This window comes from Oncorhynchus kisutch, unplaced genomic scaffold (genome assembly GCF_002021735.2).
Source record: "Oncorhynchus kisutch isolate 150728-3 unplaced genomic scaffold, Okis_V2 scaffold3971, whole genome shotgun sequence".
In the NCBI taxonomy this organism is placed as follows: domain Eukaryota; kingdom Metazoa; phylum Chordata; class Actinopteri; order Salmoniformes; family Salmonidae; genus Oncorhynchus; species Oncorhynchus kisutch.
Window position 1 is genome coordinate 556,187 of NW_022265916.1, and position 72,089 is coordinate 628,275.

The 72,089-nt window shown below is 45.4% G+C and overlaps 3 protein-coding genes across 5 annotated transcripts in view; 2 read left to right on the forward strand and 1 right to left on the reverse strand.

Moving 5' to 3' along the window:
- Positions 1–5,522: 5,522 nt before the first annotated feature.
- Positions 5,523–58,855, forward strand: epn3a (epsin 3a). 2 transcript variants are annotated; one of them, XM_031821399.1, is made up of 14 exons: positions 5,523–5,866; positions 15,454–15,743; positions 18,071–18,229; positions 19,457–19,540; positions 19,724–19,837; positions 20,346–20,523; positions 35,073–35,194; positions 37,406–37,483; positions 38,297–38,386; positions 42,557–42,643; positions 46,762–46,933; positions 50,273–50,446; positions 54,384–54,626; positions 56,386–58,855. In XM_031821399.1, the coding sequence occupies exons 2-14, from the start codon at positions 15,675–15,677 to the stop codon at positions 56,673–56,675; spliced, it is 1,860 nt and encodes a 619-aa protein (XP_031677259.1). In that variant the 5' UTR covers positions 5,523–5,866; positions 15,454–15,674; the 3' UTR covers positions 56,676–58,855. The 2 variants fall into 2 exon arrangements, with proteins under 2 accessions (XP_031677259.1, XP_031677260.1); XM_031821400.1 differs by lacking the exon at positions 37,406–37,483.
- Positions 58,856–63,731: 4,876 nt separating this feature from the next.
- On the reverse strand, positions 63,732–70,663 carry LOC116372933 (ADP-ribosylation factor-like protein 16). The gene is made up of 5 exons (XM_031821407.1): positions 70,369–70,663; positions 69,820–69,878; positions 69,605–69,721; positions 67,193–67,308; positions 63,732–64,135 (listed from the first exon to the last, which is right to left on the reverse strand). The coding sequence occupies exons 1-5, from the start codon at positions 70,427–70,429 to the stop codon at positions 63,970–63,972; spliced, it is 519 nt and encodes a 172-aa protein (XP_031677267.1). The 5' UTR covers positions 70,430–70,663; the 3' UTR covers positions 63,732–63,969.
- Positions 70,664–70,667: 4 nt separating this feature from the next.
- LOC116353001 (ketosamine-3-kinase) overlaps positions 70,668–72,089 on the forward strand; it is a 7,247-nt gene continuing 5,825 nt past the window's right edge. The window contains exon 1 of one of the 2 annotated variants that reach the window (XM_031821405.1): positions 70,668–70,940. In XM_031821405.1, the coding sequence (XP_031677265.1) occupies positions 70,800–70,940 (141 nt within the window). In that variant the 5' untranslated portion in view covers positions 70,668–70,799. The remainder of the gene's footprint in view (positions 70,941–72,089) is intronic. The other variant, XM_031821406.1, reaches the window with a different exon arrangement.

The following is a 72,089-nucleotide window of genomic DNA, read 5'->3' on the forward strand; positions in this document are numbered from 1 at the left end:
CTTTCAACACCTTGTAGAGTCAACATGGGCCAGTATCCCTGTGGAACACTTTCAACACCTTGTAGAGTCAACATGGGCCAGCATCCCTGTGGAACACTTTCAACACCGTGTAGAGTCAACATGGGCCAGCATCCCTGTGGAACGCTTTCAACACCTTGTAGAGTCAACATGGGCCAGCATCCCTGTGGAACGCTTTCAACACCTTGTAGAGTCAACATGGGCCAGCATCCCTGTGGAACACTTTCAACACCTTGTAGACTCCATGTCCCAACGAATTGAGGCTGTTCCGAGGGTACGGGGGGTGGGGGGAGGTTTAGTATACTAATGTTTAGTATACTCAGTATAGTTGTTAGTGGACTAAGGGCTTTGTAGATAGACCATGATAGGTAGTTGTTAGTAGACTAAGGGCTTTGTAGACAGACCATGGTAGGTAGTTGTTAGTAGACTAAGGGCTTTGTAGACAGACCATGATATTTGTTAGTAGACTAAGGGCTTTGTAGACAGACCATGGTAGGTAGTTGTTAGTAGACTAAGGGCTTTGTAGACAGACCATGGTAGTTGTTAGTAGACTAAGGGCTTTAATTCTGACTCTCTCCTACCTTAGTTTCTCTCTCCCTCTCTGTCATGATTGTCCCAAAGAATCTGACTTCACAAGTTCCCATCATTCCCTTGTGATGTCACTAGCCTGCCGTCCTCCTCTTGTCCTCCCCCATCCCCTCTGCTGCTGTCCTCCTCTTGTCCTCCCCCGCCCCACCTCCTCTGCTGCTGTCCTCCTCTTGTCCTCCCCCACCTCCTCTGATGCTGTACTCCTCTTGTCCTCCCCTGCCCCGCCCCACCTCCTCTAGTGCTGTCCTCCTCTTGTCCTCCCCCATCCCCTCTGCTGCTGTCCTCCTCTTGTCCTCCCCCGCCCCACCTCCTCTGCTGCTGTCCTCCTCTTGTCCTCCCCCACCTCCTCTGATGCTGTACTCCTCTTGTCCTCCCCTGCCCCGCCCCACCTCCTCTAGTGCTGTCCTCCTCTTGTCCTCCCCTGCCCCGCCCCACCTCCTCTGCTGCTGTCCTCCTCTTGTGTGCCCCCCCCTCCACTCCATCTCCCGCCCCCATCTGCAGTGACATCAGCATGCCTCTCTTTCTCTGCAGTGACATCAACAGGCCTCTCTTTGTTTGGGCAGAAAGACTGCGCAGGAGTCTGTTTTCAGGAGGAATAAAGACTGGCTAGTGGCGGCGGCCTAACAGAGAGGGATGGAGGCCTAGAGAGAACAAATGAGGCAGGGGATACTGTGTCCTCAAAGAGCACCCTATTCTTATAAGGCTATGGTCTAAAGTAGTGCACTATATAGGGAATAGCGTGCCATTGACTGTTGGGTTCTGGTCTAAAGTAGTGCACTATATAGGGAATAGCGTGCCATTGACTGTTGGGCTCTGGTCTAAAGTAGTGCACTATATAGGGAATAGCGTGCCATTGACTGTTGGGTTCTGGTCTAAAGTAGTGCACTATATAGGCAATAGCGTGCCATTGACTGTTGGGCTCTGGTCTAAAGTAGTGCACTATATAGGGAATAGCATGCCATTGACTGTTGGGCTCTGGTCTAAAGTACTGCACTATATAGGGAATAGGGTGCCATTTGGTACACTGTCTCTTTAAGTGGAATCTTTGTCACTTCAAGGCGGAGGGAGCAGGTATTTCCTGAATATCCTGATTCCTCTCCAACCATGGAGTCAGTCACAGGATCAGCAGATGTCCTCTGTCAACCTGTATAGGAATGCTCTTTCACTTTGATTTGATTGATTACAGTTGATTACAGGGTACAGGTTATTATAATTACGTGTGGGGTGTTGTTGTTGTTGTGTGTGTGTGTGTGGGGGGGGGGGTGTACAACAGTTGTAGACAGCCTTCAACTTAAATTTGTCTTCCGGATTTAACCCAACCCCTCTGACACACACACACACACATACATACACACACACACACACACACACACACACACACACACACACACACACACACACACACACACACACACACACACACACACACACACACACACACATACACACACACACACACACACACACACAGAAGAGAATGTGTCCTTATTTCCTCTGAGAGAGAAACTGATTCAGAGGAGAGGCTTGTACTGTATTATACATAAGGACATGACATCACACAACATCCCATTAGTGGAGACGAGTCAAGAGCAAGAGAGCGTAATGTGTGTGTGTGTGTGTGTGTGGGGGGGAAATAGAGTGCTTAGTGGAATCCCTTAGGATCTCCACTTTGTCTTAATATGACCCTGAGAGAATGTCATTACGGTAAGTGCTGTGAGTCATCATCATCATTACCACCTTCATCGTCATTCCTATAATCATCATCATCATCATCATCACCACCTTCATCATCATTCCTATAATCATCATCATCATCATCACCACCTTCATCGTCATTCCTATAGTCATCATCATCATCATCATCTCCACCTTCATCGTCATTCCTAGAATCATCATCATCATCATCGTCATTCCTATAATCATCATCATCATCATCATCACCTTCATCGTCATTCCTATAATCATCATCATCATCATCTCCACCTTCATCTTCATTCATATAGTCATCATCATCATCATTACCGTCTTCATCTTCATTCCTATAGTCATCATCATCATCACCACCTTCATCTTCATTCCTATAGTCAGCATCATCACCACCTTCATCTTCATTCCTATAGTCCTACCTTCATTAGGAAAGGCACACACCTGTCATCGTCATTCCTATAATCATCATCATCATCATCACCACCTTCATCGTCATTCCTATAATCATCATCATCATCATCACCAACTTCATCGTCATTCCTATAGTCATCATCATCATCATCATCGCCACCTTCATCGTCATTCCTATAATCATCATCATCATCATCACCACCTTCATCTTCATTCCTATAGTCATCATCATCATCACCACCTTCATCTTCATTCCTATAGTCATCCTTGTCATCATCATCATCATCACCAGCTGCAGCATCTGCGGCAAATGCAATTAATTGGGCATGATTTGGAAAGGCACACACCTGTCTATATGTCCCACAGTTGACTGGGCATGATTTGGAAAGGCACACACCTGTCTATATGTCCCACAGTTGACTGGGCATGATTTGGAAAGGCACACACCTGTCTATATGTCCCACAGTTGACTGGGCATGATTTGGAAAGGCACACACCTGTCTATATGTCCCACAGTTGACTGGGCATGATTTGGAAAGGCACACACCTGTCTATATGTCCCACAGTTGACTGGGCACGTCAGAACAAAAACCAAACCATGAGGTGGAAGGAATTGTGCGTAGAGCTCCGAGACAGGATTGTGTCGAGGCACAGATCTGGGGAAGGACACCAAAAATGTCTGCAGCATTGAAGGTCCCCAAGAACACAGTGGCCTCCATCATTCTTCAATGGAAGAAGTTTGGAACCACCAAGCTGGCCCCTCGGCCAAACTGAGCAATCTGGGGAGAAGGGCCTTGGTCAGGGAGGTGACCAAGAACCCGATGGTCACTCTGACAGACCTCCAGAGTTCCTCTGTGGAGATGGGAGAACCTTCCAGAAGGACAAGCATCTCTGCAGCACTCCATCAATCAGGCCTTTATGTTAGAGTGGCCAGATGGAAGCCACTCCTCAGTGAAAGGCACATGACAGCCCACTTGGAGTTTGCCAAAAGGGACCTAAAGACTCTCAGACCATGAGAAACAAGATTCTCTGGTCTGATGAAACCAAGATTGAACTCTTTGGCCTGAATGCCATCCCTACAGTGAAGCATGGTGATGGCAGCATCATGCTGTGGGGATGTTTTTCAGGGACTGGGAGACTAGTCAGGATCGGGCAAAGATGAAGGGAGCAAAGTACAGAGAGTGTCACGCCCTGGCCATAGAGAGGCTTTTATTCTCTATTTTGGTTAGGCCAGGGTGTGACTAGGGTGGGAATTCTAGTGTCTTAATTTCTATGTTTTCTATTTCTTTGTGACTAGGGTGGGAATTCTAGTGTCTTAATTTCTATAATCTATTTCTTATAATCTGTCATAGATACTGACTCTCCATCTATCTCTCTATAATCTGTCATAGATACTGACTCTCCATCTGTCTCTCTATAATCTGTCATAGATACTGACTCTCCATCTATCTCTCTATAATCTGTCATAGATACAGACTCTCCATCTATCCCTCTATAATCTGTCATAGATGCTGACTCTCCATCTACCCCTCTATAATCTATCATAGATACTGACTCTCCATCTATCTCTCTATAATCTGTCATAGATTCTGACTCTCCATCTATCTCTCTATAATCTGTCATAGATGCTGACTCTCCATCTACCCCTCTATAATCTATCATAGATACTGACTCTCCATCTATCTCTCTATAATCTGTCATAGATGCTGACTCTGCATATAAATCTCACCTGCCAATAAACAGTGCAGTAACACACCAGTATATGTCTGTATATATAAGGACCATATGTTAAAGGACTCCCCAAACAGACCAAGAGCTGTGTCTGACACCCTGTTGGTGAAAGTGTTCCCAAACAGACCAAGAGCTGTGTCTGACACCCTGTTGGTGAAAGTGTCCCCAAACAGACCAAGAGCTGTGTCTGACACCCTGTTGGTGAAAGTGTCCCCAAACAGACCAAGAGCTGTGTCTGACACCCTGTTGGTGAAAGTGTCCCCAAACAGACCAAGAGCTGTGTCTGACACCCTGTTGGTGAAAGTGTCCCCAAACAGACCAAGAGCTGTGTATGACACCCTGTTGGTGAAAGTGTCCCCAAACAGACCAAGAGCTGTGTCTGACACCCTGTTGGTGAAAGTGTCCCCAAACAGACCAAGAGCTGTGTCTGACACCCTGTTGGTGAAAGTGTCCCCAAACAGACCAAGAGCTGTGTCTGACACCCTGTTGGTGAAAGTGTCCCCAAACAGACCAAGAGCTGTGTCTGACACCCTGTTGGTGAAAGTGTCCCCAAACAGACCAAGAGCTGTGTCTGACACCCTGTTGGTGAAAGTGTCCCCAAACAGACCAAGCGCTGTGTCTGACACCCTGTTGGTGAAAGTGTCCCCAAACAGACCAAGAGCTGTGTCTGACACCCTGTTGGTGAAAGTGTCCCCAAACAGACCAAGAGCTGTGTCTGACACCCTGTTGGTGAAAGTGTCCCCACAACACTTGTCTGTGACAGGTCATTCGGCCTCTGACTGGAGAGAATAGAGAGAGCGAGAGAGAAGGAGAGAGCGATGTATTTATTCTTTTGGAACTGAGTGTAATGTACCCTGTAGATGTATTATTGTTTATTTCACTTTTGTTTATCTATTTACTTGCTTTGGAAATGTAAACATATGTTTCCCATGCCAATAAAGCCCCTTAAATTGAAAAATAATTTGGATTGCGAAGTTGAAGTTGCTTACCACCCGGGATACAACGGGTTAAAGCCTGACTCCGCAGGCACAACGCACCCCTCCCTATTCTACCTCTCTCTCCCTCTGTCGTTCCATTTTACTGTGTGTTCTCAGGGGGTTTCTTTGCCATCTGCGAGCACCGCGCTCATGTGTTTGTGTGTTCAGCCTTATGCACACACAATAAACTTTTTTACCGGACACCAGATAGAATTTCAAAGACACCTGCACCGAAAACAATAATATTCAGAACATTTCTTCCGGACATAATCCTGAACTGCTCTGGAGAACCCTTTTTCGTTTGTGGCTTTTAGTACCCTTTTCAACGATTTAGGTTTCATTCGAAACAGGAGCTCGGAAACATGTTGAGGAGAGGAGGTATTTATTTTGAAAGGTTCCCGAAGTTGGGACGCCAATGATGCGCGATGCAAGAGGTAAGGGTAGGAAAGGGTTTTCGGGAAACCGCCAAGTGGTTTGGTAGACGTGATTTTCAGTTCGTTTGAGCGGTTTATTTGTTCGGTTTAGTATGTAACTGTTAGCACCGATAGCTGAGTCACTGTTGTGCTCTGTGCCTGCCTGGTTGGGCTCGCTGCTCTGTTCTGCACTACTGTTTTGGGAAACCGGGCCCTGCTCTGTCCTATCTGACGCAATGTGCTGCATGATGTGGGTTCATTGCCCCAGTTTATACCTAAACTCGGAGGGCGAAACTGATACCTTGGACAGGGCAATTCATCTAGGATATAGCTATAAACGTGTAAAACGGTAGACCCAGGTGCTAGGTTGGGCAGACTCTTGTCAACAGTCAGGATAGCAGAACATGAACAAGAAAACTATCCCCGATTGCTTAAATCTGACACACCTATGATGTTAAGTAATGAAGGCTATTGTAGGTATGTGGCCGATCGCCTACTCATTACAATGTAACAAACTTCAGCAAGGACTCTGAAGATTATTTTACGACGGAGCCAATTCTGAAATCAATCCAGAGATGGACTATTGTCAAAAATGATTTGTGGGTCTTTTTCCAAAGTTTTAAACATTCAAATGAAACCGTGATTCCACCTGCATTACACAGTCTCACGTAGGTCTACCTGTCCAGCATTAGGCTACATAAACTCACGTAGGTCTACCTGTGTCCAACCCAGGGGATTTACAGGTCCCAACCCACCAGGGCTGTCTACACTTGCAGGCCTTTGATCCTACATCATAGAATAGGCCTATAACACGTCTTCATGCTCAGTCATACATCATTTATAACTTGTATTGTACTCGTGCTCATGCAGTGTTGGAATTATGTTGAATCAAGGGCTAGGTCATGGTCTCTCGGTTGTATACAGGAACCATTATGTCCTCTTAGAGACGACAGATACTAAAGGAGAAATCTGCAGTCGCTACATCAGACTTAGAAATGAATAATATGTACCCATTGATTATTGAAGAATATAACTTATACATTCCTCAGGAGCTTAGTTCAACTGTGGTACCCCATCAGAACCCCAAATATAAACAGGTTTTACTCCTTTGTTTGCAAACAAAGTAAATGTGAACAAACACTGTGGAGCCTCAAAACATTGTTAAAACTATCATTTTTATCATTTTTATCATGGATGGTCAGTCCTCCATAGCTCTGTCTATGAATATGAGATTGGTTAAATTAAACTCACGTAGGTCTACCTGTGTCCAACCGAGGGTTGTACAGGTCCCAACCCACCAGTGCTGTCTACCCTTGCATCCATAGCTCTGTCTATGAATATGAGATTGGTTAAATTAAACTCACGTAGGTCTACCTGTGTCCAACCGAGGGTTGTACAGGTCCCAACCCACCAGTGCTGTCTACCCTTGCATCCATAGCTCTGTCTATGAATATGAGATTGGTTAAATTAAACTCACGTAGGTCTACCTGTGTCCAACCGAGGGTTGTACAGGTCCCAACCCACCAGTGCTGTCTACCCTTGCATCCATAGCTCTGTCTATGAATATGAGATTGGTTAAATTAAACTCACGTAGGTCTACCTGTGTCCAACCGAGGGTTGTACAGGTCCCAACCCACCAGTGCTGTCTACCCTTGCATCCATAGCTCTGTCTATGAATATGAGATTGGTTAAATTAAACTCACGTAGGTCTACCTGTGTCCAACCGAGGGTTGTACAGGTCCCAACCCACCAGTGCTGTCTACCCTTGCATCCATAGCTCTGTCTATGAATATGAGATTGGTTAAATTAAACTCACGTAGGTCTACCTGTGTCCAACCGAGGGTTGTACAGGTCCCAACCCACCAGTGCTGTCTACCCTTGCATCCATAGCTCTGTCTATGAATATGAGATTGGTTAAATTAAACTCACGTAGGTCTACCTGTGTCCAACCGAGGGTTGTACAGGTCCCAACCCACCAGTTCTGTCTACCCTTGCATCCATAGCTCTGTCTATGAATATGAGATAGGTTAAATTAAACTCACGTAGGTCTACCTGTGTCCAACCGAGGGTTGTACAGGTCCCAACCTGTGTGGTGCAGCTAGGACCTAGCCTGAGTGGTGCATCTAGGACCTAGCCTGTCTACCCTTGCATCCATAGCTCTGTCTATGAATATGAGATTGGTTCAGTTTCACCAGCCTCGTCCCTCAGGTTTTTACAGAAACAGTGACGAGGACTATGCTCTGTTATTGTTTAAACTACTGATTGCCCCTTTAAGTATCCTCTTATATTGGCTTTGTTTTGATGAGTTTGTGTTTTGGGTCGGAGTGGAGTGGAGTGGAGCGGAGCGGAGTGGAGTGGAGTGTCAGACCAGCCCTGTTTGTCTAAGGGGATATATGAAGTTTGTGTTGGTGTGTGTGTGTGTGTGTTAGTGTTTTGGTGTGTGTGTGTGTGTGTGTGTGTGTTAGTGTTTTGGTGTGTGTGTGTTGGTGTTTTGGTGTGTGTGTGTGTGTGTGTGTGTGTTGGTGTTTTGGTGTGTGTGTGTGTGTGTGTGTGTTAGTGTTTTGGTGTGTGTGTGTGTGTTGGTGTTTTGGTGTGTGTGTGTGTTGGTGTTTTGGTGTGTGTGTGTGTGTGTGTGTGTGTGCGTGCGTGTGAGAGCTGCCCTGTGCCCACGGTTTCTTTTGGACCCACTGACTGAATGAGAGAAGGAGATGGTACCGTGTAGGCATGTCAAGGTGGATATGCTGTAAGGTACACAGTAGTGTAGTTCTATCCTCAAGCCTGCATTATGGATGGAGTGAGGAAAGAGAAAGGAAATAGAACCCATTCCTAATTTAGATAGAAAACAGAGGCCTAGTAAGCCTGAGTGGTGCAGCTAGGACCTAGCCTGAGTGCTGCAGCTAGGACCTAGCCTGAGTGGTGCAGCTAGGACCTAGCCTGAGTGGTGCAACTAGGACCTAGCCTGTGTGGTGCAGCTAGGACCTAGCCTGAGTGGTGCAGCTAGGACCTAGCCTGTGTGGTGCAGCTAGGACCTAGCCTGAGTGGTGCAGCTAGGACCTAGCCTGAGTGCTGCAGCTAGGACCTAGCCTGAGTGCTGCAGCTAGGACCTAGCCTGAGTGCTGCAGCTAGGACCTAGCCTGAGTGCTGCAGCTAGGACCTAGCCTGAGTGGTGCAGCTAGGACCTAGCCTGAGTGGTGCAGCTAGGACCTAGCCTGAGTGGTGCAGCTAGGACCTAGCCTGAGTGGTGCAGCTAGGACCTAGCCTGAGTGGTGCAGCTAGGACCTAGCCTGAGTGGTGCAGCTAGGACCTAGCCTGAGTGGTGCAGCTAGGACCTAGCCTGAGTGCTGCAGCTAGGACCTAGCCTGAGTGCTGCAGCTAGGACCTAGCCTGAGTGCTGCAGCTAGGACCTAGCCTGAGTGCTGCAGCTAGGATCTAGCCTGAGTGGTGCAACTAGGACCTAGCCTGAGTGGTGCAGCTGGGACCTAGCCTGTGTGGTGCAACTAGGACCTAGCCTGAGTGGTGCAGCTGGGACCAGGCAATAGAAGGAGAAAACAGATCTGGGACCAAGCAATAGAAAGAGAAAACAGATCTGGGACCAGGTTATAGAAGGAGACGACAGACCTGGGACCAGGCTATAGAAGGAGACGACAGACCTGGGACCAGGCTATAGAAGGAGACGACAGACCTGGGACCAGGCTATAGAAGGAGACGACAGACCTGGGATCAGGTTATAGAAGGAGAAAACAGATCTGGGACCAGGCTATTGGAGACAACAGATCTGGGACCAGGCTATTGGAGACAACAGATCTGGGACCAGTCTAGGTTCTAGCTGCAGAATCATTTAATAAACTACAGGATAATATTATAGTGTTTTTTTAAATAGGAGATTGATCACTATGGACCAATGGAATGATCACACTCACTCACTCACTCACTCCATCTATTCCCAACTCCACTCTCTCCTGCAGCGCACAGGGCTCTCTAACTTGACCATTTTTATAGCTATTTCCTGTACAGACTCCAACACAGGAATGCCAGGAATACATCAGTGTTGTCCCAGGGCCAGTAGATGGTAGAGGGAGGAAGTGAAGCCAAATACAATGAATACGTATCTAGGAGCTGAGCATGAACCTGTCTGGTGACTGAGGCCTTGTACAGAAAGTCCCCTATCCCCTATAGGCCCTTGTCAAAATGACCCCTATCCCCTATAGGCCCTTGTCAAAACGACCCCTATCCCCCCTATAGGCCCTTGTCAAAACGACCCCTATCCCCTATAGGCCCTTGTCAAAACAACCCCTATCCCATATAGGCCCTTGTCAAAACGACCCCTATCCTATATAGGCCCTTGTCAAAATGACCCCTATCCCCTGTAGGCCCTTGTCAAAATGACCCCTATCCCCTATAGGCCCTTGTCAAAATGACCCCTATCCCCTATAGGCCCTTGTCAAAATGACCCCCATCCAAAATGACCCCTAGTGTGACTCCTACGGGGAAGGTTCCACCTAACTAATATTTATTTATTTATTTATTTAACTAGGCAAATCAGTTAAGAACAAATTCTTATTTACAATGACGGCCTACCAGGGAACAGTGTGTTAACTGCCTTATTCAGGTGCAGAACAGTAGATTTTTACCTTGTCAGCTCGGGGATTTGATCTAGCAACCTTTCGGTTACAAACCACTATACTACCTGCCACCCCTAATATAAGAGGTCAAGAGGTAGATTTTGTTTCTGGCCTGGATGTGTCAGGACCCCTGGAGATAGTGGTAGTGGGGTTGTTTCTGGCCTGGATGTGTCAGGACCCCTGGAGATAGTGGTAGTGGGGGTTGTTTCTGGCCTGGATGTGTCAGGACCACTGGAGATAGTGGTAGTGGGGGTTGTTTCTGGCCTGGATGTGTCAGGACCACTGGAGATAATGGTAGTGGGGGTTGTTTCTGGCCTGGATGTGTAAGGACCCCTGGAGATAGTGGTAGTGGGGGTTGTTTCTGGCCTGGATGTGTCAGGACCACTGGAGATAGTGGTAGTGGGGGTTGTTTCTGGCCTGGATGTGTCAGGACCCCTGGAGATAGTGGTAGTGGGGGTTTTGTCTGGCCTGGATGTGTCAGGACCCCTGGAGATAGTGGTAGTGGGGTTGTTTCTGGCCTGGATGTGTCAGGACCCCTGGAGATAGTGGTAGTGGGGGTTGTTTCTGGCCTGGATGTGTCAGGACCCCTGGAGATAGTGGTAGTGGGGTTGTTTCTGGCCTGGATGTGTCAGGACCCCTGGAGATAGTGGTAGTGGGGGTTGTTTCTGGCCTGGATGTGTAAGGACCCCTGGAGATAGTGGTAGTGGTCATCTGACCGTACAGGAAGCATCCATGGCTATTTTCATCAGCCACCAGTCTATTTCCAACCAGGACTATGACACTGATGTTACATTCAATATGTAACATTCAATGTTACATTCGATACAGTCAAGAGGGCTTCAGCTGGATCGATACATTCAAGAGGGCTTCAGCTGGATCGATACATTCAAGAGGGCTTCAGCTGGATCGATACATTCAAGAGGGCTTCAGCTGGATCGATACATTCAAGAGGGCTTCAGCTGGATCGATACATTCAAGAGGGCTTCAGCTGGATCGATACAGTCAAGAGGGCTTCAGCTGGATCGATACAGTCAAGAGGGCTTCAGCTGGATCGATACAGTCAAGAGGGCTTCAGCTGAATCGATACAAGTCAATAGCACTGCTTCTAAAACACATAATTTACACTACATGATCAACAGTATGTGGACACCTGCTCGTCCAACATCTCATTCTAAAATCATGGGCATTAATATGGAGTTGTTCCCCACTTTGTTGCTATAACAGCCTCAACTTTTCTGGGAAGACTTTCCACTAGATGATGGAACATTTCTGCGAGGACTTGCTTCCATTCAGTCACAAGAGCATTAGTGGGGTCAGGCACTGATGTTGGGCGATTAGGCCTGATTTCTGCATGGACCTCACTTTGTGCATGGGGAAATTGTCATGCTGAAACAGGAAAGGGCCTTCCCCAAACTGTTGCCACAAAGTTTGAAGCACAGAATCGTCTAGAATGTTATTGTATGCTGTAGCTAGAAGATTTCCCTTCACTGGAACTAAAGGGCCCGAACCATGAAAAACAGTCCCAGACCATTATTCCTTCTTACTGTTGGATCTATGCATTAGGGCAGGTAGCGCTCTCCTGGCATCAGCCAAACTCAGATTCGTCTGTCGGACTGCCAGATGGTGAAGAGTGATTCATCACTCCAGGGAACGCCTTTCCACTGCTCCAGAGTCCAGAGGCGGCGAGCTTTACACCACTCCAGCAGACGCTTGGCATTGCGCGTGGTGATCTTAAGCTTGTGTGTGGTTGCCCAGCCATGGAAACTCATTTCATGAAGCTCCTGACAGTTATTTTACTGACGTTGCTTCCAGAGGCAGTTTGGAACTCGGTAGTGAGTGTTGCAACCGAGGACAGACCTTTTTTACGCGCTATGTGCTTCAGCACACAGCTTGTGTGGTCTACCACTTCGCAGCTGAGCTGTTGTTGCTCCTAAACGTTTCCACTTCACAATAACAGCACTTACAGTTGACCGGGGCAGCTCTAGCAAGGTAGAAATTTGACAAACTGACTTGTTGGAAAGGTGGCATCCTATGACGGTGTCATAGGATGGCAACTGAAGAGTCACTGAGCTCTTCAGTATGGGCCGGGCTGTTTGTCTATGGAGATTGCATGGCGGTGTGCTCAATTTTATACACCTGTCAGCAACGGGTGTGGATGTTATAGCCGAATCCACTAATTTAAAGGGGTGTCCACATACTTTTGTATATTTAGTATATACCATTCACTTATTAACCAGCCTTCAATCCTAAAGCCTGTAGAAGTTTCAGACATGGAGACGTACGACCAGGTCAACATCTGACTGAGTTAGAGGATAGATCCTCAGTCTGCTTGCTCTAAACCCTTTGTTTAATAGGTACTGCTGACTTATGAGAGGAAAGTGTACTGGTGTGACGGTGGTGTTTTTGCTGACTCAGGGCCCTGGCAGCATGCTGGTAACATGAAGTAGTTTGTTGTCGTCCAGATCTGGGCTGTTCTGTTGTTGTACTGCTATTCTATACCCGTTGTTTCTTCTTAAAGACTGGACACGGAAGAGAGTGCATCATTTTTTTACCAGAGTGGATGTAGTTAAAGTCACATCACTTTTTACCAGAGTGGATGTAGTTAAACTCACATCACTTTTTACCAGAGTGGATGTAGTTAAACTCACATCACTTTTTACCAGAGTGGATGTAGTTAAAGTCACATCACTTTTTACCAGAGTGGATGTAGTTAGTCACATCACTTTTTACCAGAGTGGATGTAGTTAAAGTCACATCACTTTTTACCAGAGTGGATGTAGTTAGTCACATCACTTTTTACCAGAGTGGATGTAGTTAAAGTCACATCACTTTTTACCAGAGTGGATGTAGTTAAAGCCACATCACTTTTCATGGGGTGCTGTTGGGATGAAACAATCTTGTAATAGGAAAGTAGTCAATGAATTTCTCCAACATGAATGATGACAAGTTGACGAGGTTTGTGTCCTATAAGGATCTTGGTCAGGTCTGGGACAGGTATGTGGTAGAGTGTGTGTCCTATAAGGATCTTGGTCAGGTCTGGGACAGGTATGTGGTAGAGTGTGTGTCCTATAAGGATCTTGGTCAGGTCTGGGACAGGTATGTGGTAGAGTGTGTGTCCTATAAGGATCTTGGTCAGGTCTGGGACAGGTATGTGGTAGAGTGTGTGTCCTATAAGGATCTTGGTCAGGTCTGGGACAGGTATGTGGTAGAGTGTGTATCCTATAAGGATCTTGGTCAGGTCTGGGACAGGTATGTGGTAGAGTGTGTGTCCTATAAGGATCTTGGTCAGGTCTGGGACAGGTATGTGGTAGAGTGTGTGTCCTATAAGGATCTTGGTCAGGTCTGGGACAGGTATGTGGAAGAGTGTGTGTCCTATAAGGATCTTGGTCAGGTCTGGGACAGGTATGTGGTAGAGTGTGTGTCCTATAAGGATCTTGGTCAGGTCTGGGACAGGTATGTGGTAGAGTGTGTGTCCTATAAGGATCTTGGTCAGGTCTGGGACAGGTATGTGGTAGAGTGTGTGTCCTATAAGGATCTTGGTCAGGTCTGGGACAGGTATGTGGTAGAGTGTGTGTCCTATAAGGATCTTGGTCAGGTCTGGGACAGGTATGTGGTAGAGTGTGTGTCCTATAAGGATCTTGGTCAGGTCTGGGACAGGTATGTGGAAGAGTGTGTGTCCTATAAGGATCTTGGTCAGGTCTGGGACAGGTATGTGGAAGAGTGTGTGTCCTATAAGGATCTTGGTCAGGTCTGGGACAGGTATGTGGTAGAGTGTGTGTCCTATAAGGATCTTGGTCAGGTCTGGGACAGGTATGTGGTAGAGTGTGTGTCCTATAAGGATCTTGGTCAGGTCTGGGACAGGTATGTGGTAGAGTGTGTGTCCTATAAGGATCTTGGTCAGGTCTGGGACAGGTATGTGGTAGAGTGTGTGTCCTATAAGGATCTTGGTCAGGTCTGGGACAGGTATGTGGTAGAGTGTGTGTCCTATAAGGATCTTGGTCAGGTTTGGGACAGGTATGTGGTAGAGTGTGTAGACAGGTGGGCCCTGACCTTCTTATTACAGTAGTGGAACAGGTTTGTCTGTAGCTGTTTAGTAACTCTCCCCTTTGGTGCCCAAGCCGCTTTTCTGCTCTGCTGCCATGGTGATGATGGAATCCTGTCAGAAAAACAAGCAGGGGGTGGTGCTCCTCCCTGTCTGTTGTGATAACAAAACTTTCAAAGAAGAAAATGCCTATGACTATAGACTAAAAATAATCAGTTAGGGCCCATCCCAAATGGCTCCCTATTCCCCATACCCTCAAAATGAAAGTTGCGATAACACAACTTTCAAAGAAGAAAATGCCTATGACTATAGACTAAAAATAATCAGTTAGGGCCCATCCCAAATGGCACCCTATTCCCCATACCCTCAAAATGAAAGCAAAAGCTTTGAGGAAGGCTGTGAGCTTGACAAGCAAGTGATACTGACAATGGCAGTGTGTAGGATTTTATTATATAGGGATAAGTCCCAAAATGCACCCTAACACCTATATGTCCCCTTATAGGCTCTGGTCAAAAGCAGTGCGCTACAAAGGGCTGTGTCCTCACGGTTAAGTCCCTCTCCTCAAAACTAATATTTGTATTCCTGTAAAAAAAAAAAAAAAGTCCTTTTGTGGTTCTGAAATGGCTGACTGGACAGAGAGGGATGGTAGATCGTCTATAGTCAGCTCTCTGTGTGTGGTCAGGTCCCACCATGTCTCTTTCTCTCTTGTCCCAAAAGGCACCCTATTCCCTAGTACACTACTTAGTGCACCACTACTACCCCATGAGTCCTGGTCTAAAGTAGTGCACTATATAAGGAATAGGGTGCCATTTGGGCTCTGGTCTAATGGGGTGCACTATATAGGGAATAGGGTGTATTAGGGACACAGCCCTGGTCTACTGGTCACTGATATTACAGTGTGCATCTGTATGTCAGTCTAACTGTGCTGTTCTCTTCCCGACCAGGAACACACACTCTGGGCGTCACTGAACTCATCTAGAGGACCACATCTCATCTCCTCCCCCATCTTAACTCTACTGACCTCCTCCCTCCCTACCTCCCTCCTCCATCCCAGTTTAAGACTCCCCCTCCTTAACTCTACCTGTGAGAAGAAAGCTAGTGGGCGGGCCCACTGTATGATTCCATTGCCCACTTCTTAACACCTGTGAAACACTGACCAATCACCATGCAGACATCATCTCTCCGCCGCCAGGTGAAGAACATGGTCAACCAATACTCAGAGGCAGAGATCAAGGTAGTGTTTTATTTCTTTCATCACATTCCCAGTGGGTCAGAAGTTCACATACACTCAATCAGTATTTGGTAGCATTGCCTTTAAATAGTTTAACTTGGGTCAAACATTTTGGGTAGCCTTCCACAAGCTTCCCACAATAAGTTGGGTGGATTCTGGCCCATTCCTCCTGACAGACCTGGTGTAACTGAGTCAGGTTTGTAGGCCTCCTTGCTTGCACACACTTTTTCAGTTCTGCCCACACGTTCTATAGGATTGAGGTCAGGGCTTTGTGATGGCCACTCCAATACCTTGACTTTGTTGTCCTTAAGCCATTTTGCCACGACTTTGGAAGTATGCTTGGGGTCATTGTCCATTTGGAAGACCCATTTGCGATCATGCTTTAACTTCCTGATTGAGGTCTTGAGATGTGGCTTCAATATATCCACATAGTTTTCCGTCCTCATGATGCCATCTATTTTGTGAAGTGCACCAGTCCCTCCTGCAGCAAAGCACCCCCACAACACGATGCTGCCACCCCCATGCTTCACGGTTGGGATGGTGGTCTTCGGCTTGCAAGCCTCCCCCTTTTCCTCTTTTACCTCCAAACATAAGATGGTCATTCTCCCAAACAGTTCTATTTTTGTTTAATCAGACCAGAGAACATTTCTCCAAAAAGTATGATTTTTGTCCCCATGTGCAGTTGCAAACCGCAGTCTGTTTTTTAAAGCAGTGGCTTCTTCCTTGCTGAGCGGCCTTTCAGGTTATGTCGATATAGGACTCGTTTTACTGTGGATATTGATACTTTTGTACCTGTTTCCTCCAGCATCTTCACAAGGTCCTTAGCTGTTGTTCTTTTCGCACCAAAGTATGTTCATCTCTAGGAGACAGAACGCGTCTCCTTCCTGAGCGGTATGACGGCTGCATGGTCCCATGGTGTTTATATTTGCGTACTATTGTTTGTACAGATGAACATGGTGTCAGGGTAGCCGGGGCGGCAGGGTAGCCTAGTGGTTAGAGCGTTTGGACTAGTAACCGAAAGGTTGCAAGTTCATATCCCCGAGCTGACAAGGTACAAATCTGTTGTTGTGCCCCTGAACAGGCAGTTAACCCACTGTTCCTAGGCCATCATTGAAAATAAGAATTTGTTGTTCTTAACTGACTTGCCTGGTTAAATAAAGGTAAAATAAAAAAATGGTACCTTCAGGCATTTGGAAATGTTTCCCAAGGATGAACCAGACTTGTGGAGGTCTACAATCTTTTTTCTGAGGTCTTGGTGGATTTATTTGGATTTATCCATGATGTCAAGCAAAGAGGCACTGAGTTTGAAGGTTGGCCTTGAAATACATCCACAGGTACACCTCCAATTGACTCAACTGATGTGAATTAGCCTATCAGAAGCTTCTAAAGCCATGACATCATTTTCTGGAATTTTCCAAGCTGTTTAAAGGCACAGTCAACTTAGTGTATGTAAACTTCTGACCCACTGGAATTGTGATACAGTGAATTATAAGTGAAATAATCTGTCTGTAAACAATTGTTGGAAAAAATTACTTGTGTCATGCACAAAGTAGATGTCCTAACCGACTTGCCAAAACTATAGTTTGTTAACAAGAAATATGTGGAGTGGTTGAAAAACGAGTTTTAACGACTCCAACATAAGTGTATGTAAACCTTCGACTTCAACTGTCAATATTGTAAAGCTTCTTTGGTTCTGAGAAAAGAGCCATCATCAATCATTCTTATATATTGTAGTTTATCATTTTTCTTGGGCTGGGATTCAAACCGATCGTGCTTTGATGGTGATTTTAAAGGGAATGTTTCAGAGACCTCATTCACGCTGAATGTGTGTGTGTCGGCTCATTCGGAAATGACTTTTAAAATGGCGCATCGCTGACAAAATGTATTCATCTCATATGTATATACTGTACTCTATATCATCGACTGCATCCTTATGTAATACATGTACCACTAGCCACTTTAACTATGCCACTTTGTTTACATACTCATCTCATATGTATATACTGTACTCGATACCATCTACTGTATCTTGCCTATGCTGCTCTGTACCATCACTCATTCATATATCCTTATGTACATATTCTTTATCCCCTTACACTGTGTATAAGACAGTAGTTTTGGAATTGTTAGGTTAGATTTCTTGTTGGTTATTACTGCATTGTCGGAACTAGAAGCACAAGCATTTCGCTACACTCGCATTAACATCTGCTAACCATGTGTATGTGACCAATAACATTTGATTTGATGATTTGATTTGATTTGAAAATGAGAGCGGCTTGAATCCCGGCCCGAATTATATTTTGTATTAATATTATTATTATTATATTAAGGTCCGCGAGGCGACCTCCAATGACCCGTGGGGCCCCCCCTCCTCTCTGATGTCAGAGATCGCTGACCTGACCTTCAACGTGGTGGCGTTCACTGAGGTCATGGGTATGATCTGGAAACGCCTCAACGACAGCGGGAAGAACTGGAGACACGTCTACAAGGTCAACGTTCACCTGGAAACTAAATGTTTTCTCTGATATTTACTAACATACAACATTCACCTGGAAACGAAATGTTTTCTCTGATATTTACTAACATACAACATTCACCTGGAAACGAAATGTTTTCTCTGATATTTACTAACATACAACATTCACCTGGAAACGAAATGTTTTCTCTGATATTTACTAACATACAACATTCACCTGGAAACGAAATGTTTTCTCTGATATTTACTAACATACAACATTCACCTGGAAACGAAATGTTTTCTCTGATATTTACTAACATAAAACATTCACCTGGAAACTAAATGTTTTCTCTGATATTTACTAACATACAACATTCACCTGGAAATTAAATGTTTTCTCTCTGATATTTACTAACAAACAATTGTTAGTTTTCCTTTCATTTTTTAAATATCCTGTTCCTATGCATTTTTAATCATCATATTCTGTTTTTATTGTTTCACCCTTTGCCTTGTCTTTCTATCTACTGTTAGATGTGTGTGGTGTCTTTCTATCTACTGTTAGATGTGTGTGGTGTCTTTCTATCTACTGTTAGATGTGTGTGGTGTCTTTCTATCTACTGTTAGATGTGTGTGGTGTCTTTCTATCTACTGTTAGATGTGTGTGGTGTCTGTTTTTATTGTTTAACCCTTGTCTTTCTATCTACTGTTAGATGTGTGTGGTGTCTTTCTATCTACTGTTAGATGTGTGTGGTGTCTGTTTTTATTGTTTAACCCTTGTCTTTCTATCTACTGTTAGATGTGTGTGGTGTCTTTCTATCTACTGTTAGATGTGTGTGGTGTCTGTTTTTATTGTTTAACCCTTGTCTTTCTATCTACTGTTAGATGTGTGTGGTGTCTTTCTATCTACTGTTAGATGTGTGTGGTGTCTTTCTATCTACTGTTAGATGTGTGTGGTGTCTTTCTATCTACTGTTAGATGTGTGTGGTGTCTTTCTATCTACTGTTAGATGTGTGTGGTGTCTTTCTATCTACTGTTAGATGTGTGTGGTGTCTTTCTATCTACTGTTAGATGTGTGTGGTGTCTTTCTATCTACTGTTAGATGTGTGTGGTGTCTTTCTATCTACTGTTAGATGTGTGTGGTGTCTTTCTATCTACTGTTAGATGTGTGTGGTGTCTTTCTATCTACTGTTAGATGTGTGTGGTGTCTGTTTTGAAATGTGTTGTGTGTAAGTGAAGTGGATTGTTATTTTATTGCTAGGCCCTGACTCTACTGGACTACCTGATCAAAACGGGCTCGGAACGTGTGGCGCAGCAGTGCAGGGAGAACGTCTACACCATACAGGTTAGGTTGACGGTTCGAATCCCGAGTCTTGCCGGGATAAATGTCTGAGTGAGTGCACTGAGCTGGCTTCTGAATGGTTTCTTTCTCAGGGGGTTGAAACCAAAAAAACTATCTGCAAAGAAAGTATAATAAAGTATACTTCCTTCTCTTCCTCTTCCTCTTCCTCCTCCTCCTCCTCTGTAGACCCTACGGGACTTCCAGTTCACAGACAGGGATGGCAGGGACCAGGGGGTGAATGTTAGGGAGAAGGCCAAGCAGCTGGTGGCCCTGATGAGGGATGAGGAGAGGCTGAAACAGGTATGACATGGTACCTGTATTCTGTTGGTTTGGTTTTGTACAGTATGTGTGTCTGCTTCTGTTTTCCCAGACACATTATGTCTGGTCCTGGACATCAGATACATTATGTCTGGTCCTGGACATCAGATACATTATGTCTGGTCCTGGACATCAGATACATTATGTCTGGTCCTGGACATCAGATACATTATGTCTGGTCCTGGACATCAGATACATTATGTCTGGTCCTGGACATCAGATACATTATGTCTGGTCCTGGACATCAGATACATTATGTCTGGTCCTGGACATCAGATACATTATGTCTGTTCCTGGACACCAGATACATTATGTCTGGTCCTGGACATCAGATACATTATGCCTGGTCCTGGACTTCTCCATTGATCCGGCTTTTTAGTCCCGGTCTAGGCGTAATCTGTGTCCAGGAAACCGTCCTGGTATTGTCCCCTCGATGATGAATAAAATCCCTATCTACATGATGTAAATACCTAGCTATCTATTTGTCTAGGAGAGGACCCTGGCCCTGAAGACCAAGGAGAGGATGGCTGGAGCAGCTGCAGGGTCAGGGATGGGCTCTAGTTCTCTACCTCCACCCTACCCAGGCCGCCGTACCAGCCAGCCCAGCATGACTGCTCTCTACGGGGATGACTTCAGCCGGTCCAGGGAGTCCCATTCCTCTTTCAATTGTGAGTAGTACCATGCAATTGGGAATATGCAAACACACACACACACACACACACGCAATCGCGTTATTGGAAACAAAGGCTGTTCTGAGGTCAGGCCAGGTTGTGGCTCGATAAGTTTGAGTCGGGTCAGGGACAATTTTTTTATTTTTCATTTCAGCTAACCCTAATCCCTTTCCTAACCTTAACCTAGTTCTCCTAAAGCTAACCTTAACCTAGTTCTCCTAAAGCTAACCTTAACCTAGTTCTCCTAAAGCTAAGCTTAACCTAGTTCTCCTAAAGCTAACCTTAACCTAGTTCTCCTAAAGCTAAGCTTAACCTAGTTCTCCTAAAGCTAAGCTTAACCTAGTTCTCCTAAAGCTAACCTTAACCTAGTTCTCCTAAAGCTAACCTTAACCTAGTTCTCCTAAAGCTAACCTTAACCTAGTTCTCCTAAAGCTAACCTTAACCTAGTTCTCCTAAAGCTAACCTTAACCTAGTTCTCCTAAAGCTAACCTTAACCTAGTTCTCCTAAAGCTAACCTTAACCTAGTTCTCCTAAAGCTAACCTTAACCTAGTTCTCCTAAAGCTAACCTTAACCTAGTTCTCCTAAAGCTAACCTTAACCTAGTTCTCCTAAAGCTAACCTTAACCTAGTTCTCCTAAAGCTAACCTTAACCTAGTTCTCCTAAAGCTAACCTTAACCTAGTTCTCCTAAAGCTAACCTTAACCTAGTTCTCCTAAAGCTAACCTTAACCTAGTTCTCCTAAAGCTTACTACTCGGTCTACGGAGTTGCAATGTCGTTTTTCATCACAAAAGGGGCGGCTCCTTGTAAATACTCTCTGGCATTCGACATACTTTTCTAACTTCCTTAAAATTGAGACGTGCCACATCATTCCTTCCACAGCTGTGGAGGCAGTGTTGTAGCTTGGTTCCTAGATCTGACATCTATACAGTATATAATAGGCTATTCCTCAAAGTAGCTTATTTTGCATTGATAACCAAAATATTATCTCAGCAACTGTTCAAACAGTAAACCAAACAACAAGAATACACATTAAAAGGTATTTTGTTTAGAAGTAATAACTAGTGGTTACAGGGTATGGTGAAATGGTACAACCAGCTGTAGCCAACTAACAAGGCAAGAGTTTTTTTCTTTGTGACCAAAACATGATGACGTTCTATTTTTAACTGATACGTGTCCAGACTTTTGACTGGTACTGTATATTTAAGCAATAAGGCCTGAGGAGCTGTGTTATATGGCCAATATCGTGTTCTTAGGCACGACGCAACGTGGAGTGACTGGATACAGCCCTTAGTCGTGGTATATTGGCCATATATCACAAACCCCGAGGTGCCTTATTGCTATTATAAACTGGTTACCAACGTGATTAGAGCAGTCAAAATAAATGTTTTGTCATACCTGTGGTATACGGTCTGATATACCACGCCTTTCAGCCAATCAGCATTCAAGGCTCGAACCACCCAGTTTATATATATATATATATATATACATTCTCTCAACCAGCTTCACCTGGAATGTTTTTCCAACAGTCTTGATATATATATATATATATATAAAAAGCATGTGTGGGAACTCCTTCAAGACTGTTGGAAAAACATTCCAGGTGAAGCTGGTTGAGAGAATGCCAAGAGTGTGCAAAGCTGTCATCAAGGAAAAGGGTGGCTACTTTGAATAATACATATTTAAAATATATTTTGATTTGCTTAACACTGTTTTGGTTACTACAAGATTCCATATGTGTTATTTTCATAGTTTTATTGTCTTCACTGTTATTCTACAATGTAGAAAATAGTAAAAATAAAGAAAAACCCTTGAATGAGTAGGTGTGTCTAAACTTTTGACTGGTACTCTATATAAATGGTGTGTATAGACAGTATATAAATAGAAAAGGTGAGTACAGCAGTAGTTATAAAGGATGAGCCTTGACTAGAACACAGTATATAGATATGAAGTGGGTAAAACAGTATGTAAACATCATTAAAGTGGCCAGTGTTCCATGACTATGTACATAGGACAGCGGTCTCTAAGGTGCAGGGTAGAGTACCGGGTGGTAGCCGGATAGCATAAAGGCTTGAATGCCTGAAACATTGATAAGATTAGCCATTCTGTTCTTCAGTGAGAATCCATGTTGAGAGATTTGGTCTGGCTCTGCTCAGGTCTGCACTGACAGCTAGCCAGTAAGTTGGCTAACAAACACTCCATGTTGGTGTTATCCCACAGGAAATAACCAGTGGTGGAAAAAGTACCCAATTGTCATATTTGAGTCAAAGTAAAGATACCTTAATAGAAAATGACTCAAGTTAAAGTGAAAGTCACCCAGTAAAATACTACTTTAGTAAAAGTCTAAAAGTATTTGGTTTTAAATATACTTAAGTATCAAAAGTAAATGCAATTGCTAAAATATACCTAAGTATCAAAAGTAAAGATATGAATCATTTCAAATTCCTTATATTAAATAAACCAGACAGCACCATTTAAAAAACATGTTTATTTTTTATTTTTTTACAGATAGCAAGAGGATGGTTACACTATGTATTACTAGTAAATAACAACAACAGAGGATGGTTACACTATTACTAGTAAACAACAACATCAAGGATGGTTACACTATGTATTACTAGTAAACAACAACACAGAGGATGGTTACACTATGTATTACTAGTAAACAACAACACAGAGGATGGTTACACTATGTATTACTAGTAAACAACAACATCGAGGATGGTTACACTATGTATTACTAGTAAACAACAACACAGAGGATGGTTACACTATATATTACTAGTAAACAACAACACAGAGGATGGTTACACTATGTATTACTAGTAAACAACAACACAGAGGATGGTTACACTATTACTAGTAAACAACAACAACAGAGGATGGTTACACTATGTATTACTAGTAAACAACAACACGGAGGATGGTTACACTATGTATTACTAGTAAACAACAACACAGAGGATGGTTACACTATGTATTACTAGTAAACAACAACACAGAGGATGGTTACACTATGTATTACTAGTAAACAACAACACGGAGGATGGTTACACTATTACTAGTAAACAACAACATGGAGGGTGGTTACACTATGTATTACTAGTAAACAACAACACAGAGGATGGTTACACTATGTATTACTAGTAAACAACAACATCAAGGATGGTTACACTATGTATTACTAGTAAACAACAACACAGAGGATGGTTACACTATGTATTACTAGTAAACAACAACACAGAGGATGGTTACACTATGTATTACTAGTAAACAACAACACAGAGGATGGTTACACTATGTATTACTAGTAAACAACAACACGGAGGATGGTTACACTATTACTAGTAAACAACAACATGGAGGGTGGTTACACTATGTATTACTAGTAAACAACAACACAGAGGATGGTTACACTATTACTAGTAAACAACAACACAGAGGATGGTTACACTATGTATTACTAGTAAACAACAACATGGAGGGTGGTTACAATATGTATTACTAGTAAACAACAACATGGAGGATGGTTACACTATTACTAGTAAACAACAACACGGAGGATGGTTACACTATTACTAGTAAACAACAACACGGAGGATGGTTACACTATTACTAGTAAACAACAACACGGAGGATGGTTACACTATTACTAGTAAACAACAACATGGAGGGTGGTTACAATATGTATTACTAGTAAACAACAACACGGAGGGTGGTTACACTATTACTAGTAAACAACAACATGGAGGGTGGTTACACTATTACTAGTAAACAACAACACGGAGGGTGGTTACACTATTACTAGTAAACAACAACACGGAGGATGGTTACACTATGTATTACTAGTAAACAACAACATGGAGGATGGTTACACTATTACTAGTAAACAACAACATGGAGGATGGTTACACTATTACTAGTAAACAACAACACGGAGGATGGTTACACTATTACTAGTAAACAACAACATGGAGGATGGTTACACTATTACTAGTAAACAACAACATGGAGGATGGTTACAATATGTATTACTTATATATAATGTAAATACTTCAGGGAATTAATGGTCATGGGATGTCCCTCAGTCTATGGCAGTCATATACATATCAGGCAGTCATATTTGCATTTTTCCCCCATCCAGATTGATTCCCAGCTTTATGTTATAAGTAAATGCACAGAAGTATTTCTCCCAGTAGAGGAAACATCTCTGTCTCTACCTCCCCTGTCGTGCAGTGACCACTAACCTCTTCCTTCTTACTCAAGGGGATTTGGGCTGGAATGTTTTGGCTCTTCGTGTTCTTATCTTGTGACCATGACATACAGTAGATTATTCTAGAACACAGATGGCATATACACTCAGTAAGAACTCACGGTTCTTATCTTATCAACGTGTCAGTCAGTTTGTGTGTGTCTGTGTGTGTGTGTCTGTGTGTCTGTGTGTCTGTGTGTCTGTGTGTGTGTGTCTGTGTGTCTGTGTGTGTGTGTCTGTGTGTCTGTGTGTGTGTGTCTGTGTGTCTGTGTGTGTGTGTGTGTGTCTGTGTGTCTGTGTGTGTGTGTCTGTGTGTCTGTGTGTGTGTGTCTGTGTCTGTGTGTGTCTGTGTGTGTGCGTCTGTGTGTCTGTGTGTGTGTGTCTGTGTGTCTGTGAGTGTGTCTGTGTCTGTGTGTGTCTGTGTGTCTGTGTCTGTGTGTGTCTGTGTGTGTCTGTGTGTGTCTGTGTGTCTGTGTCTGTGTGTCTGTGTGTGTCTGTGTGTCTGTGTCTGTGTGTGTCTGTGTGTCTGTGTGTCTGTGTGTGTCTGTGTGTCTGTGTGTCTGTGTGTCTGTGTGTGTCTGTGTGTGTCTGTGTGTCTGTGTGTCTGTGTGTGTCTGTGTGTCTGTGTGTGTCTGTGTGTCTGTGTCTGTGTGTGTCTGTGTGTCTGTGTGTGTCTGTGTGTCTGTGTGTCTGTGTGTGTCTGTGTGTCTGTGTGTGTCTGTGTGTGTCTGTGTGTCTGTGTCTGTGTGTGTCTGTGTGTCATCAGAAAGGGACTAAAAGTTCAGTTACTTGGGTCTCCAGAGATACAGACACAGTGTTCCGTCAGCAGTATCTGGATTCATTGTAGAGATGGCTGGTTGTGTACACAGAAATAGAGTCTATAGAACTGATGTTCCCATTCATGTCAATGATGGCATAATAGATTGTGTTTCTATCGTTGTATACCCGTGGTCATTGTCCCTCACAGGCCCTATTGAAGTAGGTGCTATTGTCCTGTTGGTCCATGTAACAGGCAGCTGGACCTGGACAAGTCTCAATGAATAACTCTGCCCCAAATGGTACCCTGTTCCATAAGGGCCCTGGTCAATAGTAGTGCACTATATAGGGAATAGGGCCCTGGTCAATAGAAGTGCACTATATAGGGAATAGGGCCCTGGTCAATAGTAGTGCACTATATAGGGAATAGGGCTCTGGTCAATAGTAGTGGACTATATAGGGAATATGGCCCTGGTCTAAAGTAGTGCACTATATAGGGAATAGGGTGCCATTGGCCATAGGGCTCTGGTCAAAAGTAGTGAACTATATAGGGAATAGGGTGCCATAGTACTCTGGTCAATAGTAGTGCACTATATGGTGCCATTTGGGAAGCAGTCCATGTCTCTGTCTATTGAATCATCCTGGTTATTCCCCATTCCTACATAAAGTGTTTGTTAGTTTTCGTTACACTATCCAAGTGTGTGTGTGTGTGTGTGTGTGTGTGTGTGTGTGTGTGTGTGTGTGTGTGTGTGTGTGTGTGTGTGTGTGTGTGTGTGTGTGTGTGTGTGTGTGTGTGTGTGTGTGTGTGTGTGTGTGTGTGTGTGTGTGTGTGAGAGAGAGAGAGAGACGCTCTCTATAGCTGCATTCCTAACATTCTCCTGTTCTCTTTCACTCCAGCTGAACAGCAAACACAAAGAATGGGGGACACACACACTCTCTCTACCTTTTTTCCCTGTCTCATCATGGATCTCTGTATACATGGCTGTGGTAGCCACGTTTAGCTAGCTGGGACTGGGCATCATGTATTATAGATGGCTGTGGTAGTCACGTTTAGCTAGCTGTGGTAGCCACGTTTAGCTAGCTGTGGTAGCTACGTTTAGCTAGCTGTGGTAGTCACGTTTAGCTAGCTGGGACTGGGCATCATGTATTATAGATGGCTGTGGTAGCCACGTTTAGCTAGCTGGGACTGGGCATCATGTATTATACATGGCTGTGGTAGCCACGTTTAGCTAGCTGGGACTGGGCATCATGTATTATAGATGGCTGTGGTAGCCACGTTTAGCTAGCTGTGGTAGCCACGTTTAGCTAGCTGTGGTAGCCACGTTTAGCTAGCTGGGACTGGGCATCATGTATTATAGATGGCTGTGGTAGCCACGTTTAGCTAGCTGTGGTAGTCACGTTTAGCTAGCTGGGACTGGGCATCATGTATTATATATGGCTGTGGTAGCCACGTTTAGCTAGCTGGGACTGGGCATCATGTATTATAGATGGCTGTGGTAGCCACGTTTAGCTAGCTGTGGTAGCCACGTTTAGCTAGCTGGGACTGGGCATCATGTATTATATATGGCTGTGGTAGCTACGTTTAGCTAGCTGTGGTAGCTACGTTTAGCTAGCTGGGACTGGGCATCATGTATTATACATGGCTGTACTGTGGTAGCTACGTTTAGCTAGCTGGGACTGGGCATCATGTATTATACATGGCTGTGGTAGCCACGTTTAGCTAGCTGTGGTAGCTACGTTTAGCTAGCTGTGGTAGCCACGTTTAGCTAGCTGGGACTGGGCATCATGTATTACCTGTTTATTCAATTGATCCAAAATATATTATTTTAATAAACATACACTGAGTGTACAAAACATTAAGAACACCTGCTATTTCCATGACATCGACTGACCAGGTGAACCGAGGTGAAAGCTGTGATCCCTTATTGATGTCACTTGTTAAATCCACTTCAATCAGTGCAGATGAAGGGGAGGAGACCTGGTTGAAGAATAATTTTAAGCCTCGAGACAATTGAGTACTGTGTATGTATGCCATTCCGAGGGTAAATGGGCAAAATACAAAATATTTAAGTACCATTGAATGGTTTATGTCAAGCAAATTCTAGACTTGACAGTTATTATATTATAGCCATTAAAAGTTGACTAAGGCCAACGATTTGAGTTGAACACATTGTCTTTGAGTTGACCACATTGTCTTTGAGTTGACCACATTGTCTTTGAGTTGACCACATTGTCTTTGAGTTGACCACATTGTCTTTGAGTTGACCACATTGTCTTTGAGTTGAACACATTGTCTTTGAGTTGAACACATTGTCTTTGAGTTGACCACATTGTCTTTGAGTTGACCACATTGTCTTTGAGTTGACCACATTGTCTTTGAGTTGACCACATTGTCTTTGAGTTGACCACATTGTCTTTGAGTTGACCACATTGCATATGTTAAGATACAATAGGGTGTGTCTAGTAGTACGATGTGATAGTGTGTGGTATAAATACTACTATTGAAATATGATACAGTAGTAAGATAATAGGAGGCAGTTGTGATACAGTAGGATGTGGTGGAGTTGTTAGTAGTTTTATGATACAGTAGGATGTGGTGGAGTTGTTAGTAGTTTTATGATACAGTAGGATGTGGTGGAGTTGTTAGATAGTACAGTAGTTTTATGATACAGTAGGATGTGGTGGAGTTGTTAGTAGTATTATGATACAGTAGGATGTGGTGGAGTTGTTAGATAGTACAGTAGTTTTATGATACAGTAGGATGTGGTGTAGGTGTTAGTACAGTAGTTTTATGATACAGTAGGATGTGGTGGAGTTGTTAGATAGTACAGTAGTTTTATGATACAGTAGGATGTGGTGTAGGTGTTAGTACAGTAGTTTTATGATACAGTAGGATGTGGTAGAGTTGTTAGATAATACAGTAGTATTATGATACAGTAGGATGTGGTGTAGGTGTTAGTACAGTAGTTTTATGATACAGTAGGATGTGGTGTAGGTGTTAGTACAGTAGTTTTATGATACAGTAGGATGCGGTGGAGTTGTTAGATAGTACAGTAGGATGTGGTGGAGTTGTTAGATGATACAGTAGGATGTGGTGGAGTTGTTAGATAGTACAGTAGTTTTATGATACAGTAGGATGTGGTGGAGTTGTTGGATAGTACACTAGTAGTATGATACAGTAGGATGTGGTGGAGTTGTTAGATAGTACAGTAGTATTATGACTCAGTAGGATGTAGTGGAGTTGTTAGTAGTTTTATGATACAGTAGGATGTGGTAGAGTTGTTAGATAGTACAGTAGTATTATGATACAGTAGGATGTGGTGTAGGTGTTGGATAGTACAGTAGTTTTATGATACAGTAGGATGTGGTGTTAGTACAGTAGTTTTATGATACAGTAGGATGTGGTGGAGTTGTTGGATAGTACAGTAGTATTATGATACAGTAGGATGTGGTGTAGGTGTTGGATAGTACAGTAGTTTTATGATACAGTAGGATGTGGTGGAGTTGTTGGATAGTACAGTAGAATGTGGTGGAGTTGTTAGATGATACAGTAGGATGTGGTGGAGTTGTTGGATAGTACAGTAGTATTATGATACAGTAGGATGTGGTGGAGTTGTTAGATGATACAGTAGGATGTGGTGGAGTTGTTGGATAGTACAGTATTAGTATGATACAGTAGGATGTGGTGGAGTTGTTAGTACAGTAGTTTTATGATACAGTAGGATGTGGTGGAGTTGTTGGATAGTACAGTAGGATGTGGTGGAGTTGTTAGATGATACAGTAGGATGTGGTGGAGTTGATGGATAGTACAGTAGTATTATGATACAGTAGGATGTGGTGGAGTTGTTAGATGATACAGTAGGATGTGGTGGAGTTGTTGGATAGTACAGTATTAGTATGATACAGTAGGATGTGGTGGAGTTGTTAGTACAGTAGTTTTATGATACAGTAGGATGTGGTGGAGTTGTTGGATAGTACAGTAGGATGTGGTGGAGTTGTTAGATGATACAGTAGGATGTGGTGGAGTTGATGGATAGTACAGTAGTATTATGATACAGTAGGATGTGGTGGAGTTGTTAGATGATACAATAGGATGTGGTGGAGTTGTTGGATAGTACAGTAGTAGTATGATACAGTAGGATGTGGTGGAGTTGTTAGTACAGTAGTTTTATGATACAGTTGGATGTGGTGGAGTTGTTGAACAGTACAGAAGGATGGTGCAGAGACCAAAGCCAGTTGCCAGTGTAATATCATGTGTGTGGTCTCATCACCAGCTGTGTGCAGCCTCTGCACCAGCTGAGTGCGGTCTGTGCACCAGCTGTGTAAAGGTTGTGTGTGGGAAGCTAAGTAGCGTGAGCATGGTTTCAGTTAGTCACACTGTGTTAATATTATACTTCTGGTGTCTGTGGCATGTTTGATTTTCCCACACACACACCAGAGTTTTTTCTGGGTTAAAATGTGGCTTAGGCGATGGGCGTGGTGGGGGCGTGGCCACTGGTGCAGTCGCCGACTGGACATTTTGTCCGCAATGACAAAATGTGCAGTTTTAAAGTTAATTTAATTCAAATTTACACATTTTCGCAATGGCTTATGCTATCTGAGTGACTCAAACATTATAACAAAGTCAATGGGGGCCCCATTGCCATGACAAACATACTCCTGAATGCATAATAATAATAATAAAATGAAGTATTCTCCCTGACTTTCTAGTTTTAATATTTTGGTGATTGTTATTTAAAAATGTATAGGTCCATTATCTTTTCTACAAACTTTATATGTGGTTTTAGTTATTTAAGTTTAGACTGAAAACTTTTTTTACATCCTGAGAAAAATGTAAAAAAAATATATATATATATATAATATATATGTACACTACCGTTCAAAAGTTTGGGGTCACTTAGAAATGTCCTTGTTTTTGCAAAACACCAGTCTCAACGTCAACAGTGAAGAGGCGACTCCGGGATGCTGGCCTTTTTTTACCTTTATTTAACTAGGCAAGTCAGTTAAGAACAAATTCTTATTTTCAATGACGGCCTAGGAACAGTGGGTTAACTGCCTGTTCAGGGGCAGAACGACAGATTTTGTACCTTGTCAGCTCGGGGATTTGAACTTGCAACCTTTCAGTTACTAGTCCAATGCTCTAACCACTAGGCTACCCTGCCGCCCCTACTCTCTAACCACTAGGCTACCCTGCCGCCCCTACTCTCTAACCACTAGGCTACCCTGCCGCCCCTACTCTCTAACCACTAGGCTACCCTGCCGCCCCTACTCTCTAACCACTAGGCTACCCTGCCGCCCCTACTCTCTAACCACTAGGCTACCCTGCCGCCCCTACTCTCTAACCACTAGGCTACCCTGCCGCCCCTACTCTCTAACCACTAGGCTACCCTGCCGCCCCTACTCTCTAACCACTAGGCTACCCTGCCGCCCCTACTCTCTAACCACTAGGCTACCCTGCCGCCCCAGGGTAGCCTACTTCTAGGCAGAGTTGCAAAAGAAAAAGCCATATCTCAGACTGGCCAATGAAAAGAAAAGATTAAGATGGGCAAAAGAACACAGACACTGGACAGAGGAACTCTGCCTAGAAGGCCAGCATCCCGAAGTCGCCTCATTCACTGTTGACGTTGAGACTGGTGTTTTGCGGGTATTATTTAATGAAGCTGCCAGTTGAGGACTTGTCCAACCTGTTTCTCAAACTAGAAACTCTAATGTACTTGTCCTCTTGCTCAGTTGTGCACCGGGGCCTCCCACTCCTCTTTCTATTCTGGTTAGAGCCAGTTTGCGCTGTTCTGTGAAGGGAGTAGTACACAGCGTTGTACAAGATCTTCAGTTTCTTGCAAATTCTTGCATGGAATATTCTTCTATTCTCAGAACAAGAATAGACTGACGAGTGTCAGAAGAAAGTCTTTGTTTCTGGCCATTTTGAACCTGTTATTGAACCCACAAATGCTGATGCTCCAGATATTCAACTAGTCTAAAGAAGGCCAGTTTTATTGCTTCTTTAATCAGAACAGTAGTTTTCAGCTGCGCTAACATAATTGCAACAGGGTTTTCTAATGATCAATTAGCTTTTTAAAATGCTAAACTTGGATTAGCTAACACAACGTGCCATTGGAACACAGGAGTGATGGTTGCTGATAATGGGCCTCTGTAGTCTGTACACCTATGTAGATATTCCATAAAAAATCTGCCATTTCCAGCTACAATAGTCATTTACAACATTAAAAATGTTTACACTATTTCTGATCAAATTAATGTTATTTTAATTGACAAAATTTGCTTTTCTTTAAAAAACAAGGACATTTCTAAGTGACCCCAAACTTTTGAACGGTAGTGTATATATACAGTACCAGTCAAAAGTTTGGACACACCTACTCATTGAAGGGTTTTTCTTTATTTTTACTATTTTCTACATTGTAGAATAATAGTGAAGACGTCAAACCTATGAAATAACACATATTGAATCATGCAGTAACCAATTGCTGCAAAGAAACCACTACTAAAGGACACCAATAAGAAGAAGAGACTTGCTTGGGCCAAAAAACGCGAGCAATGGATTTGCGATTTATGGTTCCAACCACCGTGTCTTTGTGAGATGCAGAGTAGGTGAACGGATGATCTCCTCATGGGTCGTTCCAAACGTGAAGCAAGGAGGAGGAGGTGTGATGGTGTGGTGGTGCTGGTGACACTGTCTGTGATTTATTTAGAATTCAAGGCACACTTAACCAGCATGGCTACCACAGCATTCTGCAGCGATACGCCATCACATCTGGTTTGCACTTAGTGGGACTATCATTTGTTCTTCAACAGGACAATGACCCAAAACACACCTCCAGGCTGTGTAAGGGCTATTTGACTAAGAAGGAGAGTGATGGAGGGCTGCATCAGATGACCTGGCCTCCACAATCCCCCAAACTCAACCCAATTGAGATGGTTTGGGATGAGTTGGACCGTAGAGTGAAGAAAAAGCAGCCAACAAGTGCTCAGCATGTGTGGGAACTCCTTCAAGACTGCTGGAAAAGCATTCCAGTTGACTACCTCATGAAGCTGGTTGAGAGAATGCCAAGAATGTGAAAATCTGTCTTCAAGGCAAATGGTGGCTATTTGAAGAATCTCAAATATTAAATTGATTTGTTTAACACTATTTTGGTTACTACATGATTCCATATGTGTTATTTCATAGTTTTAATGTCGTCACTATTATTCTACAATGTAGAACATAGTAATAATAAAGACAAACCCTTGAATGAGTAGGTGTTTCCAAACTTTTGACTGGTACTATATATATATATAAATATTTTACTGTTTGGCCAAAGGTGGCCCACTCTAGACAGACACAGACACAGACACAGACACAGACACAGACACAGACACAGACACAGACAGACAGACAGACAGACAGACAGACAGACAGACAGACAGACAGACAGACAGACAGACAGACAGACAGACAGACAGACAGACAGACAGACAGACAGACAGACAGACAGACAGACAGACAGACAGACGCACACACACACACAATTTTTTTAATAATACTACATACTTTTTATATTACTACGTACTTTGTATATTACTACATACTTGGGAGATAATTACTGTGAAATGACTCAGACGACATCCATATTGACATATTCCATAATATGCAGTAGGCCTTGTCTGGGAAAGTCACTCTGGCCTGATTTCTGCTCCATTTCAGCACTGTTACAGAAGGATAGTCTGGTCATTGACTGTGGAAGACATACTATGTGTCCTGGATTGATGATCTTTGAGTCTGTCTGTCCTGTCTGTCGTTGTGGGTTTAGATGGACCTGATGGATGGGCTGGGGCTGGGTGGTTGAGTGGGGGTCAGAGGGTTGGCCTGGCACTGTGGCAGTAGCTCCCTGTCCCGTCCCAGACAGACCTGGGTTCAAATACAATTTGAAATAATTTCAAACTACTTTGTCTGTGCTTTGATTGAGCTTGTCTGGCGTAACGGAACCCATAGAAGAGATCCCGCCCACCTGGCACTGCAGGCAGGCTAAAGCAAACGCTCGCACTATTTGAGAAGATATGGAATACTATTTGAACCCAGGTCCCAGCCGGCCCAGCCAGACGACAGTCCAGCCCAGGCAGACTACAGTCCAGCCCAGGCAGGCCACATTGAGAGGCGGTGTACTGGAAGTGATTGGGGTTCAGCAGAGATAGACTGGACCGTGCCAATGGCCTCGTTCCAAATCACACTATTATTGCCTTTTATAGGGGCTCTGGTGAAAAGTAGTGCACTACATCAGGAATAGGGTGCCATTTGGGACGTATATACAGTACTGACCCCCTCCTTCCCTCCACAGCCCCCTCCCTTACAGCCATGACCCCCCCCTCCCTTACAGCCATGACCCCCACCCCCTTACAGCCATGACCCCCCACTTCCCATTCTGTCATGACCCCCCCCCCCCCTTACAGCCATGAGCCCACCCCCTTACAGCCATGACCCCCCCTTACAGCCATGAGCCCACCCTTCCTTACAGCCATGACCCCACCCCCTTACAGCCATGACCCCCCCCTTACAGCCATGACCTCACCCCCGCCTTACAGCCATGACCTCCCCTGTCTTACAGCCATGACCCCCCCCCACCCTTACAGCCATGACCCCCACTACCCCTCTACTTATCTACCTCCATTACCTCTCTACCTTCACAACCCATCTACTCCTCTGCCCCTGCCACCTCCTCTACCCCCCTACCCATCTATCCCCTCTACATATCTACCTCCACTACCCCTCTACCCTCACTACCCACCTACTCCTCCACTCCCAGTACACCTTCTACCCCCTCGACCCTCTACTCATCTGCCTCCTCTACCCCCTCTACCTCCTTTACTTGGGGGGGGGGCGCAGCTAGCCTAGTGGTTAGAGCGTTGGACTAGTAACCGAAAGGCTGCAAGATCGAATCCCCGAGCTGACAAGGTAAAAAAATCTGTTGTTCTGCCCCTGAACAAGGCAGTTAACCCACTGTTCCCTGGTAGGCCATCATTGAAAATAAGAATTTGTTCTTAACTGACTTGCCTAGTTAAAGGTAAAATCTAATTAAAATGAAAAAATACCTCCTTTACCTACTCCACAAAGGCCACCATTGTTCCTAGTGCAGGAGGCAGAGAGCAGCAGCTAGGATCCGTCCCTAATGGCCCCCTATTCCCTATATAGTGCACTACTTCGGACCAGGGTCCATAGTCAAAAGTAGTGCACTAAATAGACAATAGGGGGCCATTTGGGGTGCAGTCTTGCAGACCAAGGCAGAGCATGCCATGCCAACACAGGCCTGCTGGAATAACACAACACACAGTGGTTGGACAGCAGACTTAACATGCAAACCCAGCTCTCTCTACTAAAACGCTGCTCTTAAAAATCACACACTCTCTCTCCTCTGCCACCTGCCCCTCTCTCCCTCTCCTCCTCCCTCTCAATCTCTTTCTCTCTACCTCTCCTCTGCCACCTCCCTCCTCTTTCTCGCTCTCTCTCTCTTTCTCCACTCCCTCCCTCTTTCCTCCTCTTCCTCCTCCCAGCCACCTCTTCCTCTCCTCGCCGTGCCGCATCAGACATGGAGCAGGCCCGCCCACAGACCAGCGGGGAGGAGGAGCTACAACTGCAGCTGGCTCTGGCCATGAGCCGAGAGGAGAGTGAAAAGGTAACACACACACACTCACACACACACACACACACACACTGAACAAGAGGCACTGACACACTCTGACTACATGCAGTGTGAGAATGTTATGAACGTGGCTGCCTCCCTCCCACTCAGACACCCTGCAGAGCTCAGAGCTCTCTCTCTCTCTCTCTCTCACTCTCTCTCTCTCTCTCTCTGTCTCATACACACTCCCCTGCAGAGCTCAGATCTCTCTCTCTCTCTCTCTCTCTCCCTCTCTCTCTCTCCCTCTCTCTCTCTCTCTCTCTCTCCCTCTCTCTCTCTCTCTCTCCCTCTCTCTCTCTCTCTCTCTCTCTCTCTCTCTCTCTCTCTCTCTCTCTCTCTCCCACTCTCTCTCTCTCTCTCTCCCTCTCTCTCCCTCTCTCTCTCTCTCTGTCCTCTAAGTGTCATCCATTTCACTGAGCCTTAAATAGAAACCAATATCATCCCTCTCTCATTGTGATGCGATCTATAACACCTGGCCAATCAAAGACACAGATACTCAGAGTTGGCCGCCGACCTGGCCAATGACAGAGTGCGATGCTGCAGAGTGATCCGCCGGCAGCTGTGCTGAGTGACTGGACTGGACAGGGTGGAGCTATTGATCCATTGTTAGCTAGCCTGGTATTGATGGCACTGTTAGCTAGCCTGGTATTGATCCACTGTTAGCTAGCCTGGTATTGATGGCACTGAATGGCCTCTGTGTCTCTGTGTTGTTAGATGGTGCATTCTGCACCGAGGCCTGGGACTGAAAAACACTTAGCTCCTTTTGTAAAACACACACAATATCTTAGCTCTTTATATAAAACACACACAATATCTTAGGTCCTTTTATAAAACACACACAATATCTTAGGTCCTTTTGTAAAACACACACAATATCTTAGCTCTTTATATAAAACACACACAATATCTTAGGTCCTTTTGTAAAACACACACAATATCTTAGCTCTTTATATAAAACACACACAATATCTTAGGTCCTTTTATAAAACACACACAATATCTTAGGTCCTTTTGTTCAACACTACAATATCTTAGGTCCTTTTATAAAACACACACAATATCTTAGGTCCTTTTGTAAAACACCACAATATCTTAGGTCCTTTTGTAAAACACACACAATATCTTAGCTCTTTCAATAAAACACACACAATATCTTAGGTCCTTTTGTTCAACACTACAATATCTTAGGTCCTTTTGTAAAACACACACAATATCTTAGGTCCTTTTGTTCAACACTACAATATCTTAGGTCCTTTTGTAAAACACCACAATATCTTAGGTCCTTTTGTTCAACACTACAATATCTTAGGTCCTTTTGTAAAACACCACAATATCTTAGGTCCTTTTGTAAAACACACACAATATCTTAGGTCCTTTTGTAAAACACACACAATATCTTAGGTCCTTTTGTAAAACACCACAATATCTTAGGTCCTTTTGTAAAACACACACAATATCTTAGGTCCTTTTATAAAACACACACAATATCTTAGGTCCTTTTATAAAACACACACAATATCTTAGGTCCTTTTATAAAACACACAAAAACTCATCGTTGACTAACTTTATAAGCTGAATATTGGTCAACTTTTACAGACTTTCAATTTCCAAATGTTAGTCCAACTCCTAACCCAGAGCTTATTGATCTACTGGCTGTCGAGAGACAAATGATTTCAGGTGTTCTTTTCTACCCGTTAGTTAATTCATCATTGTCATTTATGTGCCGGAGTCACCTGGTGTCCCTGATCCCTGACTAGAAACACATGAAAAGTAGAAGTGTTTTGAGGTCATTTATGTGCCGGAGTCACCTGGTGTCCCTGATCCCTGACTAGAAACACATGAAAAGTAGAAGTGTTTTTAGGTCATTTATGTGCCGGAGTCACCTGGTGTCCCTGATGCCTGACTAGAAACACATGAAAAGTAGAAGTGTTTTTAGGTCATTTATGTGCCGGAGTCACCTGGTGTCCCTGATCCCTGACTAGAAACACATGAAAAGTAGAAGTGTTTTTAGGTCATTTATGTGCCGGAGTCACCTGGTGTCCCTGATCCCTGACTAGAAACACATGAAAAGTAGAAGTGTTTTTAGGTCATTTATGTGCCGGAGTCACCTGGTGTCCCTGATCCCTGACTAGAAACACATGAAAAGTAGAAGTGTTTTGAGTGCAGTCAGCCCTGCTAATAACACCACCCCCTTTAACACTCCAGCCTGCTCCCCCGGTGGACACTGATGAACAGACACAGCTCCAGATCGCCCTGAGCCTCAGCAAGGAGGAAGCTCAGAAGGTACTGCTGAGATGTAGCCCCTCGAGCCCCCTGCATCCTCATACCCTAAAATAGGGTTGTAAAAATCCAGAAACATTCCCCAAAATTCCCAGGTTTCCCATAAATCCCGTTTGGAGATCTCTCTCCCTCCTGATTCTGTGAGTCCTTCAACTGGGATTTCTGGGAAATTAGGGAATTTCAGGAAGGTTACGAGAATTTTGCAATGCTAAACCCTAACCCTAACCAAACCATTCTACCTCCTGCTGCTGCAAGCTCTCTCTCTCTCTCCCTCTCTCTCTCTGTCTCTCTGTCTCTCTGTCTCTCTCTCTCTCTGTCTCTCTCTCTCTCTGTCTCTCTCTCGCTCACTCTCTTAGACCTGTGGGTCAAATGAACTTTGACCCTGGTTCCTGAACAGCCAAGCAGCTTGCTGTGCTGCACCTTTTCTCTCGTCACAGATAGGATAAGGCTGCATCCTTCTGTTTCCACTAACCAATAGCACCATCTCCCTCTCTCTTTAGACCAATGGTATGAGATCCCGCCCTCTGACCTCTTCTGGTGTACACGCCAATCCCTGTCTTGGGGAGGGTCAAAGAGGGCTTGCCTTCCATGCAATGTATCAACAATGGTGGCGTTCCAGGTCATCTATTTTGCACATCTCAGCAACCACATGATGTGATACAGCGTTCTACTGAGATTCGCAGTGCGTCTGTAAAAAAGACAACCTGGAACCGCACCAATGTGAACATCAAGGCAGGTTAGGAAGTGTTTTTATTTATCCACCAACGACTGATTTGTATTTCCCCTCCTCCACTCCACCGATTGGCTCCCTTACAGCCGGCCTCGCCTCCTCCGGTTGCCTTGGATACGGATGAAGAGAGACAGCTCCAGATCGCCCTGAGCCTGAGCAAAGAGGAGCACCAGCAGGTAGTGCCCCCGGTAGTGCCCCTGGTCCTGTCCCAGATGGCATCCTAGTCACTATGGAGTGCACTGCGCTATAGTGGCCTGGTAGAACCAGCCTGATCTCGCCAACTCACATTATGGTGGAGTGAGACAGAAACTCAGACTGCTTGACCAGACTAGCCACATAGGTCTCTGGCCCAAAGTAGTGCACTACATAGGGACTAGGTTTGGCCCACTGAGAGGTGTTCTCTCCCCCTGAGCCCCCTGTGTCTTTAAGCCTTCGGGTCCTTCAGCTCTGCTCAACACCTCTCTGTCTTCCTTTCCTTCTGTCTGTCTGGCTGCTCATCACTGTGTCAATGTTTTACCCTCTTGACTGGGAACTCACTCTGCTTCTCTGGACTGGGAACTCACTCTGCTTCTCTAGACTGGGAACTCACTCTGCTTCTCTAGACTGGGAACTTACTCTGTTTCTCTAGACTGGGAACTCACTCTGCTTCTCTAGACTGGGAACTCACTCTGCTTCTCTAGACTAACTCACTCTACTTCTCTAGACTGGGAACTCACTCTGCTTCTCTAGACTGGGAACTCACTCTACTTCTCTAGACTGGGAACTCACTCTACTTCTCTAGACTGGGAACCCACTCTATTTCTCTAGACTGGGAACTCACTCTGCTTCTCTAGACTAACTCACTCTGTTTCTCTTGACTAACTCACTCTGTTTCTCTTGACTGGGAACTCACTCTGTTTCTCTTGACTGGGAACTCACTCTGTTTCTCTAGACTAACTCACTATGTTTCTCTAGACTGGGAACTCACTCTGCTTCTCTAGACTGGGAACTCACTCTGCTTCTCTAGACTGGGAACTCACTCTGTTTCTCTAGACTGGGAACTCACTCTGCTTCTCTAGACTGGGAACTCACTCTGCTTCTCTAGACTGGGAACTCACTCTGCTTCTCTAGACTGGGAACTCACTCTACTTCTCTAGACTGGGAACTCACTCTGCTTCTCTAGACTGGGAACTCACTCTGTTTCTCTAGACTGGGAACTCACTCTGCTTCTCTAGACTAACTCACTCTGTTTCTCTTGACTGGGAACTCACTCTGTTTCTCTAGACTGGGAACTCACTCTGCTTCTCTAGACTGGGAACTCACTCTGTTTCTCTAGACTGGGAACTCACTCTGCTTCTCTAGACTGGGAACTTACTCTGCTTCTCTAGACTAACTCACTCTACTTCTCTAGACTGGGAACCCACTCTATTTCTCTAGACTGGGAACTCACTCTGCTTCTCTAGACTAACTCACTCTGTTTCTCTAGACTGGGAACTCACTCTGTTTCTCTAGACTGGGAACTCACTCTGCTTCTCTAGACTAACTCACTCTGTTTCTCTAGACTGGGAACTCACTCTGTTTCTCTAGACTGGGAACTCACTCTGTTTCTCTGGACTGGGAACTCACTCTGTTTCTCTAGACTAACTCACTCTGTTTCTCTAGACTGGGAACTCACTCTGTTTCTCTAGACTGGGAACTCACTCTGTTTCTCTAGACTGGGAACTCACTCTGTTTCTCTAGACTAACTCACTCTGTTTCTCTTGACTGGGAACTCACTCTGTTTCTCTAGACTGGGAACTCACTCTGCTTCTCTAGACTGGGAACTCACTCTATTTCTCTAGACTGGGAACTCACTCTGCTTCTCTAGACTGGGAACTCACTCTATTTCTCTAGACTGGGAACTCACTCTGCTTCTCTAGACTGGGAACTCACTCTATTTCTCTAGACTGGGAACTCACTCTGCTTCTCTAGACTGGGAACTCACTCTATTTCTCTAGACTGGGAACTCACTCTGCTTCTCTAGACTGGGAACCCACTCTGTTTCTCTAGACTGGGAACCCACTCTGCTTCTCTAGACTAACTCACTCTGTTTCTGTAGACTGGGAACCCACTCTGTTTCTCTAGACTGGGAACTCACTCTGTTTCTCTAGACTGGGAACTCACTCTGCTTCTCTAGACTGGGAACTCAATCTGTTTCTCTAGACTGGGAACTCACTCTGTTTCTCTAGACTGGGAATTCACTCTGTTTCTCTAGACTGGGAACTCACTCTGCTTCTCTAGACTGGGAACCCACTCTGTTTCTCTAGACTAACTCACTCTGTTTCTCTAGACTGGGAACTCACTCTGCTTCTCTAGACTGGGAACCCACTCTGCTTCTCTAGACTAACTCACTCTGTTTCTCTAGACTAGGAACTCACTCTGTTTCTCTAGACTGGGAACTCACTCTGTTTCTCTGGACTGGGAACTCACTCTGTTTCTCTGGACTGGGAACTCACTCTGTTTCTCTAGACTGGGAACTCACTCTGTTTCTCTGGACTGGGAACTCACTCTGTTTCTCTAGACTGGGAACTCACTCTGTTTGTCTAGACTGGGAACTCACTCTGTTTCTCTAGACTGGGAACTCACTCTGTTTCTCTAGACTGGGAACTCACTCTGTTCCTCTAGACTGGGAACTCCCCTCTCTCTGTCTCTCTCTCTACCCCCCTTCTCTCTCTCTCTACCCCCCTCTCTCTGTCTCTACCCCCCCTCTCTCTGTCTCTCTCTCTACCCCCCTTCGCTCTGTCTCTACCCTCTCTCTCTCTCTCTCTCTCTCTCTCTCTACCCCCCTTCTCTCTCTCTCTACCCCCCCTCTCTCTCTACCCTCCCTCTCTCTCCACCCCCTCTCTCTCTTTCGAACCCCCCCCCTCTCCCCCCTCTCTCTGCCAGGGTGGCACAATGGAAGCAGTTACTCACTGAGTGACTGGTGCTCTCCTGTCTTCTCTGACCGGAGTAGACTCTCTCTCTGATGTCTTGTCTTCCTTCTCACATGTCTTGTCCAGCTTCTAGACATGTGTTGTTGTTGTTGTGTCTATGTGTATGTGTTGTGTCTATGTGTATGTGTTGTGTCTATGTGTATGTGTTGTGTCAGTATGTGGGAGTCAGTATGTGTGGAGTCAGTATGTGGGAGTCAGTATGTGTGGAGTCAGTGTGTGTGGAGTCAGTGTGTGTGGAGTCAGTATGTGTGGAGTCAGTGTGTGTGGAGTCAGTATGTGTGGAGTCAGTATGTGTGGAGTCAGTATGTGGGAGTCAGTATGTGTGGGAGTCAGTATGTGTGGGAGTCAGTGTGTGAGGAGTCAGTATGTGTGGGAGTCAGTATGTGTGGGAGTCAGTATGTGGGAGTCAGTATGTGGGGAGTCAGTGTGTGTGGAGTCAGTATGTGGGAGTCAGTGTGTGTGGAGTCAGTGTGTGTGGAGTCAGTATGTGTGGAGTCAGTATGTGTGGAGTCAGTGTGTGTGGAGTCAGTATGTGGAGTCAGTATGTGTGGAGTCAGTATGTGGAGTCAGTATGTGTGGAGTCAGTATGTGGGGAGTCAGTATGTGGGGAGTCAGTATGTGGAGTCAGTATGTGGGAGTCAGTATGTGTGGAGTCAGTATGTGGGGAGTCAGTATGTGGGGAGTCAGTATGTGAGAGTCAGTATGTGTGAAGTCAGTATATGGGAGTCAGTATGTGAGAGTCAGTATGTGAGGAGTCAGTATGTGTGGAGTCAGTATGTGGGGAGTCAGTATGTGGAGTCAGTATGTGGGAGTCAGTATGTGGGAGTCAGTATGTGTGGGAGTCAGTATGTGGGAGTCAGTATGTGTGGAAGTCAGTATGTGTTGGAGTCAGTATGTGGGGAGTCAGTGTGTGAGGAGTCAGTATGTGTGGGAGTCAGTATGTGGGAGTCAGTATGTGGGGAGTCAGTATGTGGGGAGTCAGTGTGTGTGGAGTCAGTATGTGGAGTCAGTATGTGTGGAGTCAGTATGTGGGGAGTCAGTGTGTGTGGAGTCAGTGATGCAGTTCCTACTCATATATCCATGTTCAGTTTGTAGACGTGTTCTTGTGGTCTAGTAGTCTGTGTTGTTGTGGTCTAGTAGTCTGTGTTGTTGTGGTCTAGTAGTCTGTGTTGTTGTGGTCTGTGTTGTTTAACCACGGGTTTCTCTGAGTTAGTACTACTTTAGACCAGGGCCCTATTCCCTATATAGTGCACTACTTTAGACCCATAATGCACTGCATATGGAAATAGGGGGCCATTTGGTAGACAGCAAGTGTGTGTGTGTGTTAGAATCAGTGAGCTTGTCTCCGAGCCATGTCATGCCTAACAGCTTCCATGTGTCTGTGTGTGTTGCCAGGAGCAACGGAGTCGCCAAGGAGACGAGTCGTTGCTCCAAAAAGCTCTGGAGGAGAGTAAACGAGAGGCGGCGTCTGGTGGAATTGGGGTAGGAACAGTTACCACTCTATGTAACCGACAGTATATAACAGTTACCACACCATCTAACCTACAGTATATAACAGTTACCACACCACTCTATGTAACCTACAGTATATAACAGTTACCACACCATCTAACCTACAGTATATAACAGTTACCACACCACTCTATGTAACCTACAGTATATAACAGTTACCACACCACTCTATGTAACCTACAGTATATAACAGTTACCACACCACTCTATCTAACCTACAGTATATAACAGTTACCACACCACTCTATGTAACCTACAGTATATAACAGTTACCACACCACTCTATGTAACCTACAGTATATAACAGTTACCACACCACTCTATGTAACCTACAGTATATAACAGTTACCACACCATCTAACCTACAGTATATAACAGTTACCACACCACTCTATGTAACCTACAGTATATAACAGTTACCACACCACTCTATGTAACCTACAGTAGTTTGACAGGTGCGTTGTTGAGGAGGTGTAGTCATTGGCGTAGAGTGAGTTCAGTAGAGGTGAGACCACATCCTTGCGGTGCTCCAGGTGCTGAGGGATAAAGAGTCTGAAAGGTGTTTTCCCAGCTTCACGTGTTGTGTCCTGTTGGTCAGGAAGTCAGTGATCCACTGGCAGATGCAGCTGGACACGTTCAGCTGGGAGAGTCTATCTTGGAGCAGTTCTGGGATATTGGTATTGAACGCAAAGCTAAAGTCCACAAACAATATCCTCACAAAGGTGTTTGAGGATGTAGTGTAGGCCCATGTTCACAGCGTGGACCACAGACCTGTTAGCTCTGTAGGTGGACTGTAGTGAGTCGAGGTGATGGTTTAGAGATGGGACAGTACCTGTTAGCTCTGTAGGTGGACTGTAGTGGGTCGAGGTGATGGTTTAGAGATGGGACAGTACCTGTTAGCTCTGTAGGTGGACTGTAGTGGGTCGAGGTGATGGTTTAGAGATGGGACAGTACCTGTTAGCTCTGTAGGTGGACTGTAGTGGGTTGAGGTGATGGTTTAGAGATGGGACAGTACCTGTTAGCTCTGTAGGTGGACTGTAGTGGGTCAAGGTGATGGATTAGAGATGGAACAGTACCTGTTAGCTCTATAGGTGAACTGTAGTGGGTCGAGGTGATGGGTTAGAGATGGGACAGTACCTGTTAGCTCTGTAGGTGGACTGTAGTGGGTCGAGGTGATGGGTTAGAGATGGGACAGTACCTGTTAGCTCTGTAGGTGGACTGTAGTGGGTCAAGGTAATGGGTTAGAGATGGGACAGTACCTGTTAGCTCTGTAGGTGGACTGTAGTGGGTCGAGGTGATGGGTTAGAGATGGGACAGTACCTGTTAGCTCTGTAGGTGGACTGTAGTGGGTCAAGGTGATGGATTAGAGATGGGACAGTACCTGTTAGCTCTATAGGTGAACTGTAGTGGGTCGAGGTGATGGGTTAGAGATGGGACAGTACCTGTTAGCTCTGTAGGTGGACTGTAGTGGGTCGAGGTGATGGGTTAGAGATGGGACAGTACCTGTTAGCTCTGTAGGTGGACTGTAGTGGGTCGAGGTAATGGGTTAGAGATGGGACAGTACCTGTTAGCTCTGTAGGTGGACTGTAGTGGGTCGAGGTGATGGGTTAGAGATGGGACAGTACCTGTTAGCTCTGTAGGTGGACTGTAGTGGGTCGAGGTGATGGGTTAGAGATGGGACAGTACCTGTTAGCTCTGTAGGTGGACTGTAGTGGGTCGAGGTGATGGGTTAGAGATGGGACAGTACCTGTTAGCTCTGTAGGTGGACTGTAGTGGGTCGAGGTGATGGGTTAGAGATGGGACAGTACCTGTTAGCTCTGTAGGTGGACTGTAGTGGGTCGAGGTGATGGGTTAGAGATGGGACAGTACCTGTTAGCTCTGTAGGTGGACTGTAGTGGGTCGAGGTGATGGGTTAGAGATGGGACAGTACCTGTTAGCTCTGTAGGTGGACTGTAGTGGGTCGAGGTGATGGGTTAGAGATGGGACAGTACCTGTTAGCTCTGTAGGTGGACTGTAGTGGGTCGAGGTGATGGGTTAGAGATGGGACAGTACCTGTTAGCTCTGTAGGTGATTTGGTAGTTGAATTAGTCAGTGAAAACAGGGGAGAGCTGGTCAGCCCAGTGCTTGAGTGTGGCTGGAGAGACCTTGTCCGGCCGGCAGCCTTCCTGCTGATCTGTTTCCTAAAGAGTCTGTTGACCTCCTGCTCCGTGGTGACCAGGGGTGGGGGGAGGGGAGAGGGGAGGGGGGGGGGGGCAGACTGGGACAGGCTGGGGGAAGGAGGGGGAGGGGTGAGGGCAGACTGGGACAGGCTGGGAGAAGGAGGGGGGGAGGGCAGACTGGGACAGGCTGGGAGAAGGAGGGGGGGGGGGCAGACTGGGAGAAGGAGGGGGGGGGCAGACTGGGACAGGCTGGGAGAAGGAGGGGGGGGGCAGACTGGGACAGGCTGGGGGAAGGATGGGGGGGGGGTGAGAAGTTCCTGGGATGGCAGAAGGGTAAATGAGAAAGGAACCTGGAGAGGGAGGGGTGGGGTAGATGGGTGAGAGGGGGAAGTGGTAAGGACGGTTATTGTCCTGGTGATTGAGGGGCCTTTGTGAGTCAAATCTGGAGTAGAACTGGTTTAGTTTATTCTGCAGTGAGGGGCTTTTGTGAGTCAAATCTGGAGTAGAACTGGTTTAGTTTACAGATGAGTTGTTGTTGCTGGAGAACTGTTGCTGTCTGGCTGACTTCATTCCTGACTGTAGCTTTATCTTGGCCTCTCCATAGAGGACACTGGTCTTGCTCCTGTGTCGTCTTTGGCAGAGCGGAGAGCCTGTGGGCTTCCTCGTTGGCACTGTGACGAGCCCTAAGCTCACCAGTGAACAATGGCTTGTTGTTGCTGTGTGATAGAAAAGTATTTGATGGTATGCAGTTCTCCTCACATCCACTGATGTAGGTTGTGACCCTGTCTGTGTAGTCGTGTATGTTGGCCTTGTTGTCCTTCAGTGTGTTCCAATCCCTGGTGTCTTGCCACTCCTTTAACTCCCCAATGGCCTTGCCACTCCTTTAACTCCCTAATGGCCTTGCCACTCCTTTAACTCCCTAATGGCCTTGCCACTCCTTTAACTCCCTAATGGCCTTGCCACTCCTTTAAATCCCTAATGGCCTTGCCACTCCTTTAACTCCCTAATGGCCTTGCCACTCCTTTAACTCCCTAATGGCCTTGCCACTCCTTTAACTCCCTAATGGCCTTGCCACTCCTTTAACTCCCTAATGGCCTTGCCAGTCCATTTCCACACCGTATGTTTGACAGGCTTGGTGGTCTTTAGATTCTGTCTGTATGGGGGGGGGATGAGGTATAGGATCACATGGTCTGAGTTCCCCAGGGGAGTGTGGGGGACAGCCTGGTCTGAGTTCCCCAAGGGAGCGTGGGGGACAGCGTGGTCTGAGTTCCCCAAGGGAGCGTGGGGGACAGAGTGGTCTGAGTTCCTCAAGGGAGTGTGGAGGACAGGGTGGTCTGAGTTCCCTAAGGGAGTGTGGGGGACAGCGTGGTCTGAGTTCCCCAAGGGAGCGTGGGGGACAGCGTGGTCTGAGTTCCCCAAGGGAGCGTGAGGCACAACCTGGTCTGAATTCCCCAAGGGAGAACAGTCAACACTATAGTCCTCTCCATATAGACAGTAACCAGAACAGTCAACACACTCCTCTGTATGACGTTTCTAAAGCTGTTTGACTGATGTCTGTGAGTATAACAGAACTCATATGGCAGGCAAAAACCTGAGAAAAAAATCCAACCAGGAAGTGGGAAATCTGAGGTTTGTAGTTTTTCAAGTTATTGCCTATCGATGGCTGTGTTTTTCTGTGACTTGGCTCTGACCTAACATAATCGTTTGGTGTGCTTTCGTCGTAAAGCCTTTTTGAAATCGGACACTGTGGCTGGATTTACAACAAGTGTATCTTTAAAATAGTGTAAAATACTTGTATGTTTCAGGAATTTTAATTATGGGGTTTCTGTTGTTTTGAATTTGGCGCCCTGCAGTTTCACTGGCTGTTGACGAGGTGGGACACTAGTGAAGTTAATGATTAGAACCTACTTGTTGTTTCTCTGTGGACAGTCGGCCATGATGGATCTGGTGGAGGTGTTTGCTGTGCCGTCTGAGGTGCCTCCTACTGCTAGTGCCAACTCCTGGAGTCTGCCAGGGGGGAACGTCCGCACCCCTCTCCACCACCCCCTCCCCCAGGCCCAGGCTGCTGCTGGGGCAGCCTCCGACCCCTGGGACTCACTGGGTAAGAGCTGCTCCATGCCTCTAAAGAACTCAACAGCCGGTCCCAATTCACTCCCAAACCCTTCCCCTTGGCCCTACCCCTTCCCCTTGGCCCTACCCCTTCCTCTTGGCCCTACCCCTTCCTCTTGGCCCTACCCCTTCCCCTTGGCCCTACCCCTTCCTCTTGGCCCTACCCCTTCCTCTTGGCCCTATAACTGCCCTACAGCCCTCCTGCATTATTTCTCTCTCTGCTCACCACTCATACTCTACTGTCTGCCCTCCAGCATTATCTCTCTGCTCACCACTCATACTCTACTGTCTGCCCTCCAGCATTGTCTCTCTCTGCTCACCACTCATACTCTACTGTCTGCCCTCAGCATTATCTCTCTGCTCACCACTCATACTGTACTGTCTTCCCTCTAGCATTATCTCTCTCTCTGCTCTCCCCTCATACTGTACTGTCTTCCCTCCAGCATTGTCTCTCTCTGCTCACCACTCATACCGTACTGTCTGCCCTCCAGCATTATCACTCTCTCGCTGCTCACCACTCATACTGTACTCTCTACCATCCAGCATTATCACTCTCTCTGTGCTCACCACTCATACTGTCTTCCCTTCAGCATTATCTCTCTGTGCTCACCACTCATACTATCTTCCCTCCAGCATTATCTCTCTCTGCTCACCACTCATACTGTCTTCCCTCCAGCATTATTTCTCTCTGCTCATCACCCATACAGTCTTCCCTCCAGCATTATCTCTCTCTGCTCACCACTCATACTGTCTTCCCTCCAGCATGATCTCTCTCTGCTCACCACTCATACAGTCTTCCCTCCAGCATGATCTCTCTCTGCTCACCACTCATACAGTCTTCCCTCCAGCATTATCTCTCTCTGCTCACCACTCATACTGTCTTCCCATCAGCATTATTCCTCTGCTCACCACTCATACAGTCCTCCCTCCAGCATTATCTCTCTCTGCTCACCACTCATACTGTACAGTCTTCCCTCCAGCATTATCTCTCTCTGCTCACCACTCATACAGCCTTCCCTCCAGCATTGTCTCTCTCTGCTCACCACTCATACTGTACTGTCTGCCCTCCAGCATTATCACTCTCTCGCTGCTCACCACTCATACTGTACTCTCTACCATCCAGCATTATCACTCTCTCTGTGCTCACCACTCATACTGTCTTCCCTTCAGCATTATCTCTCTGTGCTCACCACCAATACTGTCTTCCCTCCAGCATGATCTCTCTCTGCTCACCACTCATACTGTCTTCCCTCCAGCATGATCTCTCTCTGCTCACCACTCATACTGTCTTCCCTCCAGCATGATCTCTCTCTGCTCACCACTCATACTGTCTTCCCTCCAGCATTATCTCTCTCTGCTCACCACTCATACTGTCTTCCCTCCAGCATGATCTCTCTCTGCTCACCACTCATACTGTCTTCCCTCCAGTATTATCTCTCTCTGCTCACCACTCATACTGTCTTCCCTCCAGCATTATTCCCCTCTGCTCACCACTCATACAGTCCTCCCTCAAGCATTATCTCTCTCTGCTCACCACTCATACTGTACAGTCCTCCCTACAGCATTATCTCTCTCTGCTCACCGCTCATACAGTACTGTCTTCCCTCCAGCATTATCTCTCTCTCTGCTCTCCCCTCATACTGTACTGTCTTCCCTCCAGCATTGTCTCTCTCTGCTCACCACTCATACCGTACTGTCTGCCCTCCAGCATTATCACTCTCTCGCTGCTCACCACTCATACTGTACTCTCTACCATCCAGCATTATCACTCTCTCTGTGCTCACCACTCATACTGTCTTCCCTTCAGCATTATCTCTCTGTGCTCACCACCCATACTATCTTCCCTCCAGCATTATCTCTCTCTGCTCACCACTCATACTGTCTTCCCTCCAGCATTATTTCTCTCTGCTCACCACTCATACTGTCTTCCCTCCAGCATTATTCCTCTCTGCTCACCACTCATACAGTCTTCCCTCCAGCATTATCTCTCTCTGCTCACCACTCATACTGTCTTCCCTCCAGCATTATCTCTCTCTGCTCACCACTCATACTGTCTTCCCTCCAGCATGATCTCTCTCTGCTCACCACTCATACTGTCTTCCCTCCAGCATTATCTCTCTGCTCACCACTCATACTGTCTTCCCTCCAGTATTATTCCTCTCTGCTCACCACTCATACAGTCCTCCCTCCAGCATTATCTCTCTCTGCTCACCACTCATACTGTACTGTCTTCCCTCCAGCATTATCTCTCTCTCTGCTCTCCCCTCATACTGTACTGTCTTCCCTCCAGCATTGTCTCTCTCTGCTCACCACTCATACCGTACTGTCTGCCCTCCAGCATTATCACTCTCTCGCTGCTCACCACTCATACTGTACTCTCTACCATCCAGCATTATCACTCTCTCTGTGCTCACCACTCATACTGTCTTCCCTTCAGCATTATCTCTCTGTGCTCACCACTCATACTACCTCCCCCCAGCATTATCTCTCTCTGCTCACCACTCATACTGTCTTCCCTCCAGCATTATTTCTCTCTGCTCACCACTCATACTGTCTTCCCTCCAGCATTATTCCTCTCTGCTCACCACTCATACAGTCTTCCCTCCAGCATTATCTCTCTCTGCTCACCACCCATACAGTCTTCCCTCCAGCATTATCTCTCTCTGCTCACCACCCATACAGTCTTCCCTCCAGCATTATCTCTCTCTGCTCACCACTCTTACTGTACTGTCTGCCCTCCAGCCTTATCTCTCTCTGCTCACCACTCATACTGTCTTCCCTCCAGCATTATTTCTCTCTGCTCATCACCCATACAGTCTTCCCTCCAGCATTATCTCTCTCTGCTCACCACTCATACTGTCTTCCCTCCAGCATTATCTCTCTCTGCTCACCACTCATACTGTCTCCCCTCCAGCATTATTCCTCTCTGCTCACCACTCATACAGTCTTCCCTCCAGCATTATCTCTCTCTGCTCACCACCCATACAGTCTTCCCTCCAGCATTATCTCTCTCTGCTCACCACCCATACAGTCTTCCCTCCAGCATTATCTCTCTCTGCTCACCACTCTTACTGTACTGTCTGCCCTCCAGCCTTATCTCTCTCTGCTCACCACTCATACTCTACTGTAGGCCAATAATCAATTGATTACACAATGTATTGCAGGCTCTGGTAGTTATCCTCTTACCAATAGACACCCTCATATTAAAGAAAAGTGTGATACCGTTAGTAAATAATAACGTTAATAAAGCTCTATGTAGCTATGATGTCATGTTTATGATCTGTCATAGACGCGTAATAATGTAAATCCTTATCCTGTCCTGTTACTGCAGTAGAGGCTCGCTCCACCCCCGCTGGGATAGAGTCTCCCTGGATGGTTCCTCCCACCTCCGGTAGCCCCGCCCCTTCTTGGCAGCGTAGCCGGTCCCCTCCGGACCCCTGGGAGACCCCGGGGGTAGTAGACCCATTCTCTATCCCAGATGCTCTTCGAACTGGCAGCCCTACAGGTGACTGGTTATCTCTGGCTCCCTATGGCTACTCAGACAGACAGACAGACATATAGTACAAGTCAAAAGTTTGCAAATAGTCCAGGTAGCCATTTGATTAATTGTTCAGTAGTCTGATGGCTTGGGGGTAGAAGCTGTTCAGTAGTCTAATGGCTTGGGGGTAGAAGCTGTTCAGTAGTCTTATGGCTTGGGGGTAGAAGCTGTTCAGTAGTCTAATGGCTTGGGGGTAGAAGCTGTTCAGTAGTCTTATGGCTTGGGGGTAGAAGCTGTTCAGTAGTCTTATGGCTTGGGGGTAGAAGCTGTTCAGTAGTCTTATGGCTTGGGGGTAGAAGCTGTTCAGTAGTCTTATGGCTTGGGGGTAGAAGCTGTTCAGTAGTCTGATGGCTTGGGGGTAGAAGCTGTTCAGTATTCTTATGGCTTGGGGGTAGAAGCTGTTCAGTAGTCTTATGGCTTGGGGGTAGAAGCTGTTCAGTAGTCTAATGGCTTGGGGGTAGAAGCTGTTCAGTAGTCTAATGGCTTGGGGGTAGAAGCTGTTCAGTAGTCTTATGGCTTGGGGGTAGAAGCTGTTCAGTAGTCTTATGGCTTGGGGGTAGAAGCTGTTCAGTAGTCTAATGGCTTGGGGGTAGAAGCTGTTCAGTATTCTTATGGCTTGGGGGTAGAAGCTGTTCAGTAGTCTTATGGCTTGGGGGTAGAAGCTGTTCAGTAGTCTTATGGCTTGGGGGTAGAAGCTGTTCAGTAGTCTTATGGCTTGGGGGTAGAAGCTGTTCAGTAGTCTTATGGCTTGGGGGTAGAAGCTGTTCAGTAGTCTAATGGCTTGGGGGTAGAAGCTGTTCAGTAGTCTTATGGCTTGGGGGTAGAAGCTGTTCAGTAGTCTTATGGCTTGGGGGTAGAAGCTGTTCAGTAGTCTTATGGCTTGGGGGTAGAAGCTGTTCAGGAGCCTTTTGGACCCAGACTTGGCGCTCCGGTACCGCTTGCTGTGCGGTAGCAGAGAGAACAGTCTATGACTAGGGTGGCTGGAGTCTTTGACCATTTTCAGGGCCTTCCTCGGACACCGCCTGGTATAGAGGTCCTGGATGGCAGGAAGCTTGGCCCCAGTGATGTACTGGGCCGTTCACACTACCCTCTGGGTGCCTTGAGGTTGGAGGCTGAGCAGTTGCCATACCAGGCAGTGATGCAACCAGTCAGGATGCTCTCGATGGTGCAGCTGTCAAACGTTTTGAGGCTCTGAGGAGCCACGCCAAATCTTTTCAGTCTCCTGAGGGGGAATACACTTTGTCATGTCTTCTTCACAACTTTTCTTCTTCACAACTTTTCTTCTTCACAACTTTTCTTCTTCACAACTTTTCTTGGTGTGTTTGGACCATGAAAGTTTGTTGGTGATGTGGACTCAAAGGAACTTGAAGCTCTCAGCTCCAACGATGAGAATGTGGGCGTGCTTCGTCCTCCTTTCCCTGTAGTCCACAATCATCTCCTTTGTCTTTATCACATTAAGGGAAAGGTTGTTATCCTGGCACCACACTGCCAGGTCTCTGACCTCCTCCCTATTGGCTGTCTCGTCATTGTCGGTGATCAGGCCTACCACTGTTGTGTTGTCGGCAAACTTAATGATGGTGTTGGAGTGAGCCACTGATGGGCCCCTGTGTTGAGGATCAGCGTGGCAGATGTTACCTACCCTTACCACCTGGGGTCGGCCCATCAGGAAGTCCAGGATCTAGTTGCAGAGGGAGGTGTTTAGTCCCAGGGTCCTTAGCTTAGTGATGAGCTTTGAGGGCACTATGGTGTTGAACGCTGAGCTGTAGTCAATGAATAGCATTCTCACATAGGTGTTCCTTTTGTCCAGGTGGGAAAGGGCAGTGTGGAGTGCAGTAGAGATTTCATCATCTGTGGATCTGTTGGTGTGGTATGCAAATTGGAGTGGATCTAGGGTTTCTGGGATAATGGTGTTGTGAGTCATGACCAGCCTTTCAAAGCACTTCTTGGCTACAGACGTGAGTGCTAAGGGTCGGTATTAATTTAGGCAGGTTACCTTTGTGTTCTTGGGCACAGGGACAATGGTGGTCTGCTTGAAACATGTTGGTATTACAGACTCAGTCAGGGACAGGTTGAAAATGTCAGTGTAGTAACCCAAAAAAGTGTTAAAGAAATCAAAGTAGGCACCATTTGCCTTGATGACAGCTTTGCACACTCTTGGCATTCTCTCAACCAGCTTCACAAGGAATGCTTTTCCAACAGTCTTGAAGGAGTTCCCACATATGCTGAACACATATGCTGCTTTTCCTTCACTCTGTGGTCCAACTCATCCCAAACCATTTGGAGGATTGTGGAGGCCAGGTCATCTGATGCAGCCCTCCATCACTCTCCTTATTGGTCAAATAGCCCTTACACAGCCTGGAGGTGTGTATTGCGTCATTGTCCTGTTGAAAAACAAACGATAGTCCCACTAAGCGCAAACATGATGCGATGGTGTTTCGCTGCACAATGCTGTGGTATCGCTGCCATGCTGGTTAAGTGTGCCTTGAATTCTAAATAAATAACAGACAGTGTCACCAGCAAGCACCCCACACCATCACACCTCCTCCTCCATGCTTCACAGAAAATAGTAAAAATAAAGAAAAACCCTTGAATGAGTAGGTGTGTCCAAACTTTTGACTGGTACTGTAAGTATTCAGATCCTTCACTCAGTACTTTGTTGAAGCTCCTTTGGCAGGGATTAAAGCCTTGATTCTTCTTAGGTATGATACTACAAGCTTAGCACACCTGTATTTGGGGAGCATTGCTGCACAGCTATTTTCAGGTCTCTCCAGAGATGTTCGATTGAGTTCTGGCTGGGCCACTCAAGGACATTCAGAGACATGTCCCAAAGCCACTCCTGCGTTGTCTTGGCTGTGTGGTTAGGTTCATTGTCCTGTTGCCCCAGTCTGAGGTCCTAGGTGCTCTGTATTTTTCTCCGTTCATCTTTGCCTCGACGCTGAAAAGTCTCCCAGTCCCTGGCTCTGAAAAACATCCCCACTGCTTGATGCTGCCAACACCATGGTTCACCGTAGAGATGGTGTCTGGTTTCCTCGTGACGCTTGGCATTCAGGGCAAAGAATTTAATCTTAGTTTCATCAGACCAGATAATCTTATTTCTCATTGTCTGAGAGTCTTTAGGTGGCTTTTGGGAAACTCCAAGCGGGTTGTCATGTGCCTTTCACTGAGGAGTGGCTTCCGTCTGGCCACTCGAACATAAAGGCCTGATTTTTGGAGTGCTGCAGAGATGGTTGTCCTTCTGGAAGGTTCTCCCATCTCCACAGAGGAACTCTGGAGGTCTGTCGGAGTGACCATCAGGCTCTTGGTCACCTCCCTGACCAAGGCCCTTCTCCCCTGGTGGCTCAGTTTGGCCGGGCGGCCAGCTCTAGGAAGAGTCTTAGTGCTTCCAAACTTCTTCCATTTAAGAATAATGGAGGCCACTGTTTTCTTGCGGACCTTCAATGCTGCAGAGTTTGGTTCTCTTCCCCAGATCTGTGCTCCACACATTTCTGTCTCTGAGCTCTACGGACAATTCTTGTGACCTCATGGCTTGGTTCTTGCTCTGACATGCACTGTCAACTGTGGGCCCTTATATAGACAGGTGTGTGCCTTTCCAAATCATGTCCAATCAATTGAATTTACCACAGGTGGACTCCAATCAAATTATAGAACCATCTCAAGGATGATCAATGGAAACAGGATGCACCGGAGCTCAATTTCAAGTATCATAGCAAAGGGTCTGAATACTTATGTAAATAAGGTATTGTTGTTTTTTATATCAAAATATATTTTTACACATTTTGTTAAATTTCTAAAAATGAAGGCTGTAATTGAGCAAAATGTGTAAAAGGTCAAAGGGTCTGAACACTTTTCTGTATATTTCTAAACGTATTTGAACATTTAGACATATATTTATGTACCCCATTAGATGGTGACTTGTTTGACGAGGCGATGGACGGAGGTCATTTCAGCCTGAACAGTCGTGGTGAGGGTGAGGGCAGCCCGGAGCTGTTTGATCTGTCTCGTATAGGGGACAGTCTGGGGGTCCCCAGCCCTCGGACATGCCGGACCCCTGAATCCTTCCTGGGGCCCACAGGGGCCTCCCTGGTCAATCTGGACAGCCTGATACCAGCCAACCCCCCAGCCAAGACCAAGAACCCGTTTCTCTCAGGTGAACACTGAAACAGTCACTTACACACATAGAACCAGAACCCGTTTCTCTCAGGTGAACACTGAAACAGTCACTCACACAGACCAAGAACCCCTTCCTCTCAGGTGAACACTGAAACAGTCACTCACTCACAGACCAAGAACCCGTTTTTCTCAGGTGAACACTGAAACAGTCACTCATTTACAGACCAAGAACCCCTTCCTCTCAGGTGAACACAGTCAATCATATCCCTGCTCTACAAAAAACCATGTACCCCATCCAATTTACAAGTAAAGTGCTATTCAGTCACTTACTCATACCTGGGGCAATTGCAGGTTGAAGTTGACACTTTTGGGACTATTCCATTGATCCTCGCAGCTTACTGGACAAACTTAATGATTAAAGTGCAGGTTAAGTATTTAATCATTTAACGTGTAATGGTTAAAAGTGCTTCTACTGACTTTCTCTCTGCCCCCCCTCTTCCTCTCTCTCTCTGTCCCCCCCTCTTCCTCTCTCTCTCTGTCCCCCCCTCTTCCTCTCTCTCTCTGTCCCCCCCTCTTCCTCTCTCTCTCTGTCCCCCCCTCTTCCTCTCTCTCTCTGTCCCCCCTCTTCCTCTCTCTCTCTGTCCCCCCCTCTTCCTCTCTCTCTCCTTCCCCTCTTCCTCTCTCTTCTTCCCCCTGCTCTCTCTGTCCCCCCCTGCTCTCTCTCCTCCCCCCTATCTCCTTCCCCCCCCCCTGCTCTCTCTCCTCCCCTATCTCCCCCCCCCCCTGCTCTCTCTCCTCCCCTATCTCCTCCCCCCTGCTCTCTCTCCTCCCCTATCTCCTCCCCCCCTGCTCTCTCTCCTCCCTTCTCCTTCCCCCCCTGCTCTCTCTCCTCCCCTTCTCCTTCCCCCCCTGCTCTCTCTCCTCCCCTTCTCCTTCCCCCCCTGCTCTCTCTCCTCCCCTTCTCCTTCCCCCCCTGCTCTCTCTCCTCCCCCCTATCTCCCCCCCCTATCTCCTCCCCCCCTGCTCTCTCTCCTCCCCTATCTCCTTCCCCCCCTGCTCTCTCTCCTCCCCTATCTCCTTCCCCCCCTGCTCTTTCTCCTCCCCTATCTCCTTCCCCCCTGCTCTCTCTCCTCCCCTATCTCCTCCACCCTGCTCTCTCTCCTCCCCTTCTCCTTCCCCCCCTGCTCTCTCTCATCCCCCCTGCTCTCTCCTCCCCCCCTGCTCTCTCTCCCCCCCTGCTCTCTCTCCTCCCCTGCTCTCTCTCCTCCCCTATCTCCTTCCCCCCTGCTCTCTCTCCTCCCCTATCTCCTTCCCCCCCTGCTCTCTCTCCTCCCCTATCTCCTTCCCCCCTGCTCTCTCTCCTCCCCTATCTCCTCCCCCCCTGCTCTCTCTCCTCCCCTATCTCCTTCCCCCTCTGCTCTCTCTCCTCCCCTATCTCCTTCTCCCCCTGCTCTCTCTCCTCCCCTATCTCCTTCCCCCCTGCTCTCTCTCTTCCCCTATCTCCTCCCCCCCTGCTCTCTCTCCTCCCCTATCTCCTCCTCCCCTGCTCTCTCTCCTCCCCTATCTCCTTCCCCCTCTGCTCTCTCTCCTCCCCTATCTCCTTCCCCCTCTGCTCTCTCTCCTCCCCTATCTCCTTCCCCCCCTGCTCTCTCTCCTCCCCTATCTCCTTCCCCTCCTGCTCTCTCTCCTCCCCTATCTCCTTCCCCCCCTGCTCTCTCCTCCCCCCATGCTCTCTCTCCTCCCCTATCTCCTTCCCCCCCTGCTCTCTCTCCTCCCCTATCTCCTTCCCCCTCCAGGTCTGAGTACTCCATCTCCCCTCAACCCGTTCCAGAGTGAACAGCCTCGTCTCACTCTGAATCAGATGCGTCCCAGCTCCACGTCCCCCGTCCCCCCCTCCGGTCCTCCCTCCCTGCCCTACAGTGCTTCTCTGCCCCTGCCCGCCAGCCACCAGCCGGCCAGCCTGCCCTCCTCCCTCACCCAGCCCACCCATGGAGCCCTGGACATACCTGGCCTGCCACAGCCCCTGTTACCTCTTTCCTCCATCTCGTCTCTGGGAGAGCAGCACAGTCAGAATCCCTTCCTGTGATGTCTGTCCAGCTGAACTGAAACCGCTAAGATGGAAGATAGACCAACACCAACTTCTGCCATGCGCAGTAGAACACCTGCTGGGCGTCCACGAGCGGTGACCTGCTGGGCGTCTACGAATCGTCGAGAAATTTATAGAAAATGACGGTCGATGTTTTGTAGTCAGATGTGACAGGACGCCCACCCAGCTGTCGCACGGCCGGCAATTCATGTTGGTCTGTCTGTCCTCTAACTCTGGTGGATGGAACAGAGGAAATAGAAATGACTCTTATTAGGTTCTTTTCTGTCAATCTAACCTCAAGACTCAACAACTGGAATTCAGACAGAACTGATAATCCCCTTAAGTTGTTATTTTGCTGTTGTTTTTCTATGGGCTTATAGTGCCTCTGCTACGGTCTGCTCTACCACAACCTGTCCTGTTACTCCTCTCTGCTGAAGGGAGTGATGGAGGCCTCTGCTACGATCTGCTCTACCACAACCTGTCCTGTTACTCCTCTCTGCTGAAGGGAGTGATGGAGGCCTCTGCTACGATCTGCTCTACCACAACCTGTCCTGTTACTCCTCTCTGCTGAAGGGAGTGATGGAGGCTACTGCTACGATCTGCTCTACCACAACCTGTCCTGTTACTCCTCTCTGCTGAAGGGAGTGATGGAGGCCTCTGCTCTACCACAACCTGTCCTGTTACTCCTCTCTGCTGAAGGGAGTGATGGAGGCCTCTGCTCTACCACAACCTGTCCTGTTACTCCTCTCTGCTGAAGAGAGTGATGGAGGAGGAACGAGAGGTAGAAAGAAAGAGAATATTCCCAGAACGTGTTTAGGTCTATAGTAACCTAATCCTAAGCCATGACAGATACTGTACATACACGCCGATGCCCAAGCTCATCCTCCGCTATAGAAAGCACAGTAGGTGAAGATGTTTCCATTTGAAAGTAATTAGCAATACTTTACAGAGTGAGTGTGTCTGCACTAACCTGGTCTCAGATCTGTTTGTGCTGTCCTGCCAACTCCAATGGGTCATTGGCTATACAGCAGAAACAGATCTGAGACCAGGTTAGTTAACTGCTTTTCCAACTGCTTCTTACCTAGTCACATGCCCCGCCCACTCTGCTGCCCCGCCCACTCTGCTGCATACTTTAGTTTGATTGGCTCCGCACTGTTGCTCCTGATCCAGCACTGAACTGATTGTACACCAGATATGCCTGCTTATCTCTCCGACCGACGGACCACAATGCACTGGGACAGGACGCCCACTGTTCCTGCCGCACTGCTCTATGCTGATTTGTCGATCCGCTCTCTGGACTGCTTTCATTGGTTGGCTCTTTCTCTCCTATTATCTCTCCCATGATGCCCCAGGGGATAACTTGGACAAGTCTGTTCAGGAGGATGTAACGTTACAGAATGCTCAGATAGAAATGTATCATGTAGAACAGATATAATTGTCTGCCAGATAGAATAGGGGAAGCGTGTCGGCTCTATTCAATCTATTTCTATCCATTCAGAACGTTTCCCAGCACAGACTGCAACTCAGATAGAAATGTATCATATAGAACAGATATGATTGTCAACCAAGATGGAATAAGGGAAGTGTGTCGGCTCTATTCAATCTATTTCTATCTGCAAATGTTCAGAATGATACCTAGCGCCGACTACGACTCTGATTCCTGAGAACGGGCATAGAACATTCCACGCCGATGATGAGACGCCCGCCAACCCCCATCCACATAATGAACACTTGAGTTTTCGGCTTCCTTTTTTTGTTACATCGGGCCTAGTTAGGCTCCGTCTGACTGAGTTCTCGTGTAAAAGGATGGTTTGCTGTTGGAATGGAGCTGCGGTGATGTTGAGAGAGATTCTAAGGTAGTTCTATTGTATTGTAGTGAACTGGAGGCCCTTTTGAGGGATAGAGACCGGAACCACTGCAGGATTCACTATAGGGGGCTAATGCTAACGCTCTCACTTCAAGTTGAGTTTAGCATTGATGTCAATGGGAGATGTGGAAATTCAATTGAATTCAATGGAAGTTAGGAAGTTAGCATTCGACCCCTATAAAGCAACGCATATTAGAATGTATGAATTGATATCATGATTCTTTTCCCTCTCATTGCTGTGATCATTACTTGTGAAACACTGATTGTCATCGTCTCAAATATAAGGGTATAATGAACTAATAACAACACCTGGCATCTGCATTCATTCATATTTTACAGCTTTTATTTTATGATCATGTTGATCAATAGTATATTTCTTGACTTGTTGCTTTGATACCATTCAACCTTTTTTCCTTTTTTTTTGTACCTTTATTTAACGAGGCAAGTCAGTTAAGAACAAATTCTTATTTTCAATGACGGCCTGGGAACAGTGGGTTAACTGCCTGTTCAAGGGCAGAACGACAGATTTTGTACCTTGTCAGCTCGGGGATTTGAACTTGCAACCTTTCGGTTACTAGTCCAATGCTCTAACCACTAGGCTACACTGCCGCCCCAGTCTGTTAATACATGACTGTGTGTTATATATATAATATATGCCTAGCTAGATTGTAATATCAAACACTTTATAATGGAATGTTTCTACATATTGAATGCTTAGAGAAGCACATTCTTCAAAGAGTTGACTTTTCTACACAATGTCTGTCTGCCCCCCGGAGGCCAAACACCTGTAAGACACTTACTGTATTTCCACACACCTATATGACAGTTACTGTATTTCCACACACCTATATGACAGTTACTGTATTTCCACACACCTGTATGACAGTTACTGTATTTCCACACACCTGTAAGACAGTTACTGTATTTCCACACACCTGTATGACAGTTACTGTATTTCCACACACCTATATGACAGTTACTGTATTTCCACACACCTGTATGACAGTTACTGTATTTCCACACACCTGTATGACAGTTACTGTATTTCCACACACCTATATGACAGTTACTGTATTTCCACACACCTGTATGACAGTTACTGTATTTCCACACACCTGTATGACAGTTACTGTATTTCCACACACCTATATGACAGTTACTGTATTTCCACACACCTGTATGACAGTTACTGTATTTCCACACACCTATATGACAGTTACTGTATTTCCACACACCTATATGACAGTTACTGTATTTCCACACACCTATATGACAGTTACTGTATTTCCACACACCTATATGACAGTTACTGTATTTCCACACACCTATATGACAGTTACTGTATTTCCACACACCTGTATGACAGTTACTGTATTTCCACACACCTATATGACAGTTACTGTATTTCCACACACCTATATGACAGTTACTGTATTTCCACACACCTGTAAGACAGTTACTGTATTTCCACACACCTATATGACAGTTACTGTATTTCCACACACCTATATGACAGTTACTGTATTTCCACACACCTATATGACAGTTACTGTATTTCCACACACCTGTATGACAGTTACTGTATTTCCACACACCTGTATGACAGTTACTGTATTTCCACACACCTGTATGACAGTTACTGTATTTCCACACACCTGTATGACAGTTACTGTATTTCCACACACCTATATGACAGTTACTGTATTTCCACACACCTGTATGACAGTTACTGTATTTCCACACACCTGTATGACAGTTACTGTATTTCCACACACCTGTATGACAGTTACTGTATTTCCACACACCTATATGACAGTTACTGTATTTCCACACACCTGTATGACAGTTACTGTATTTCCACACACCTGTATGACAGTTACTGTATTTCCACACACCTGTATGACAGTTACTGTATTTCCACACACCTATATGACAGTTACTGTATTTCCACACACCTATATGACAGTTACTGTATTTCCACACACCTGTATGACAGTTATTGTATTTCCACACACCTATATGACAGTTACTGTATTTCCACACACCTGTATGACAGTTACTGTATTTCCACACACCTGTATGACAGTTACTGTATTTCCACACACCTATATGACAGTTACTGTATTTCCACACACCTATATGACAGTTACTGTATTTCTACTGCAGTATAGTTAGGCTACATCGAGGACACTACTCCAGTATAGTTAGGCTACATCGAGGACACTACTCCAGTATAGTTAGGCTACATCGAGGACACTACTCCAGTATAGTTAGGCTACATCGAGGACACTACTCCAGTATAGTTAGGCTACATCGAGGACACTACTCCAGTATAGTTAGGCTACATCGAGGACACTACTCCAGTATAGTTAGGCTACATCGAGGACACTACTCCAGTATAGTTAGGCTACATCGAGGACACTACTCCAGTATAGTTAGGCTACATCGAGGACACTACTCCAGTATAGTTAGGCTACATCGAGGACACTACTCCAGTATAGTTAGGCTACATCGAGGACACTACTCCAGTATAGTTAGGCTACATCGAGGACACTACTCCAGTATAGTTAGGCTACATCGAGGACACTACTCCAGCATAGTTAGGCTACATCGAGGACACTACTCCAGCATAGTTAGGCTACATCGAGGACACTACTCCAGCATAGTTAGGCTACTCTATACAGTATCTATACAGATACTCTATACAGTATCTATACATATACTCTATACAGATACTCTATACAGATACTCTATACAGTATCTATACATATACTCTATACAGATACTCTATACAGTATCTATACATATACTCTATACAGATACTCTATACAGTATCTATACGGATACTCTATACAGTATCTATACAGTATCTATACGGATACTCTATACAGTATCTATACAGATACTCTATACAGATACTCTATACAGTATCTATACGGATACTCTATACAGTATCTATACATATACTCTATACAGTATCTATACATATACTCTATACAGTATCTATACATATACTCTATACAGATACTCTATACAGATACTCTATACAGTATCTATACAGATACTCTATACAGTATCTATACATATACTCTATACAGATACTCTATACAGTATCTATACAGATACTCTATACAGATACTCTATACAGTATCTATACAGATACTCTATACAGTATCTATACATAAACTCTATACAGATACTCTATACAGTATCTATACATATACTCTATACAGATACTCTATACAGTATCTATACATATACTCTATACATATACTCTATACAGATACTCTATACAGTATCTATACATATACTCTATACAGTATCTATACATATACTCTATACAGTATCTATACATATACTCTATACAGTATCTATACAGATACTCTATACAGTATCTATACATATACTCTATACAGTATCTATACATATACTCTATACAGATACTCTATACAGATACTCTATACAGATACTCTATACAGTATCTATACATACACTCTATACAGTATCTATACATATACTCTATACAGTATCTATACAGATACTCTATACAGTATCTATACATAAACTCTATACAGATACTCTATACAGTATCTATACATATACTCTATACAGATACTCTATACAGATACTCTATACAGTATCTATACATATACTCTATACAGATACTCTATACAGATACTCTATACAGTATCTATACATATACTCTATACATATACTCTATACAGATACTCTATACATATACTCTATACAGATACTCTATACAGTATCTATACATATACTCTATACATATACTCTATACAGATACTCTATACATATACTCTATACATATACTCTATACATATACTCTATACATATACTCTATACAGATACTCTATACAGTATCTATACAGATACTCTATACAGTATCTATACAGATACTCTATACAGTATCTATACATATACTCTATACAGTATCTATACATATACTCTATACAGATACTCTATACAGTATCTATACATATACTCTATACAGATACTCTATACATATACTCTATACATATACTCTATACATATACTCTATACATATACTCTATACAGATACTCTATACAGTATCTATACAGATACTCTATACAGTATCTATACAGATACTCTATACAGTATCTATACATATACTCTATACAGTATCTATACATATACTCTATACAGATACTCTATACAGATACTCTATACAGTATCTATACATATACTCTATACAGATACTCTATACAGATACTCTATACAGTATCTATACATATACTCTATACAGATACTCTATACAGATACTCTATACAGTATCTATACAGATACTCTATACAGATACTCTATACAGAATGCTGACAATAAATACAGGCATGATATTCCAGCCATAAAAGCATTCATATCAGGCCTCCTCAATAAGACGTGATGCCATTCATATCAGGCCTCCTCAATAAGACGTGATGCCATTCATATCAGGCCTCCTCAATAAGACGTGATGCCATTCATATCAGGCCTCCTCAATAAGACGTGATGCCATTCATATCAGGCCTCCTCAATAAGACGTGATGCCATTCATATCAGGCCTCCTCAATAAGACGTGATGCCATGTGAATGACAGCATCATTCTTGGTGTGCTGAGATCATGAGGATGAGGACATCTTCTTGCCAACAGGATTCATGTGTGACGGCGTGAGATACAGCACACCCTCACTTTCCAGTTGGCGGTGACATCATTCCAAGTTCAGTGACAATGACGTCACTTATGCCGCGTTCAAAGCAACTGGGAACTCAGAAATCTCTGACTTCAGTGCATTCAAGGCAACTGGGAACGCAGAAATCTCTGACTTCAGTGCGTTCAAGGCAACTGGGAACTCAGAAATCTCTGACTTCAGTGCGTTCAAGGCAACTGGGAACTCAGAAATCTCTGACTTCAGTGCGTTCAAGGCAACTGGGAACTCAGAAATCTCTGACTTCAGTGCGTTCAAGATAACTGGGAACTCAGAAATCTCTGACTTCAGTGCGTTCAAGGCAACTGGGAACTCAGAAATCTCTGACTTCAGTGCGTTCAAGGCAACTGGGAACTCAGAAATCTCTGACTTCAGTGCGTTCAAGATAACTGGGAACTCAGAAATCTCTGACTTCAGTGCGTTCAAGGCAACTGGGAACTCAGAAATCTCTGACTTCAGTGCGTTCAAGGCAACTGGGAACTCAGAAATCTCTGACTTCAGTGCGTTCAAGATAACTGTTATTTTTTGAACGGTCATCCAACTCGGGAACTCGGGCCTCCTACAGCACCGACTTTCTGACCTGAAAATCACTGACGTCATGATTTGACCTCGTATTTTTCCCAGAGTTCCCAGTTGTCTTGATAGCACCAGCAATGAGGAACTGCTTCCTGGAAGGAAGATGCTTCTATGACATCACTCTTGTCAGTCAGTTAGGGTGGAGTCCAGCCAGCCCAACACCTCCTGGAGTCCCTGGCCGGAACGAGCGCTCAGTTCCAGGGTCGTGATTGGCTGGGTGGCAGAGGCGATGATGTCATCCATCCTGAACAGTGACATCATCTCTACGAGACTCATGGTACAAGGGAGGTCCCTGGAGGAAGGGTGGGAGGAGAAAGGGTTAAGACATTTGCAAAGCGAGGGAGAGGCCTATGTTTCATTGATGTAAAGGAGCCTAATAAAATGTATCTCTACTAGACTCATGGTACAATGGAGGTCCCGAGGGGAAGAGTGGGATGACAATCAGTCAATCAGGGAGGGAGAGAAACAGTTTGTTGATAGTCATGCAACGTGGTGGGGGGGGGGCATTTAATGTGGGAGTATATTGGGAGGAATTGGACACAGTCAGGTCCATAAATATTTGGACATTGACCAAGTTATTATTATTGTAGCTGCCTCCCGCAGATCATGAATATGAGCTGTAAGTGCAGCCGTTCAGCTTTAATTTGAGGGTCTTTACCAAACAGTAGTTGGGCATTTGGCTGCTCAGCTGTTCCATGGCCAGGTGTGTGTTATTCCCTCATTCCTTTATTTACCAGTAAGCAGATGAAAAGGTCTAGAGTTGATTTCAAGTGTGACATCTGCAATCTGTTGCTGTTAACCCTCAATATGAAGTCCAGAGAGCTGTCACTGCCCTTAAGCAAGGCTGAATAATCTATAAACAAACCCATCAGAGAGATTAGAACATTAGGTGTGAACAAAGCAACTATTTGGTACATTCTTAAAGAGAAAGAACACACTGCTGAGCTCCGGAACACCAGAAGGCCCAGAAGACCACAGAAAACAACTGTGGTGGACGACAGAAGAATTCTTTCCCTGGTGAAGAAAAACCCCTTCACAACAGTTGACCAGATGAAGAACACCCTCCAGGAGGCAGGTGTATCTGTGTCAGAGTCAACATTCAAGAGAAGACTTCAACTTAGTAAATACAGACGGTTTATCACAAGATGTAAACCATTGGTATGCCTCAAAAACAGGAAGACCAGATTAGAGTTGGCCAAACAACATCTAAAAAAAAGCCTGGCCAGTTCTGGAACAACATCCATTTGACAGATGAGACAAAGATCAACTTGTACCAGAATGATGAGTAGAATATGGAGAAGGGAAGGAACTGCTCATGATCTGAAGCATACCACCTCATCTGTGAAGCATGGTGGAGGTGGTGTTATGGTGTGGACATGTATGGCTGCTAATGGAACTGGTTCCCTTGTAATTATTGATGATGTGACTGCTGACAGAAGCAGCAGGATTCATTCTGAATGGTTTAGGGCTAATGTTATTATCTGCAGTAAAGGCCTGGCAGAGCATCACCAGGGATGAAACCCAGCATCTGGGGATGTCTATGGGTTCCAGACTTCAGGCAGTCATTGACGGAAAAGGAGTTGCCACTCCAGTGTTAATCTGCAAAATTGTAATTATTCGCCTACCTCCTCATGCCTTTTGCACACATTGTATATAGACTCCCCCTTTTTTCTACTGTGTTATTGACTTGTTTAATGTTTACTCCATGTGTAACTCTGTGTTGTCTGTTCACACTGCTATGCTTTATCTTGGCCAGGTCGCAGTTGCAAATGAGAACTTGTTCTCAACTAGCCTACCTGGTTAAATAAAGGTGTTCTCAACTGGCCTACCTGGTTAAATAAAGGTGTTCTCAACTAGCCTACCCGGTTAAATAAAGGTGTTCTCAACTAGCCTACCTGGTTAAATAAAGGTGTTCTCAACTAGCCTACCTGGTTAAATAAAGGTGATATAAATATATATTTTTTTGTATTAAAACTCACAATTTAATTGATGATTGTTACGTTTGTCCAATTACTTTTGAGCCCCTAAAATTGGGGGGACCACATATAAAAAGTGGTATAATTCCTACACCGTTCACCGGATTCGGAGGTAAATACCCTCAAATGTTTTATTTAATTTCTCCTTTATCTAACCAGATAGGCAAGTTGAGAACACCTTTATCTAACCAGATAGGCAAGTTGAGAACACCTTTATCTAACCAGATAGGCTAGTTGAGAACACCTTTATTTAACCAGATAGGCTAGTTGAGAACACCTTTATTTAACCAGATAGGCAAGTTGAGAACACCTTTATCTAACCAGATAGGCAAGTTGAGAACACCTTTATCTAACCAGATAGGCAAGTTGAGAACACCTTTATCTAACCAGATAGGCAAGTTGAGAACACCTTTATCTAACCAGATAGGCAAGTTGAGAACACCTTTATCTAACCAGATAGGCTAGTTGAGAACACCTTTATCTAACCAGATAGGCAAGTTGAGAACACCTTTATCTAACCAGATAGGCAAGTTGAGAACACCTTTATCTAACCAGATAGGCTAGTTGAGAACACCTTTATCTAACCAGATAGGCAAGTTGAGAACACCTTTATCTAACCAGATAGGCAAGTTGAGAACACCTTTATCTAACCAGATAGGCAAGTTGAGAACACCTTTATCTAACCAGATAGGCAAGTTGAGAACACCTTTATCTAACCAGATAGGCAAGTTGAGAACACCTTTATCTAACCAGATAGGCAAGTTGAGAACACCTTTAGCTAACCAGATAGGCAAGTTGAGAACACCTTTATCTAACCAGATAGGCTAGTTGAGAACACCTTTATTTAACCAGATAGGCAAGTTGAGAACACCTTTATCTAACCAGATAGGCAAGTTGAGAACACCTTTATCTAACCAGATAGGCAAGTTGAGAACACCTTTATCTAACCAGATAGGCAAGTTGAGAACACCTTTATCTAACCAGATAGGCAAGTTGAGAACAAGTTCTCATTTACAACTGTGACCTGGCAACAAATTTTAGATGAAAGTCGGCACGTTCAGCTCATATAGATGGTTTCCTTTCAAATCCATTGTGGCGTACAGAACCAAAATGATAACTTGTTCAATGTCCAAATATTAATGGACCTGACTGTACGTCTGGTTCGTAGCCAGGAGTCTGTCCAGTAAGGTGCAATGTTACAAAAGCATTCAGATAGAACTGTATTTTGCTGAACAGAACCTGATTGTCATGTAAGAGAATAAGGGATCATGTCACATCTATTCATTACGTTTCTATCTGAATGTTTTGTCTCAAAAATCCACTGTGATCTTGGCCAGAGAATGTGCAGTGTAGTGTGTTACTACAGGCAGGACCTCTTGTTGAAGATAACCAGGACAGAGGCTGTGTGGAGAGGTTCAGCAGAGAGGACAGACAGGAGCTGGATACAGGATGACGAGATCTGGGTGGTGTTAGCAGAGTCCACCATGAACTATATAGAGAACAAACACAATGATTTGATTTAAATCATTTCATGCTTGCAGTCGACAAGCCTGAAATTATGCAGAATGCACAGATGATTTCCCAGTTTAGGGGGCTGATGGTCTACCGTATACTGCAGTGATATTAGTCTGTTCATACCCCTGGTTGATCTCCCAGTTCAGTGGGCTGATGGTCTACCGTATACTGCAGTGATATTAGCCTGTTCATACCCCTGGTTGATCTCCCAGTTCAGTGGGCTGATGGTCTACCGTATACTGCAGTGATATTAGCCTGTTCATACCCCTGGTTGATCTCCCAGTTCAGTGGGCTGATGGTCTACCGTATACTGCAGTGATATTAGCCTGTTCATACCCCTGGTTGATCTCCCAGTTTAGTGGGCTGATGGTCTACCGTATACTGCAGTGATATTAGCCTGTTCGTACCCCTGGTTGATCTCCCAGTTCAGTGGGCTGATGGTCTACCGTATACTGCAGTGATATTAGCCTGTTCGTACCCCTGGTTGATCTCCCAGTTCAGTGGGCTGATGGTCTACCGTATACTGCAGTGATATTAGCCTGTTCGTACCCCTGGTTGATCTCCCAGTTCAGTGGGCTGATGGTCTACCGTATACTGCAGTGATATTAGCCTGTTCGTACCCCTGGTTGATCTCCCAGTTCAGTGGGCTGATGGTCTACCGTATACTGCAGTGATATTAGCCTGTTCATACCCCTGGTTGATCTCCCAGTTCAGTGGGCTGATGGTCTACCGTATACTGTAGTGATATTAGCCTGTTCGTACCCCTGGTTGATCTCCCAGTTCAGTGGGCTGATGGTCTACCGTGTACTGTAGTGATATTAGCCTGTTCATACCCCTGGTTGATCTCCCAGTTCAGTGGGCTGATGGTCTACCGTATACTGCAGTGATATTAGCCTGTTCGTACCCCTGGTTGATCTCCCAGTTCAGTGGGCTGATGGTCTACCGTATACTGCAGTGATATTAGCCTGTTCGTACCCCTGGTTGATCTCCCAGTTCAGTGGGCTGATGGTCTACCGTATACTGCAGTGATATTAGCCTGTTCGTACCCCTGGTTGATCTCCCAGTTCAGTGGGCTGATGGTCTACCGTATACTGCAGTGATATTAGCCTGTTCGTACCCCTGGTTGATCTCCCAGTTCAGTGGGCTGATGGTCTACCGTATACTGCAGTGATATTAGCCTGTTCGTACCCCTGGTTGATCTCCCAGTTCAGTGGGCTGATGGTCTACCGTATACTGCAGTGATATTAGCCTGTTCGTACCCCTGGTTGATCTCCCAGTTCAGTGGGCTGATGGTCTACCGTATACTGCAGTGATATTAGCCTGTTCGTACCCCTGGTTGATCTCCCAGTTCAGTGGGCTGATGGTCTACCGTATACTGCAGTGATATTAGCCTGTTCGTACCCCTGGTTGATCTCCCAGTTCAGTGGGCTGATGGTCTACCGTATACTGCAGTGATATTAGCCTGTTCGTACCCCTGGTTGATCTCCCAGTTCAGTGGGCTGATGGTCTACCGTATACTGCAGTGATATTAGCCTGTTCGTACCCCTGGTTGATCTCCCAGTTCAGTGGGCTGATGGTCTACCGTATACTGCAGTGATATTAGCCTGTTCGTACCCCTGGTTGATCTCCCAGTTCAGTGGGCTGATGGTCTACCGTATACTGCAGTGATATTAGCCTGTTCGTACCCCTGGTTGATCTCTATTTCTGATCAGAGGAGCTTTGCTTATTAATCATATAGAAATATTGACTATTTTTGCATTAAACTTAAACCATCGATGGAATATGTGTACAAAGTATTATTGAGGTTATTCTAAACATTTACAAGGAATTATTTCCAAATTGAGAGGACCGTCTTCCTGTATAGAAGTGATGACGTGGTTCTCATGCTGCTGCCATCTTGGACTAGGGCGCTCTGAATGTGTAAAGGTTTAATTCATAAAATGTCTATGGACAATAAGAGAGATGTATTGACCCACCACAGCTCGCTCACAGTCACCCTCTTCTTCTTCAGAGTAGATATATTAACTCCACTTTTTTTATTTAACATTTATTTAACTAGGCAAGTCAGTTAAGAACAAATTCTTATTTACAATGACGGCCGACCACTTCCAAACCCAGACGATGCTGGGGCAATTGCGCGCCGCCTTATGGGACTCCCAATCACAGCCGGATGCGATACATCCTGGATTCGCACCAGGGACTGTAGTGCCTTAGACAGCTGCGCTACTCAGGGAGACTTATACACTGTATGGATGTGGTTCTGGACTCACGATGACAGAGGAGCAGTCCGTATAGTAACTGGGCCAGATAGGACTCATACAGCCTCCCAGCTCTCTCACAGTCACCCTCTTCCTCTTCAGAGTCAGGTCTGTCAGGTTGGTGCCCACCTGTAACAGAGGGAGACATAATAGTACCCTTTCTGTTTAAGACACCCTCAAATGGTGACTGACACAACAATCACTGTGGGAATACCGAATGTACTCACCGTAGGTAGAGTAACAGGGGGTTCCCCTAAATCAGTTGTGCCATCTCTCACACTGAGCTGTGAATAGTCTGTTAAGGGTGATTAAATAGACACTGTAGCATGGAAATGTACTCTGAAGATATATATTGGAGTGAGACATGGGCTGCTTCTTCTCAAGTCTCCTCTCCTTCTTCATTTGCACTGATATTAAAACACAGGATAGGTGAGAAGAAGAATATGGTGGATGTGTATTGGAAAACTGTCATCAGATGAAGGAGAGGAAGAAGAGGATACGAGGAAAGGAAGCCACTGATTATTGAGACGCATCCATGGTCATAATTGCTAGCTAGCAAACGTTAGCTTATTATCCTGTTTGCTTGCTAAATCAATCTCAATGCTGGTTAATTTGAAAGGCACACTAAATCAATCTCAATGCTGGTTAATTTGAAAGGCACACTAAATCAATCTCAATGCTGGTTAATTTGAAAGGCACACTAAATCAATCTCAATGCTGGTTCATTTGAAAGGCACACTAAATCAATCTCAATGCTGGTTCATTTGAAAGGATATTTTGTAAACGTTTCAAGAGAAGAGTTTTTCCAACACCGGTTGCTCCGAGCAGCAAACACATTTCGTATCAACCAACAAAGACTTGATCCGTATCAAACTTGTCGAGACTAGTTAGCTAGCAAGCAAGCCTCTCCAGCTTACTGTGACACCATGGCGACGCTCATATGATCAACGTTAGTTGCTATGTTTGCACAACTAAGAAGCAAATCTTTGCAAATCCAATTTCTCATTAGTTATTTCATCACCGACGGACCCGGAACCAAAACATTGAATCACTTCCGTTCCTTCGAAAACAAGCCACGCCTTCTTCCACCCAGTTGTCAAAACATAAACAGCTACAGGAGTGGGAGTCAACCCTATAGAAGTTTTGGAGTCAAACCATAACAATAGGTTCTTCTTCAAGCGTTTGGAGAGCATCTTGGAGAACAGCCATGGAAGCTCAGCTAAAGAAGGAGCTAGGAACATCCATGCTGAAGTCAACTGGCCATTCTGGAGGAGGTTGTATCAGCCAGGGACAGAGCTTTGACACTGACCACGGGAGAGTGTTTGTCAAGATCAACCACAAGAGTCAGGTTCTTCATTTACTTCGTTACTAATTCCATACTGCATGCCTTTACATTGACATATGAAGTCACTCAAAATAGATTAGCACTGTAAAATAGTAGCCTAACAAGGATAATTTGTTAGAAATATCAAACAATATTTTGTTGCAGGCTATTTGGCTACATGCTATCAAATGAATTACAGTAGTCAGCACTCTCTGAGAGCAAAGGATTAGGATTCACAATAGAGCCATCCAGTCATGTGATGGTCGAAATCAGAGCGCTGTTGTTGTGCACAGAGCTGGAGGGTTTTATGTGATGTGCAGTCCTAATCCTGACCTCTGAAAAGTCATGAACTGCCTACTCTGAAGGCTGCTAGACTACTTCCATGGTAGGTGTAGTCCTGTGGAGGCTGCTAGACTACTTCCATGGTAGGTGTAGTCCCGTGGAGGCTGCTAGACTACTTCCATGGTAGGTGTAGTCCCGTGGAGGCTGCTAGACTACTTCCATGGTAGGTGTAGTCCCGTGGAGGCTGCTAGACTACTTCCATGGTAGGTGTAGTCCCGTGGAGGCTGCTAGACTACTTCCATGGTAGGTGTAGTCCCGTGGAGGCTGCTAGACTACTTCCATGGTAGGTGTAGTCCCGTGGAGACTGCTAGACTACTTCCATGGTAGGTGTAGTCACGTGGAGGCTGCTAGACTACTTCCATGGTAGGTGTAGTCACGTGGAGGCTGCTAGACTACTTCCATGGTAGGTGTAGTCCCGTGGAGGCTGCTAGACTACTTCCATGGTAGGTGTAGTCCCGTGGAGACTGCTAGACTACTTCCATGGTAGGTGTAGTCACGTGGAGGCTGCTAGACTACTTCCATGGTAGGTGTAGTCACGTGGAGGCTGCTAGACTACTTCCATGGTAGGTGTAGTCCCGTGGAGGCTGCTAGACTACTTCCATGGTAGGTGTAGTCCCGTGGAGGCTGCTAGACTACTTCCATGGTAGGTGTAGTCCCGTGGAGGCTGCTGAGGGGAGGACGGCTCATAATAATGTCCGGAATGGAGTTAATGGAATGGCATCAAATGTATACACCATGCGTTTGATACCATCCCATTCACTCCTTTCCAGTCATTAAACTCTATTTCAGCCATTATTATGAGCCATCCTACCCCCAGCAGCCTCCACTGGT

Excerpts from the sequence above, each read along its gene's own strand:
- epn3a (XM_031821399.1), top strand. The coding sequence starts at position 15,675 with ATGCAGACATCATCTCTCCGCCGCCAGGTGAAGAACATGGTCAACCAA. Across the intron at positions 15,744-18,070 it reads ACTCAGAGGCAGAGATCAAG|GTCCGCGAGGCGACCTCCAA; the intron begins GTAGTGTTTTAT and ends TATTATATTAAG. Across the intron at positions 37,484-38,296 it reads GCAAGGAGGAAGCTCAGAAG|CCGGCCTCGCCTCCTCCGGT; the intron begins GTACTGCTGAGA and ends GCTCCCTTACAG.
- LOC116372933 (XM_031821407.1), bottom strand. The coding sequence starts at position 70,429 with ATGTGTTTGCTGCTCGGAGCAACCGGTGTTGGAAAAACTCTTCTCTTG. Across the intron at positions 69,879-70,368 it reads TCTCTTGAAACGTTTACAAA|AGCTCAGTGTGAGAGATGGC; the intron begins ATATCCTTTCAA and ends CAGACTATTCAC. Across the intron at positions 67,309-69,604 it reads CGGACTGCTCCTCTGTCATC|TTCATGGTGGACTCTGCTAA; the intron begins GTGAGTCCAGAA and ends TTCTCTATATAG.